Here is a 71,309-nt window from a genome sequence, read left to right as displayed (position 1 = left end):
GAGCTGCTAACCTAAGATTTATTTCGGCAAAGGGAAAAGTAAACATACCTGCCCCAGGATAAGGTTGCGGGATCCAATTTGAGCTGGTTCCCTGGGGACCAAAGCTTTATCCCACCCTGAGGGCAGGGACAAGAAGCAACGGGTGGAAACTAATCAAGGAGAGAAGCAACCTAGAATTAAGGAGAGATTTCCCGGCAGTCAGAACAATTAACCAGTGGAACAACTTGCCTCCAGAAGTTGTGAATGCCCCAACACTGGAAGTGGGGGTGGTCCCTATTTTTCTATTTGCATTTTTTACATGCTTTCGAACTGCTAGTTTGGCAGAAGCTGAGACAAGTCACGGGAGCTCCCTCCGTTACGCGGCACTGGGGATTCGAACCGCCAAACTGCCGACCTTTCTGATCGACAAGCTCAGTGTTTTAGCCACTGAGCCTCCGCATTCCTTTTTGAGCCCGCGGAAGAATCAACTTTTGGTCCCGGTAACCAAGCCAAATTGGATCCTACAAGATTCTTTTTTTTTTTTCCCTTCGGCTTTCATTTTATTTTATTTTTAAAAAATGAACGTTTGTCATTATTGCTTACAGTGATGTTATCTGTTTTGAGGCCCAAGGAAGGGGACCGTTCAGCATCGTTAAAACATTTGGACAGAATGTCCTGCCCCTCCTGATTCCAGATGTTGTTAGATGTTTCTTCTGCTTTCTCTCCAAATCCTTCGGCCGTGCATGTCTCATCTTCTCTATGGAAATAGTCCATCATCCAGGTCACGGTTGTCTCCGGGATGCACTGAAGAAGCTTCTTGGATGAGAAAACGAAACGTTTTCAAAATAGCAATAGCCTGTAGACCAGGGGTGTCCAAACTTGGGAACTTTAAGACTTGTGGACTTCAACTCCCAGAATTCCCCAGCCAGCATGGCTGGCTGGGGAATTCTGGGAGTTGAAGTCCACAAGTCTTAAAGTTCCCAAGTTTGGACACCCCTGCCGTAGACTTATATACCACTTTGCAGTGCTTTCCAGCCCTCTCTAAGCGGTTTACAGAGTCATCCTCTTGGCCCCCAACAATCTGGGTCTTCATTTCACCCACCTCGGAAGGATGGGAGGCTGAGTCAACCTTGAGCCCATACGGATTGAACTGCTGGCAGTTGGCAGAGTCAGGCTACAATACTGCATTCTAAGCACTGTACCACCACGGCTCGCTCCTTCCTTCCTTCCTTCCTTCCTTCCTTCCTTCCTTCCTTCCTTCCTTCCTTCCTTCCTTCCTTCCTCTCTCCCTCCTTCCTTCCTAAAAGCACTTAGACTTATATACCACTTTGTAGTGCTTTTACAGCCCTCTCTAAGCGGTTTACAGAGTCAGCCTCTTGCCCCCAACAATCTGGGTCCTCATTTTACCCACCTCGGAAGGATGGGAGGCTGAATCAACCTTGAGCCCATCAGGATCAAACTTCCTCGCTGTGGGCAGAGTTAGCCTGCAGTACTGCATTATAAGCACTGCAACACCCTTCCTTCCCTCCTTCCCTCCTTCCCTCCTTCCCTCCTTCCCTCCTTCCCAATAGACTTACATACCACTTCGCAGTGCTTTTACAGTCCTCTCTAAGCGGTTTACAGAGTCAGCCCTTTGATTCTGTCAGACCCCAACAATCTGGGTCCTCATTTTACCCACCTTGGAAGGACGGAAGGCTGAGTCAAACTTGAATCTATCAGGATTGAACTGCTGGCAGTGGGCAGAGTTTGTCTGCAATATTGCATTCTAACCACTGTGCCACCATGGCTCACTCCTTCCTTCCTTCCTTCCTTCCTTCCTTCCTTCTTTCCTTCCTCCCTCCCTCCCTTATAACAGATGAGATAATTGGCCAGTTAGCAATGCAGCTAGTTCCCGACATACAACAGTTTGTTTAGTGACTGTTCAAATGGCACTGAAAAAAGGAACTGATGACCGTTTTTCACACTTAACAACTGTTGCCGCCTCCCTGTAGTCACGTGATCAAAATTCAGCTGCTTGGCAACTGACTCGTATTTATGACGGTTGCAGCGTCCCCGGGGTTACATGATCCCCTTTTGCGACCTTCGGACAAGCGAAGTCAACGAGGAAGTCAGGTTCACTTAACAACCGTGTTGCTAACTTATCAACTGCAGTGATTCCCTTAGCAACAACGGGAAGGAAGTTCGCAAAGCGGAACGAAACTCACTTAACGCCTGTCTCGCTTGGCGGCATAAATTCTGGGCCTCCGCGGTGATCGTACATCGAGGACTAACCATGTTTACCAATAAAAAGGTACCCACGGGCACTCTTTGGAGGGGCGAGTTGCAGAGATCCTGAACGAGGAATGTTAAATAGCAGCGATGAGCTGTAATAAAACGGGAGGAAGAACCGACGACTTTTTTGCCGTGGGAATTTGCTTGGGATGACTCGGCGCGCAAGAGCTTAAAGCCGGAGAAAACGTGGCGCATGCCAGAAACGTGTATTGTTGCACGATTACGCAAGGTGGAGAAACAAAAATCTGGATCTTTCTTTTCTGTTTTGGAAACTGAATCCGGGACTCCTTTTACTGCCTTTTTCTCAGCGGAGAGAAGGAAGTAACCACTGAGGAAAAGGTGAGAACGGGGCACTCGAATTTCCAAGACAAAAAGCGTTTCGGTAACACAGGGTAGTATTAAGTGACTCTCGGCTTTCACGGTTTTGGCTGGTCAAAGATAGTAAGGAAGGGATTGGAATTGGATGCTCTTTGGTTTCTATTGTGGCCCGCCAGCGGCCAGTGGAGCTGGTGGCAGATTCGGACAGTGAGGAGGTTGGGGAGGAAGATGGGTCAGTCCCGGAGTCTGGGGAAGGCTCTGATGAGGGTTCTGTGTCGGAGGCAGAGAGGGGGCCAGAGCCGTCTGTCGGTTATCAGCTGCCTTCAGAGTCAGACATCAGTGAGGCAGAAGAACAGCTGGGGCCTGTTTCCAGTGTGGGCATGCGCAGAGTTGCCAGAGGAAGGGAGCAGCTAAAGAACAGGGGTCGACTTGGGAGTAAGGCCACAGGTGGACGCTGAATGGCCCCTCCCAGAGGAAATAAAAGAGGAGCAAAAGGGGAGTGGGCTTTTGCAGAAAACAATTCGTTCGGTTGTTAGATTTGTTTCAGGAGTGGGAAGATCTGTCCGTGAATCCCAGAGACTCTGTGCCAAAGTCTTTCTTGCACAGCACCTCATTTGGACAATATTTACATGGCAGCTTTCCAAGCTAGATAAGGTCTGTGGTCAAAGATATTCCTTTGAAAGACTGTTTGCCAGGCCTTGGCTGAATGTGAATGAGAGGAATTCACATTCGTCTAATAAAAGAGGTTTTCGTCGGGACCAGGAATCTCCTTCCTGCTTTTTGGGGGAAGCCTCGCTCAGAACAGTTTTGGTCTGACAGGCAGAAACTCAACAGGTGCAGCTAGGCACTGCCAGGTCACTGCTCTGCCCAGATAGACTCTGACAGGGAGCAAAGGTGAAGTACATTGATAAAGCAGGATAAAATGTGAATTAAAATATAAGAAGAAGACGTGGCAAGATAAAAAGCCCGCTTGTAAGCCGTGTACAAAAACAGGAAAATGTCATAAGCCCTAAACCTCAGAAGTCCAGTAAAGGTTCCAGTAAAAGTCCTTATGTCAAAAGCCCAAAATTCAGCTAAAGTTTGTATAGAGCAGGGGTGTCCAAACTTGGCAACTTTAAGACTTGTGGACTTCAACTCCCAGAATTCCCCAGCCAGCCATGCTGGCTGGGGAATTCTGGGAGTTGAAGTCCACAAGTCTTAAAGTTGCCAAGTTTGGACACCCCTGGTATAGAGACACATAGTCAGTACCTATGGCCCAAGACAAAAGGAGAAGTAAGACAATATCTACTTATAAGGCTTCTTTCCTCAAGGTAACCAATAAGAAATGAGTTAAGTATTTCCGTGTTACGCTGCCTTTGAGAATGTATAAGAATGCGTGCTTCAATAATGAAGCTTGTTCAGAACTTGCAATGCTAGCCATGGGCTAACATTTCTGAACCTGGCTGCCAAATAAACTCTTCCTGTATCCCGAGACGTCTAAGCCCTGTCATTTTCTGCAACATTATATTATCATATCATATCATATCCACATCAGATAATAACATAACATAACATAAAGATAAAGTAATGTCATGTAATATATTATTAGATTAGATTACATTAGATATATCATAAAATAAACAGAAATAAAGTCGTGTAATGTAATACTATACATAATATAATAATATTACGATTTATATTTTATCTAGTTTCCTAGTACGATTTATGTTGATGCTATCACTAAGTGTTGCATCTTATGATTTAGGAGGAATGTATTTTTATGATGACTATTCATAAAATGATTCATCGTTTCCCAGTTTAGAAACAGAAGAAGAAAAAAATACAAAAACAAATACAAAACAGATAAAAACACAAACAACGTAACAGTATAATAGACTTTTACAGCTTTCCATATCAGCATATGTATCCTGCTTTTCTGGTTTAGTATTCAATTATTGCCTTTTCGTGGTTTTTAACAATCCTAATGATAATGTGATAATTATATTATAATATAGCAGTAAAGTACATGTAATCAAATTTTACATGTATACATTTTTCTTCATAGCATATTCTATAATTTTCAAATATGTTCTATAATTTTCAATAATTTTATATCTTGTTTTGGCTTCTATTCTCTAGCCACTTGTACAGTCTACTCCAAATTTTATAATAGTCCGATTCTTCTCTTTCTTTTAACTCCATGGTCTGATCTGTTCTAGTGATTGGCCCAAAGTCACCCAACTGGCTTTCATGCCTAAGGCAGGACTAGAACTCCCCGTCTCCTGGTGATTGGCCCAAAGTCACCCAGCTGGCTTTCATGCCTAAGGCAGGACTAGAACTCCCAGTCTCCTAGTGATTGGCCCAAAGTCACCCAGCTGGCTTTCATGCCTAAGGCAGGACTAGAATTCACAGTCTCCTAGTGACTGACCCAAAGTAACCCAGCTGGCTTTCATGCCTAAGGCAGGACTAGAATTCACAGTCTCCTAGTGACTGACCCAAAGTCACCCAGCTGGCTTTCATGCCTAAACTGGAACTAGAACTCCCAGTCTCCTAGTGACTGACCCAAAGTCACCCAGCTGGCTTTCATGCCTAAGGCAGGACTAGAACTCCCAGTCTCCTAGTGATTGGCCCAAAGTCACCCAGCTGGCTTTCATGCCTAAGGCAGGACTAGAATTCACAGTCTCCTAGTGATTGGCCCAAAGTCACCCAGCTGGCTTTCATGCCTAAGGCAGGACTAGAATTCACAGTCTACTAGTGACTGACCCAAAGTCACCCAGCTGGCTTTCATGCCTAAACTGGAACTAGAACTCCCAGTCTCCTGGTGATTGGCCCAAAGTCACCCAGCTGGCTTTCATGCCTAAGGCAGGACTAGAATTCACAGTCTACTAGTGACTGACCCAAAGTCACCCAGCTGGCTTTCATGCCTAAACTGGAACTAGAACTCCCAGTCTCCTAGTGACTGACCCAAAGTCACCCAGCTGGCTTTCATGCCTAAGGCAGGACTAGAATTCACAGTCTCCTAGTGACTGACCCAAAGTCACCCAGCTGGCTTTCATGCCTAAGGCAGGACTAGAATTCACAGTCTACTAGTGACTGACCCAAAGTCACCCAGCTGGCTTTCATGCCTAAGGCAGGACTAGAATTCACAGTCTCCTAGTGACTGACCCAAAGTCACCCAGCTGGCTTTCATGCCTAAACTGGAACTAGAACTCCCAGTCTCCTGGTGATTGGCCCAAAGTCACCCAGCTGGCTTTCATGCCTAAGGCAGCACTAGAACTCACTGTCTCCTGCTTTTGATCCTGGTGCCCTAACCACTAGGCCAAGCAAGGGTTGTGTTTGTTTTCATTTGGTCAGCCATCCAAAGTCCAAAGATCTGGTGGGCTGCATAAATATAACTGAATGAAATGAATAAGTAATGTATGATGCCAAGCCAGCCAACTGGGGTTTAGTTAAGTCAGGGGTGTCCAAACTTGGGAACTTTAAGACTTGTGGACTTCAACTCCCAGAATTCCCCAGCCAGCATAGTCTTAAAGTTCCCAAGTTTGGACACCCCTGAGTTAAGCCATCAAAGGTCACGTTGTCCCGTTGACCCCGCACAAGGCAACCCAAGAGAGAAACCGGATATGTGAAGTTGGGGCATGGATGGAGAGATGGACACACATCTTGGCACAACCACAGAGGCCTCTACCAGCTCCGTCCATGCCGGACGAGAGGCATCAAAGCTTAACGTCGCAGCCCGTTTCCAGAACCAGGTTCCCGCAACGGAACAATGGATGGTGAAATTGACAAGAGTTTGCAGAGATGGCAAAATGGGCTGTTTTAATTAAAGAAAAAATTTTTTTTATCTAGCTTTGTTTCCATTTGGAAAATCACTTCTGGACTTCGTTCTTATAACTGGAAAAAAAAACAACCCAAAACTTTGATTTTAGGTTTGGCCGATTAGGGTGTGTTCTTGCAGACGTTTCATTACCCAACTAGGTAACATCGTCAATGCTAGATGGGAGTGGGGCTTGCTTGAAGAGAGCAAACCCCACTTCCTTTTAGCACTGATGATGTTATCTAGTTGGGTAATGAAATGTCTGCGAGAAAACCGCCAAGCTCAGACAATCATATTTAGAAATCTAAAGCAAAAGTTGAGGTGACAACTTTCTTGTCTACTACTGCACTGAAAACATCAGAAATCATTATTTTTATTTCCTTTCCTCCTTTCTTCCATCCTTTCTTGCATCCTCCCTCCCTCCCTCTCTCCTTTTCTTTATGTTATTGTCATTCCTTCCTCCCTCTCCTTCTGAGCCCCTTCCCTTCCCCCTTCTTCCTTCTTTCCTCTCCTTTTATACCTTCCCTTCCCCTTTCCCCCTTCTTCCTTTCTTCCCTCCCTCTTTCCTTCCTCCCCCCGCCCAGTCTCTCTCTCTCCTCTTCCTTCTCTCCTTCCAACACTGGAAGTTTTTAAGAAGAGATTGGATAACCGTTGTCTGGGATGATATAGGATTTCCTGCCTTAGCAAGGGTTTGGACTAGAAGACCTCCAAGGTCCCTTCCAACTCTGTTATTCTGTTATTCCTCCTCCTCTCCTCTCCTCTCCCCTTTCTTCCCCTCCCCTCTTCTTTATCCTTTCCTTTCTCCTTTCCTTTTCTTCCCTCTCTCCTTTCCTTTCCTCCCCTCCCCTCTTCTTTCTCCTTTCCTTTCTCCTTTCCTTTTCTTCCCTCTCTCCTTTCCTTTCCTCCCCTCCCCTCTTCTTTCTCCTTTCCTTTCTCCTTTCCTTTCCTCCCCTCCCCTCTTCTTTCTCCTTTCCTTTCTCCTTTCCTTTTCTTCCCTCTCTCCTTTCCTTTCCTCCCCTCCCCTCTTCTTTCTCCTTTCCTTTCTCTTTCTCCTTTCCTTTCCCCTCCGCTCCTCTCCTCTCTTTCCTTCTCATTTTTTGTTTGTGTTTCTTCTTGAACTTACCATAAATTTAACAAAACCTTAAAACAAAGAGGAGCAGCCTGTCTTTGCAAAACCACCTGAAAGAGGGGGGGGGAAGAACCGTTTCTATCTTTCGCCCTAGCCTTAAAATCAGCCCAACCTCGAACCCCGAAACTTCAAATGTAAGTCGCACGGGCCACACAAACCAGAGTCGTGTTTGGGATTAAGGCACATGTCCTCTTCCCGCAGTTGTGCACAAATGGGCACAAGCGAGACGGCGTGACAAACAAAGCATGCCTTGTCTGCAAGATCCTCCTTCTGTCTGGAGTGAGCCTGACATCTTCCCCACCTCCAGAGGTCTGCGCCCGAGAGTGGCCGGTCCTTATATGGGGAAGCCTTAACTTGGAACACATCCCGTTTGTTTTGGAAATGCATCCCTCTGTGGCATCTCCTGGTTTCCTGGGGGGAACTCCGTTGACCGTGGAAAAGGTCACATCTGGAAAAACATGACTAGACAGGGATTGGGGGGTGGGGGAGACACACAAATGTGCAGGGTAAAAAAAATGTCAGGAAGACGCTAGCTGTGCTTGGCACAATCCCCCCTTTATCCAAGCAGGGAAATCCAGATATAATCAGAGGCCAATTGAAATTCAACAAAGAGGATTAGGGGCCTGGAGGCTAAAACGTATGAAGAACGGTTGCAGGAATTGGGCAGGTCTAGTTTAGCACTTAGACTTATATACTGCTTCATAGTGTTTTACAGGAAGGAAGGAAGGAAGGAAGGAAGGAAGGAAGGAAGGAAGGAAGGAAGGAAGGAAGGAAGGAAAGAAGGAAGAAGATAGATAACATTTAGACTTATATACCGCTTCACAGTATTTTATAGGAAGGAAGAAAGAAGGAAGGAAGGAAGGAAGGAAGGAAGGAAGGAAGGAAGGAAGGAAGGAAGAAAGAAAGAAAGGAAGGAGATAGATAACATTTAGACTTATATACCGCTTCACAGTGTTTTATAGGAAGGAAGGAAGAAGGAAGGAAGGAAGGAAGGAAGGAAGGAAGGAAGGAAGGAGAGATAACACTTAGACTTATATATAGCTTCACAGTGTTTTACAGGAAGGAAGGAAGGAGGAAGGAAGGAAGGAAGGAGGGAGGGAGGGAGGGAGGGAGGGAGGGAGGGAGGGAGGAAGGAGACAGAGAGATAACATTTAGACTTATATACCGTTTCACAGTGTTTTACAGGAAGGAAGAAGGAAGCCAGGAAGGAAGGAGAGAGAAAGAGAGATAACACTTAGACTTATATATGGCTTCACGGTGTTTTACAGGAAGAAAGGAAAGAAGGAAGGAAGGAAGGAAGGAAGGAAGGAAAGAAGGAAGGAAAGAAGGAAGGAGAGAGAAAGAGAGATAATACTTAGACTTATATATGGCTCACAGTGTTTTACAGGAAGGAAGGAAGGAGGAAGGAAGGAAGGAGGGAGGGAGGGAGGAAGGAAGGAAGGAAGGAAGGAAGGAAGGAAGGAAGGAAGGAAGGAAAGATAACTTAGACTTATATATGGTTTCACAGTGTTTTACATGAAGGAAGGAAGGAAGGAAGGAAGGAAGGAAGGAAGGCAGGAAAGAGAGATAACAGACTTATATACCACTTCACAGTGTTTTACAGGAAGGAAGGAAGGAAGGAAGGAAGGAAGGAAGGAAGGAAGGAAGGAAGGAAGGAAGGAAGGAAGGAAGGAAGGAAGATGTTTTGCTTCTCATCCAAGAAGCTTCTTCAACTCTGACTGGATGATGAGGAATAGAAGGATATCAATCCAATATAAATCCTTCCATCCTCCACCGTTCAGTCAGAACTGAAGAAGCTTCTTGGATGAGAAGCAAAACGTCTTCAAAAGAAAAACCAGAAAGTCCAATTGACTCTTGAGGAAGCACCTTTGGCTACTGTCAGATAAGATCCTAAGCTACAAACTGTGATTTATAAACCAGGATGGCTAGGTAAAGATAGCACAGTCAACAGACATTTGTCAAATGGAGAATAGAGGCAGCCTTCGACTTACGGAGGGTTGTTTAATGACCATTGGAAATGACCAGCAAATTTTAAAAAGTTTACTTAGAGCCCCATCCTCAAAGTTAGGACTGTCACAAACACAGAGATGTGCACCCACACCTATGCCCCACAATCCCATGATCGTTTTTCGAGCACTGGGCAAACATTAACGGCGAGTGGCAGCATTCCAGGGGAGCGTGATTTCGATTTGCAATTAAATCCCTGTTGTGAGATTCGTTTACTTATTTGTTTGTCCTTTCTTTCTTCAATATTAAAGTCTAATCCCATTAACTCAGGAAAATTTCTTACGGCTTTGCTGGTTTTTACAGAATAACAGACTTGGAAGGGGCCTTGGAGGTCTTCTAGTCCAACCCACTGCTCGTGCAGGAAGCCCTGTGCCATTTCAGACAGATGTTTGTCCAATCTCTTCTTAAAAACCAGCAGGGTTGGACAATTTACAACTTCTGGAGGCAAGTAGTTCCACTGATTAACTGTTCTCACCGTCAGGAAATTCCTCCTTAGTTCCAGGTTGCTTCTCTCCTTGATTAATTTCCATCCGTTGCTTCTTGTCCTGCCTTCAGGGGCTTTGGAGAACAGGTTGAACCCCCCCCTTCTTTGTGGCCGTCCCTCAAATTTTGGAAGACTGATATCATGTGTCCCCCCCCCTAGTTCTTCTTTTCATCAAATAAGACATACCCAATTCCTGTCACCGTTCTTTATAGCTATGACCAAAATCCGAATTTGCAATTTCTTTTTTTTTTTTTTTTTTTTTTTTTTTTTTTTTTATAATAAAATTTTATTGGTTTTTCAAGATTTATAGGGAAAAGGGTAAATGGACAGGTATACAAATTTTGGCAGTTGCAAAGTGTGTGAGGCCCCCCTCCCTCCATACCCATAGTATACATTTAATATAATGCATTAGTATATAATTGATTACAGTCAGCATATTAGTTCTATTATTAAATTCAATCAAATTAAACATTACAGTATAAGATCCAAATATAATTCCATTTTCACTTTCGGTCAGTTTATAATAATATGATTTTCTTGTTTATTTTTGTGATCTGAGTCTTCTTGCTATTGCCCCATCTCCCTCCACTGGCAGAGCTCTGGCCCCTCCCGTGTCCTGCGTGTCCGTTGTGGTATCTGGTGGTTTCTCTAGGAATGTTTTATTTTTTTCCATAAAGGCCTGCGCCTCTATGGGTGAATTAATTCTAATTCTTGTCTCCTCCCAGAATATCAGCATACCTTCAGGCATCAACCATCTAAACCACACCCCTTTCTGGTATAATTTATTCGCTAATTGCGAATAATTTTTTCTTTTTTCTCTAATCTTCTTAGGGATCTGCTTCAGAATGGTTATCTCCATATCATGATATATCAATGCTTGCCCCCTTTGTACACCCAGAATTTCATCTCTTGTGCTTTTTCTAAGAAATTTAATATGAACCTCCCTGGGTACATTGTGTGTTCTAGCGTAAGCTGAATTCACTCTATAAACCAGATCTATATCCCACCCCATCTGTTGTTTTTCTTTGTGTGTGTAGTCAGCCAGAATGTTTGTCATGATGTCCCTTATATTTTCCCCATCTTCTTCTATAACATTTTGAAATCTAAGATAATAGGACATTCTCTCAAATTCTAATTTCATCTGTTGGATGTCAAGATCTTTGTTCCCTTTCTGCACAGCTTCCACCCCCCCCCTCACCTCCTCCACCCCCCCTTCCACAAGATCCAGTCTCTGTGAGTTCTTATAAATTTGGGCTTGATTTTCTTTAATTTCATCTTTCATTTCCCTTAGCTGTTTCTTGATTTCCTCCTGGCCCTGTAAAATTTGTTGAAGCATTTGTTGAAAGTCCATCTCTATAGTCTTAGGTTGCATCAGTTCTGTTATCTTGGACTGTGTGGCTGGACTGGATGTTACAGATGTTGGAGCAGATGTGGCAAAGCCAGATTTCCCAGGAGGTGGTCTTTTGGATGCCATCCTTTATAACATTAGAAGTTCAGTCCATATATAAGATAAACAGTTAGAAAAGAAGGGTAGCCAGGCGAGGTCCGGGAGCAGAAGAACCAGGCAGAAGAGAATCTCTCTAATAAGTCTGGCAATAGATGAAAGGTTTCCCCTAGAAAGTTCAAAAAGACCAATCCACAAGAGATTCCTCTGGGAGACACGGAGACAAAGACCGGAAGCCTGAATTTTAAAGGTGGAGTCAGGTTTCACAGTTCATAAAGACAACGGAAGTGTGCCATCTTGCCCTGCCAGTTTTGGGCACAGAGGCATATCAAAGTTTTAAAAAGTTCCAAAGGTCCTCAAATCTCAGTAAATAGTGAAATTAAATTGCAAAGAAAATCATCCAACCTGGGTGAGGCTTCATTCGTTGGCTCTCCCCCCTCCTCCTTCCCCGGGGGCTGAGAGCAAGATTATTCCTCGCCGCTTATCCAAGGGGGGGGGAAACCCCCCTCCCTCCAGCCGCGCCTCCAGAGTACTCCGAAAGTTATTTAAAGAAAGCTAACTAGTTCTTTGTGCAAAATAGGGCATGAAGAGAGAAGCAGCCTCACCGCACCGCAGCTGCTTCCTTCACTTGCTTCATTCTCCCGACGGCTTTAGCGAGGCGCGAAGCGCAGAAACGCGAGGCGCCCTCCGATCTAGCTCCCCGGTGCCTTGGGCGCGCGAGAGACCTCCCGCCGGCCGCCGCCGATGCAGGAGCTCCCCGCGATGCCGCCCCTCCGGCAGGACCCCTCTGAGGGGTGTCCTGTGCCCCCCAAGGAGTGGGGAAGCCCACCGGAGAGCCGGAGCGGGCAAAGAGCTGCCCGTCGCCGCTGCCGCCGGAACCGGAACTCCCCGAATTTGCAATTTCTTCTGTTTCTTTCCCTCCATATATCAGAAATACATTTAGCCTTCAACTTACAACCATACATTTAATGACGGTTGAAAGTTAGCACGGCGGTGAAAAAAGTGACTTATGACCGTTTTTAAAATTACGACGGTTGCAGGATTTCCATAAATCACCTGATCCAAATTCAGGCACTGGGCAACTGGCATGTTTTTGTGACAATTGCAGCATCCTGGGGTGTCCTCACCATTCACCATTCATAACTTTCCCAGCCAGTTTCCCATAAGCAAAGAGAAAGGGAGGAAAGTAGACTCACTTAACAATGGCGGCAAAAAAAAAAGGTCATAAAATGGAGCAAAACTGCAAAGACCAGCTGGCATGCCGGAAAACAGAAGAGCAGCTGGAGACGGTGCACATCAGGGGTGGGTTCCTGCCAGTTCTAAGCTCTTCTATGGAAGAGGTTCCGCAAATCTACCGGGCCGTTTAGAACCGCTTCCAGCTCCCTCCCTCCACCCGTCCGGACATCATCAAGATGAAGAGCCAGAGAAGGAATTCTGGGAGTTGAAGTCCACAAGTCTTAAAGCTGTCAAGTTTGAACACCCCAGGGTTTTGTTTCTAAAGGGTTAAGTGTGCAAGGGTCTTGTAACTTGACAGCTTTAAGACTTGCACACTTCAATGCCAGAGTTCCTGAGCCAACATGACTGGAGGAGGAATTCTGGGAGTTGAAGTCCACAAGTCTTAAAGCTGTCAAGTTTGAACACCCCTGGAGTTTTTTTCTAAAGGGTTAGGGATGCAAGGGTCTTGTAACTTGACAGCTTTAAGACTTGCGTGGCAGAGCTTCTGAGCCAACATTTTGGTTGCTAAGCAAGAGCGTTGTTAAGTGAGTTTCACCACATTTTACAAGTTGGCCACGCCCATCCAGTCACATGGCTGTCAAGCCACTCCCACATGGCCGGCAAGCCACTCCCACAAAGCAGGCCACACCTACAGAAGAGGTTCTAAAGAAATTTGAAACCCACCACTGGCGCCCATGCCCACAGAGAGGGCTCTGCATACCACCTCTGGCACGCGTGTCATGAGTTTGCCATCACAGGACTATTATAACCACTTTCGAGCCAAAACAGCCTGAAAAACAGCCTGAAAATGGCTCGAAAACAGCCAAAAACGCCCCCAAAAAACCAGGCATGCACACTCCAGCCAGCTGGTCTTCTGATTTTCGGGCTCTGGCATGCATGCACATGCCAGAAACTCAAAGACCACCTAGCCAGCGCCCGCATGCGCACTGGCCAGCTGATTTTTGGATTTCCGGCACTCTGGTGCATGCATATGTGTTACAGTTTGGCACTTGCTGCCGAAAAGTTTCCCCATCACTGCCGTAGATTAAAATGTGTTGATGGGTTAATTTATGTCGTTTGAGTTCTAATCGCCAAACATTTTAGCTCTGCCTCCCGAACTCCCTACCCCGAGCGTGTTCCAGTTTTCTCCAGTCTAAAAGTCAAAAAGTTAATGGGCTGCTGAGTTAAAAATATACTTGGGGGGAAAAAAAACCAGTGAACTGTAATATGTCGCCATGAGCTCTGCTGAATTTTTGGCACCCAGTGCCAGCCGTGGGCGAAATGCCAGGTAAGGCATTGGGTGAGCATAAATGCCGGTCAAATAAATATTTTTCCTCTCCAAAGAATCAGAGGCAGGGGAAGATTTTCATCAGCAAAATTCCTGCAGCCAGGTGGTCCATTGCAAAGGGAGGCCGTCGTTATGTGAGTTTTGCTTCATTTTATGACCTCTTTTGCCAGCGTTGTTGAGTGAGGCACAGCGGTGGTTAAGCTGGTTATTAAATTAACCCGGTTTCCCCGTTAAGTTCGCTTATCAGGAGGTCGCAAAAGGGGATCAAATGAGATCCAGGGACGATACAACCGTCATAAGTACATGCCACTGAATTTTGATCATGTGACCAGGAGGATGCTTCAACAGTCGTAAGTCTGAAAAACGGTCGTAAGTCACTTTCTTCCAGTTACAAAACTTCAAGCGGTCGCTAAATGAATGATCACAGGGATAGTTGTAAGTGCGAGGACTGTTCGCGAAATCCCTTTTGCAGTGCCGTTGAAACTTTGAATGGTCACTAAACGAGTTGCTGAAAGTCAAGGACTACCTGTGCATACCTAACCTACATATAATATCGCAGTTTCTTACTCAAAATATAACATACAACCCATAAGTTCATTTTATACCAAATCCTCAACGATACTAGACATTTGTACAATCACCTATCTGCAGTATAAATGAAACATCCCTCACTTTAAATTTAAATAAATGCAAAATCACACAAAGAAAAATACATATCTATTAAAATCCAAATCTAGACTCTCGTTCTATACACCTAACACATCTAATAATCAAAGCGCAGCATCAAAAATTCCTGTTTATCTTTACTAAGCCAAGAATCCAAAGTGTTCTCCCAAATGGATGGAATGCAATGGATGGAAACTAATCAAGAGGAGAGAATCGGAAGGCACCTTGGAGGTCTTCTAGCCCGACCCCCTGCTCAAGACCCCTATGCCATTTCAGACAAATGGTTGTCCAATATCTTCTTGCAGACCAAGGAGACAATGCAAGGCAGATTTTTAGAAGTGCTTCATTTTACAGAATAATACAGTTGGAAGGGACCTTGGAGGTCTTCTAGTCCAACCCCCCCCCCCCAGTTCAGGCAGGTAAACCCTCTACTTTTTCAAACAAATAATCTCTTCTTAAAAACTTCCAGTGTTGGAGCATTCAGAACTTCTGGAGGCAAGTCGTTCCACTGGTTAATTGTTCTAACCGTCAGAAAATTTCTCTTTAGTTCTAAGTCATCCGTGGTTTCGGGGTGGGATACCATCTGTACGCTGATGATACTCAGCTGTACTTTTCCACCCCGAACCACCCCAACGAGGCCATCGAAGTGATGTCCCGGTGTGTGGAAGCCGTACGGATCTGGATGGATGACAACCGACTCAAGCTCAACCCTTCCAAGACGGAGTGGCTGTGGGTACCAGCCCCCCGGTTCAGCCAATTAATTCCATCATTGGCCATTGGGGGCATCCATCTTGCCCCCGTGGAGCGGGCGCGCAATTTGGGCGTCCTCCTAGATGCCCGGCTGTCCATGGATGACCATGTGACAGCCGTGGCAAGGGGGGCGTTCCACCAGGTTCGCCTGGTGCGCCAATTGCGCCCCCTACTGGACCGGGATGCCTTGCGCACAGTCACTCATGCGCTGGTGACGTCTCGCTTGGACTACTGTAACGCTCTCTACATGGGGCTTCCCTTGAAATGCACCCGGAGGCTGCAGTTGGTCCAGAACGCAGCCGCGCGGGTAATTATGGGGAGTACTAGGTACTCCCACGTGACACCGCTCCTGCGCGAGCTGCACTGGCTTCCTGTGGCCTATCGGGTGCGTTTCAAGGTTTTGATAACTATCTTTAAAGCGCTCCATGGCTTAGGACCTAGTTACTTGCGGGATCGTATTCTGCCCCATACATCCCTGCGACCAATTCGCTCGCACAGAGAGGGGCTCCTCCAGGTGCCGTCCGCTAGACAATGTCGTGGGGCGGCGCCTAGGAGTAGAGCCTTCTCTGTGGCGGGCCCAGCCCTGTGGAATGACCTCCCTCCGGATATTAGGAATACCTCTGACCTCCGCTCCTTCCGTATTAAGCTTAAGACCCACCTATTCCAAGCAGCTGGCCTGGCTCAACTTTGATTTAACCATATCGCTCCTGACGGGTTTTTAACTGGGTATTTTAATTACATTTAATTTCTAGGGGTTTTAAATACAGTATTTTAATTGTTTTTATTAATCGATCTCCTCCTTATATATATGTATGTATGTTTTAGTGTACCTTGTTATATGTTTGTTTTGTTTGCATATTTATTTCGAATGTTTTGTTGTACGCCGCCCCGAGTCCTTCGGGAGAGGGCGCGGCTAAGAAATAAATATATTATTATTATTATTATTATTAAGTTGCTTCTCTCCTTGATTAGTTTCCACCCATTGCTTCTTGTTTTACCCTCAGGTGCCTTGGAGAATAGTTTGACTCCCTCTTCTTTGGGGCAGCCCTTGAGATATTGGAACAATGCTATCATGTCTCCCCTAGTCCTTCTTTCTCTTAAGCTAGACATATCTAGTTCCTGCAAGCGTTCTTCATATGTTTTGGCCTCCAGTCCCCTAATCCTCTTTGTTGCTCTTCTCTGCGCTCTTTCCAGAGTCTCCACATCTTTTCTACATCGTGGCGACCAAAACTGGATGCAGGATTCCAAGTGTGGCCTTACCAAGGCATGATAAAGTGGTGTAGATATTGAGTTTTTATGTTTATGAACGAAAAAAATGTATTAAAAAAAAACACCTTATTCATTGTCTACATCGTTCTTGGTCCTTCTCCAGTTGATGCTGAGTTCGGATTAGAAGACAGCATCATGAACCAAAATATTTCCAACCAAAATCAAAATACTGTTGACCTAACCTTGAAAATAAACCCCAGGGAACTTTGAAAATGCCGTTTATTGAAGCAGAAGAAAAAGAGAATTTTCAGAGGGTTTGAAAACGATCGCTTGTCTAATGAGGTTGCCCTTGCCTAAACCCTTCGTCATTTATTCACTAGGCAGGTTTATGGAGTTTAATTATTATTATTATTTTTAATCTAGCGAAGTTCCCAGAGAAAAACCAAGTACAGATAGTCCTCACGTTACAACCACAGTTGAGACCAACATTGATTGTTGCTAAAGTGAAACATTTGTTAACTGAGTTTGCCGCCATTTTCACGGCTTTTTTTGCCGGTGTTAGATAAAATTGTTACTGACCTGAGTCAGTTCATATCGTACCGTGATGGCAAACCTATGGCACGCAGGTGGCACGCGGAGCCATTTGTAAGGGCATGCAATGCACTGCCCTGTCAGCTGGCCAGCCATTTTTCGCCCTCCGGAGGCTTCCTTAAATTTAGGGAAACTCGGACGCTATCTCCAAATGAAGACTGCTCTTTTCCTGCAGCCAGTTGAGGTTTCATATTTTGCTTTTTGACTTTTATTTTTTTCTCCCCCATAATGACCTGATTTAGATTGTACTTTTTTTTTTTGCTGGGTAACCTCGTGGGATCTGGGTTGGCCTGCAACGAATATTGGCCAAAGGTCCATATTTCATGGAATAATAAAAGGTTGCAGCTGGAACAAAGAAGCTGACTCAGAGAATACACACACACACACACACACACACACACACACACCACAAAGCATGGTTAGCTGTTTCTCTGCCTAATTATAACCAGGTTGAAGCATAAAACTCCTGAAAAAAGTAGATTTAATTTTGTAATTGTACTTACATTTCTGCAAAAAAAAAAAAAAACAACCCAAAGCTTCCTTCCTTCCTTCCTTTCCTTTCTTCTTTCTTTCCTTTCCTTTCTTTCCTCCTTCCTTCCTTTTTCTTTCTTTTTCTCTTCCCTTCCCTTCCTTCCATTTTCTTTTCTTTCTTCCTTTTTCCTTTCCTTTCTTTCTCTTTCCTCCCCTTCCTTCCTTTTTTCTTTTCCTTTTCTTTTCTTTCCCCCTTCTTTCCTTCCTTTCTCTTTCTCTTTCTTTTTTTATTTCCTTTCTTTCTTTTCCTTTCTTTCCTTTCCTCCCCTTCCTTCGTTTCGTTTCTTTCCTTCTTCCTTCTTTCCTTTTTCTTCCTTCCTCTCCCTCTTTTCTTCCTTCCTCTCTCCCTCTCTTCTTCCTTCCTTCTTCCTTTTCTTCACTTTTGTCCTTTGTTCTTTCCTCTCTTCTGTTTTTTCTATTCATTTTTTGTTAGTTTTTATATTCGTTGTAAAGCTTTTCATAAAAAGTTTATTTTTATTTTTTATTTATAAAAAAGTTGAGGACTACCTGCACACACACAGACAACCATCGCAGGATCTCTATGGTTATGTAATCAGAATTCAAGTGTTTGGCAACTGATCTCCATTTCCAACCTTCCCAAACAGATTCCGACAACCAAAATCAATGGAGAAAGCTAGGTTTGCTTAGTGACTGCTTAATGACTGCACTGGGGTTCATTCATTTAACACCTGCAGTTATTTGCTTACGTAGCACAAAAAAATGGTTGCAAAATCGGGCACGACTCATTTAATGACAACCTTGCTTAACAATGGCGATTCTGGCCCCAATTCTGGTCGTAAGTCAAGGATTCTCTGAATCTGTGCTGAATTTTCCCTGGAAAAGGTGAATTGTGGCTGTTATTGGGATTTAATCCAGCCACTCTTAAGTCTCTGAAACTTTATTTTAGTCAATGCACACAAAAATATACAGCTGGTCCTCGACTTACGACCACAACTGAGACCAAAATTTATGTTGTTAAGTGAAACATTTGTTTTTCAGGAGGTCGCAGAATGGCTCCTGGCACACAGCAACCATCGTAAATGCGAGTCAGTTGTCGAGTATGTAAATCATGTGACTATGGGGAGGCTGCAATGGTCGTAAGTGTGAACGACGGTCATAAGTCACTATTTTCAGTGCCGCTGTCATTGGAACTGGTCACTAAATAAACTGTCGTAAGTCGAGGACTACCTATATATGCACACAAATATGCAGCCCTTCCCCAGGGCAAATGACTGAATTATTCACCAGACACACGGAAGAATGCTGAGTTAATTAAGCATATAATTAAATGCGGTCATTGTTAAGGTTAGAATTACCCAGTAGCCTCCAGGCTACTGAGGCCCAATAGCGTATGCGCAATAATAGCATCATTTTTTCCAAAGCTGGAAAAATCAATGTTGTAACATGTGACATAATGGATCTGCAGCCTGAAATCTGAGCTTTGAATTCTTTATCATTCCAGCATTTTTAAAAACTGCTCCCCCCCAAAAAAAAAAGTTAGAATAACAGAGTTGGAAGGGACCTTGGAGGTCTTCTAGTCCAACCCCCTGCTCAGGCAGGAAACCCTACACCACTTCAGACAAATGGTTCTCCAATCTCTTCTTAAAAACTTCCAGTGTTGGAGCATTCACAACTTCTGGAGGCAAGTGGTTCCACTGGTTAATTCTTCTAACTCTCAGGAAATTTCTCTTAGTTCTAAGTTGCTTCATTCTAAGTTGCTTAGCTGTTATCGGTTTAGTTTGCAAAGTCAAACAAAGGGAATAGAGATAATTCTCAATTTATAAGCATTCGTGTAGAGACCTTTCAAAATTACAACTTTAGAAGGGAATTTTCGGTGGAATTACATAATTCCTTTCTTCCAACATTCAATCCTTTTGAAGTAGAAAATCCGTTAACCAAGTCACTATTTTTCCAACTTCCGCAAAAAGTTTGTATAGGGAAGTCCTCCACTTATGACCGGAATTGAGCCCAAAATTTCCGCTGCTAACATTTGTTAAGTAAGTTCTGCCCCGTTTTACAACCTTTCTTGCCACGCCGTTTGTTAAGTGAATCACTGCAGTTGTTAATTTAGTAGCACGCTTAATAAGGGAATCCGGCTTCCCCATTGACTTTGCTTTGATTCCCTTTTGCTACTTGTCAGGAGGTCGCAAAGGGGAATCACAAGACCCCAGGACACTGCAACCATCATAAATGTGAGTCGGTTCCCAAGTGTCTCAATTTTGAACACAGATGCTGCAACTGTCATGTAAAAACCGGTCCTAAGTCACTTTTTCCAGCGCTGTTGTAACTTCGGGCAGTCACTAAGGGAACTGTTGTAAGTCGAGGACCGCCTGTAAGAGATTTGTTCAGCTTTTATGGAAGTATTTATGGTTCGATCCCTGATCAAAGAGATCACTTGTGCCATCTCTGGCAGTTGTGCCACCTTCACAATCCTCTCTTCTGTTGGGGGTATTTTTCCATCTATTTTGGGAGGGGGCCGTGTGTGGGATTTTGTGAGTCAGTGTGTCACCGGGGAGACAGACTATAAACTTTGGGTCGGGCGTGCCTCCGATTGTGCAAGGGGTGAGGTCAAAAGGCTGGATTTGATTGTGATAATCGGTGCTGACTAATGCAGTGCGGTGGAAATTCCATTTTCTGGAGTCAGCTTATCAACAGTGGCTTGGCTGGCCGATCCGGCAGAGGCGTCTTCACAGCCATGGTGTTGCCTATATTTGCTGCAACAACAACACTATACAACAAAACATTAGATGCCGCACTAGGAGAATGAAGCTGCCTTCAACCCTGTGCATCCCTTGGACTCCGCTCCCATTATGTTATTATTTTATTGTATTCTGTTGTATTGGTTTGGTTTGGATTGACTTTTTTGTGTTGTGTTGTGTTGTGTTGCTTCGGTTTTGTTTGGCTCGGTTTGCACTGCAATTTTTTGTATTGTATCGTATTATATTGTGTCGTTGTGTTGGTTTGGTCTGCATCGCCTTGTTATGTTGTGTTGTGTGGTACTGGTTTAATTTGGGTTTGCATTTTTGTATTGTGTAGTGTTGTGTTGGTTTGGTTTGCATTGCGTTGCATTTTTTAATATTGTGTTGCATTGGTTTGGTTCGGCTTCGTTTGCATTGCATGTTGTGTATTGTGTTGTGTTGTGTTGGTATTGTATCTCTATTTGTATTGCATTGAGGAATTGGGCAGCCGCTGTCCAAATAAAGTCAGAGTTGTAGTTTTATGTAAATAAATATATTTAACATTTATATTTAGAGCAAACAAGATGGTCAGGAACACAGGAACATCATGAGGTGAATCACACAACAGCATAGAGTGTGTGTGCGCGCACACACACAAACACACAAGAGAAAAAGGCAGGGGAAAAGGAAACTCCGCCTTTACACCTAGAGCAACCAATCACAGCGCAAATTGCCTCATGCAGGAGCCGCCACTCTCCAATCAATCAACTCCAACTGTGTGTTCTTTCTGGCCCATTGTGCACTTTACTGTTCCACCAGCTACTTAGTTAACTATTTTAACATGTTGTATTTTACTATATTGATATCCCACCTTTATTATTTTTATAAATAAGTCAAAGCGGCAAACATACTTAATACGCCTTCCTCCTCCTACTTTCCACACAACAACAACCCTGTGAGGTGGGCTGGGCTGAGAAAGAGAGACTAATCCAAAATCATCCAGCTGTCTTTCAGGCTGGACTAGAACTCCCTTTCTCCTGGTGATTGGCCCAAAATCCCCCAGCTGGCTTTCATGCCTAAGGCAGGACTAGAACTCACTGTCTCCTTGTGACTGGCCTGTCACCCAGTTGGTTTTCATGCCTATGGAAGAACTAGAACTCACCATCTCCTGGTGATTGTCCCAAAGTCACCCAACTGGCTTTCATGCCTATGGCAGAACTAGAACTCACTGTCTCCTTGTGACTGGCCTGTCACCCAGTTGGCTTTGATGCCTATGGCAGAACTAGAACTCACTGTCTCCTGGTGATTGTCCCAAAGTCACCCAACTGGCTTTCATGCCTATGGCAGAACTAGAACTCACTGTCTCCTTGTGACTGGCCTGTCACCCAGTTGGCTTTGATGCCTATGGCAGAACTAGAACTCACTGTCTCCTGGTGATTGGCCCAAAGTCACCCAGCTGGCTTTCATGCCTATGGCAGAACTAGAACTCACTGTCTCCTGGTGATTGGCTCAAAGTCACCCAGCTGGCTTTCATGCCTATGGCAGAACTAGAACTCACTGTCTCCTGGTGATTGGCTCAAAGTCACCCAGCTGGCTTTCATGCCTATGGCAGAACTAGAACTCACTGTCTCCTGGTGATTGGCCCAAAGTCACCCAGTTGGCTTTCATGCCTATGGCGAACTAGAACTCTCCATGTCCTAGTGACTGGCTTAAGTCACCCAGTTGGCTTTGATGCCTATGGCAGAACTAGAACTCACTGTCTCCTGGTTTCTAGGCTGGTACCTTCCCCACCAGACCTTCCGCATCTCTTGTAATGCTGAGGCATGGCTGGTTAACTATAATTTATTACTGTTTGAAGTTCTGCATCTTGGGCTCATACAAGAGATGGAGCTGAAAACAAATTATAGAAAGGCTTTTGCATGGTTTTTTTTTTTAGTTTTAGTTTTTCCCCCTAAATTTCATTAAGTTAAAAATATAGAAAATAATAAAAAAAAAATAAGAAAAGAGAGAGAAAAGTATAAAGAAAGAAAAATGACTTCTGACTTTCTTCGGTGGTCGTAGATTCCAAAAACAACACAACAATCTCTTGCGTTGCCTTTCTATCATTACAAAATCATTCTAATCCTCAGCACCTAAAATCAGTTTCATTTTTTTCATGCAAAAAGTCCCGAAGCAGTTCCCAAGTGGAAAAGAAAATGAGATTTATTTTTTTTCTCTAATGAAAACAGCCAATTTCGTCATCACCTTTCTTCCGAATTAGCCTATCTTTCCATCTTCCTACGTGTAAAATCCTCGCTGTTGTCAACATGTGTAATAAGAAAAGTTCCAACTTTTCTTTCCAATTCTTAGAGGGGGTGGCAGGTTGTATGAACCTAACTTTAGCCAAAGAAACTGAACTGCGTGTTTTGAAATCTCACAATTTAAACATTTAAACCTCGTTCCCACAGTTGAGATTCTGCAATCTCAAATTTAACCCCCATTTTAAATTGGCTAATCTCCAAACCTAGTTATCTAAACACAATTGCTACACTTAGATAATAGATATGCTCAGATAATCAACCTTTTAAGGCTTAACATGATTATCAGGTTCACACTGCATGCAGTGACTTCTCCTCTTACACAATACAATGGGATTATTTGCTGCTAATCCCACTTTTCGTCTAGTATGTTGTGTGAAATCAAAACTTTTCGGGAGTTGTAGGGTGGAGGGATGGAGTGGAGACAGACAAGTAAACATTTCCTTCTTTGGCAACGCTTCAGAATACAAGGTAGTCCTCGACTTCCGACCACAATTGAGCCCCAAATTCATGTTGTTAAGTGGGTTTTGCCCTGTGTTACGACCTCCCTTGCCACGGTTGTTAAGTAAATCCTTGCAGTCGTTCAATTAGTAATGTGGTTTTTAAGGGAATCCCCATTAGGTTTGCTTGTCACAAAGGGGGATCTCATGAGCCCGGGACCGTCATAAATAGGAATCGAGTTGCCAAGCGTCTGAATTTTGATTCCCGTGACGGTGGGGGGATGCTGCAAACGGTCGTAAGTGTGAAAAACGGCCATAAGTCCCTTTTTCAGTCCTGTGGTAGCTTCGAATGGTCGGTAAATGAACTGTTTGTTGTTAAGTCGAGGATTACCTGTGTTTCTTTACCTCAGCAGCTTTTAAGATGTTGGACTTCCATTCCCAGAATTCCCCCAGCCAGCGGGGAATTCTGGGAGTTGAAGTCCACAAAATCTAACAGGGAAACACTGCTCCGGAGAGCTAAAACGAAGATTCTGGGATTCAATTTGGGATTTAACATTCCCATGGAAATCAAGAGAGAAAGTAAACTTTGGAAAACTGGGAAAAAGTAACCCAGTTGGTTTCCTTTAGCATCCATAATGTCCTGCTTTTCGGCTTATATACAGGGAGTATTTACGACGATTCACTGAGTGACCATTTGAAGTTACAACAGCACCGATTTATGACTATTTTCCAGACTTATGACCATTGCAGCATCCCCAGTAAAAGTCTGATTTAAGCTGTGTTCTCTCATCCAGAGAGAGAACACATTTCATTTTGCCTCTCTAGAGCACCATTTCTCAACCTAAACATCTGTTAAGATTGGTGGACTTCAACTCCCAGAATCCCCCAGCCAGCCATGTTGGCTAGGGAATTCTGGGAGTTGAAGTCCACTAATCCAGGGGTGTCCAAACTTGGCAACTTTAAGACTTGTGGACTTCAACTCCCAGAATTCCCCAGCCAGGTGGCTGGGGAATTCTGGGAGTTGAAGTCCACAAGTCTTAAAGTTGCCAAGTTTGGACACCCCTGCACTAATCTATGCCCACCAATCAATGCCCAGAATTCCCCAGCCATGTTGGCTGAGGAATTCTTGGCATTGAAGTCCAATGCCTTAAAAGATGCTCTGGTTCAGAAACACTTGTAAGTAGGTAGTCCTTGACTTACAACAGTTCGTTTAATGACCGTTTCAAGTTACAACAGCACTGAAAAAGGCGACTTAGGACCGTTTTTCACACTTAATGACCGTTGCAGTGGTCATGTGATCAAAATTCAGACGCTTGGCAACTGACTCGTATTTATGACGGTCGCAGTGCCCTGGGGTCAAGTGATCCCCTTTTGTGACTTTCTGATAAGCGACATCAACGGGGAAGCCAGATTCATTGCTAACTTAACAATTGCGGTGAGTCACTTAAGAACTGTGTCAAGAAAGGTCGTAAAACGGGGCAAAACTCACTTAACAACTGTCTCTCTCAGCAACAGAAATTTTGGGCTCAACTGTGGTCGTAAATCAAGGATTACCTGCCCTCTGGAGCGTGGCCAAAGAAGGAAATGTTTACTCATCCTTACTGTTGTAAGACAAGGACTACCTATGGATTACATACAGTACGGAGGCCCTTGGTTTTGGAAATTTTGTCTTAAGCTATATAGATGATTTATATTCTTCGCTCTCTAACTTAGAAGTTTCTTTCAGAAATTTCTTTTTTAAATTTTATTTTAATACAAACAATCCATCTTCCTTTAAACAGCGCGTAGTCTGGGTGCAAATACCTTGTGCAATAACAATTAGCATTTACAATCGTATTCATGATTTAATATGCTCATGACTTAATATTGACATACATAACATATCCGATACTATAACAATCTTCTTGTTTAATTCTATTAATATATATTTTAATATGTCACTAATCTATGTTCATTTCTAACTTTCGTATTTGCTCTCTAACCATTGGTAGAATAGTTCTCATATGAGATAATATTCAGTTTGTTCCTTCTCTTTAATTGTCAGTGTTAACCTATTCATTTCTGCACATTCTCATATTTTCCGAATCACATTCTCATCCTTTGGAATCTCTTCACTTTTCCAGTGTTCGTGCAAAACAAAATCTTAGCTGCCATTACATGTGTAATCAGATATACATTTTTATACAATAGCAGAGTTGGAAGGGACCTTGGAGGTCTTCTAGTCCAACCCCCTGCCTAGGCAGGAAACCCTATACTGTTTCAGACAAATGGCTATCCAACATCTTCTTAAAGACTTCCAGTGTTGGGTCATTCACAACTTCTGGAGACAAGATTAATCAGTGATTAATTGTTCTAACTGTTCTCCTCAGTTCTAAGTTGCTTCTCTGCTTGATTAGTTTCCACCCATTGCTTCTTGTTCTACCCTCAGGTGCCTTGGAGAATAGCTTGACTCCCTCTTCTTTGTGGCAACCCCTGAGATATTGGAAGACTGCTATCATGTCTCCCCTAGTCCTTCTTTCTCTTAAGCTAGACATACCCAGTTCCTGCAACCGTTCTTAATATGTTTTAGCCTCCGGTCCCCTAATCATCTTTGTTGCTCTTCTCTGCACTCTTTCTAGAGTCTCCACATCTTTTCTACATAGTGGCGACCAAAACTGAATGCAGTATTCCAAGTGTGGCCTTACCAAGGCATTATAAAGTGGTATTAACACTTCACGTGATCTTGATTCTCTCCCTCTGTTGATGCAGCCTAGAACTGTGTTGGCTTTTTTGGCAGCTGCTGCACATGGCTGGCTCCTATTTAAATGGTTGTCCACTAGGACTCCAAGATCCCTCTCACAGTTACTACTGTTGAGCAAGGTACCACCTATACTGTACCTGTGCATTCCGTTTTTATTGCCTAAATGTAGAACCTTACTCTTTTCACCACTGAATTTCATTTTATTAGATAGTGCCCAATGTTCAAGTTTGTCAAGATCCTTCTGTATCTTGAGTCTTTATCTTCTGGAGTGTTGGCTCTTCCTGCCAGCTTGGTGTCATCTGCAAATTTGATGAGTTCCCCATTCATTCCCTCATCCAAATCATTGATGAAGATGTTGAAGAGTACTGGGCCTAAAACAGAGCCTTGGGGTACTCCACTGCATACTTCCCTCCATGTAGATGCAGTTCCATTGAGGACTACACGTTGAGTGAGGTTGGTCAGCCAGTTACGAATCCATCTGGTGGTGATGCTGTCTAATCCACATTCTTTTACTTTATCTAGTAGTAGGTTATGGTCTACCTTCTCAAATGCCTTACTGAAGTCCAAGTAAACTATATCGATGGCATTCCTCTGGTCCACTAATTTTGTCACTTTGTCAAAGAATGCAATAAGATTAGTCTGGCATGATCTGTTTTTGACAAACCCATGTTGGCTTTTGGCTATTACTTTGTTTGCTTCTAGGTGTTCGCTAATTTGTTGCTTGAGTATCTTTTCCAGAATCTTTCCTGGTATTGAGGTCAGGCTGATAGGTCTGTAGTTTCCTGGATCTGTTTTTTTTCCCTTTTTTGAAGATGGGAACCACATCAGCTCTTTTCCAGTCCTCTGGTAGTTCCCCGATGCTCCAAGATCTCTGAAAGATATAATTCAGTGGTTCTGAGATCTCGTCTGCCAGTTTCTTCAGAACCCTGGGGTGTAATCTGTCCGGTCCTGGTGATTTGAACTCGTCGATTTGAACTTTCTTTACTATAAATTTCTGGTAAAATCCCCAGCAAAAATATTTCTTTCAGAATTATCCTTCTCTTTAATTGCGAGTGTTAACTGGCAACTGCCCATCCTGCAGGGTGGTGCCAGAATCTACCAATCCCAGGAGCAAGAATGTACTCTGCGCATGCTCAAGGCTGAGCCCATCCTACCCTATTCTGGAGTGTGGCAAGCCAGGGAACAGAGTGCACTCTGCACATGCTCGGATATCTGAGGCCATCCTGTAGGGTGCTGGAATGTAGCAATCCCAGGAGCAAGAGTGCACTTTGCACATGCTCAGGGCTGAGCTCATTGTACCCCATTCTGAAGCCTGGGAAGCCAGGGAACAGAGCGCACTCTGCACATGCTCGGGTAGCTAAGCCCATCCTGCAGAGTGCCAGGAGTCTGCCATACCATATGTGGTTCGGGGTGGCAGGGTAGCATCAGGACTGAATAACACACACACACACACACACACACACACACACTCATTGTCTCCCTCTGCCATCTTCCCCTCCCCCCCCCAAAAAAGTTTCCAAACTTTCTCCCAAGCCACCCCGCTGGAGAAGAGCCCAGCGGTGCCTCCCCTCCGTCCCGCCTTCCCCTTCCAGATGTTCCTTCCCTTCCCTTTGGCTGGAAAAGTTGCCTCCCCCTCTTCCTCCTCTTCCCCCCACCAATCACCAAACCCCACCCCTCTTCCCTCCCCAGAAACGGGGGGGGGGGAGGAAGAGAGGAGGAGGAGGGGGGGCGTCCCCTCTCTCGTGCACGCGCCCAGCGGAGCCGCGCCCCTTGGAGAAACTGTCTTCCCAGCCTGGGAAGCGGGGGGGGGGGAGAAGGGGGCGGGGCAGGATGGGGGGCGCGCCCTGGAGGCGCGTGCACGAGCCGGAGAGTTTGCGCGCTGGCGGCGGAGCGCTTTAAAAGCCCCGCGCGCCTCCGAGGAGCTTCCAGCTGCTCCGCCGCTGCTTCTCCTCCTCCTCCTCCTCCACCGCCGGGAGGGAAGGGCTCGCTCCCGCCGCCACCGCCTCCGCTGCCGCCTCTCCCAGCGAGGCGCGGAGCTGTGGCCGGCTGGCGAGGTGAGTTCCAGCGGTGCCCGGCGGGGAAGCCCTTTGGGGAGCAGCCGGGGAGGGGAAGGGAGACGGGACGGGCTGGGCTTCCTTGTCTCCCGGGTGGGCGAGGGAGGGAGGGCGGCTGCAGGCAGGCTGGCCGTCCGTCCGTCCGTCCCTCCGTCCGGTCGATCCTCTGCATCTCCATCCCTCCCCCCTCCGGGACTTGCTTTCGGCTGGAGAGGAGGGAAGGCGGGGGGGCTCTTTCGGTTGAATTTTGCACGGGGCATCCAGGGGGGGTTGCGCTGATTTTTGCACGTCGGGAGGGGGTTGTGCTGAGTTTTGAACGGGACATCCAGAGGGGGAGGTTGCACTGAGTTTTGCACGGGGCATCCGGGTGTGTGTGTGTTAATTTTTGCACACCGGAAAAGGGGGTTGCGCTGAGTTTTGCACGGGGCATCCAAGGGGGGTGGGTGTTCTACTGACTTTTGCACGGGGCATGGCGGGGGAGGGGTCGCGCTGACTTTTGCACATCGGAAAAAGGGGGTTGCGCTGACTTCTCCACGGGGCATCCAGAGGAGGTATTTTGCTGACTTTTAGACGGGGCCTGGGGGGGTTTACACTGACTTTTGCGCATCGGGAGGGGGGTTGCGCTGACTTGCATGGTGTTGCATCAAGGGGGGAGGTTGCGTTCACTTTTGTACGGGGTATCCAGAGGGGGGGGGAGTGTTCTGCTGACTTTTGCACGATGTCGCATGGGGAGTGGGGTTGCGCTGACTTTTGCACGGGGCATTGATGGGGGGGTTACGCTGACTTTTGCACATCGAGGGGGAGGTTGCGCTGACTTTTGCACGGGGCATCCAGAAGGGGGTGTCCAGCTGACTTTTGCACGGGGGCAAGGTTGGGGAGTTGCGGTTGTTCTGAGTTTTGCACGGTGCATAGGGGGGGGAGGTTGCGTTGAATTTTACACGGGGCATCAGAGTGGATGGGTTGCGCTCCTTTGGGGGGCGCCAGGGGTGCACCCCTCCTCTTTTCTTCCCGGGATGTGTGTATGTGTGTTTGTGACTCCAGCACGCGCTTTCTGCAACTTTGGGGCGAGTCTAGAGAAAAGAAAGACCGTGTGTGTGTATGCGCGCGGGTGTGCATGATAGCAGTCTTGGGGGGGCGGGTGTCAATCCATTTTCCAAAGCCCCTCAAACAAGGGAGAGAAAGTAATCAAGGAGAGAAGCTACCTAGAACTAAGGAGGACATTTCTCAAGGGAGAAAAATTAACCAGTGGAACAGCTTGCCACCAGAAGTTGTGGGTGCTCCATCACTGGAGGCTTTTAAGGAGACACTGGGCAGCCATTTGTCTGAAGTGGTAGAGGGTCTCCTGCTTGAGCAGGGGGTTGGACTAGAAGACCTCCAAGGTCCCTTCCAGCTCTACTCTGATTGATTGATTTGATTTGCTGCATGGATGCACGGAACTCCGATCCAGGGTCTGCTGAGCCACGTTGGAAGAGTTAACCATGTTAGCTTGTATGAAAAAAAAGGGTTGGGGGTTGCCGCCTTAATAAAAGAGGGCAAAGGATGAAGAGTGATGATGTTTTCTGAACCGAGACAAAACATGGGTGATCTTAGAATAGAATCAATAAGCTAGAAGGGACCTTGGAGGTCTTCTAGTCCAGCCCCCTGCTCAAGTAGAACTACGCTATTTCAGGTCTAGCCTCTTCTTTTAGGAGACTCCTGCAAAGTGGGGGGGGGGGTCCAGTGCCCGAGTTGGACTACAATACCCATCAGGCTCAGCACCTGCGACCGAAACTTTGCAGAGGTCTGAAGTAAGGTGTCAGGCAAGCAACTAAAAGGGTGTTTTGGTGAGGTGGAGAATGTTGGAAGATCTTATTTATTAACTTATTTATTAAATTTAAATGCTGCTGGCTGGATTTCTTGGCTTAATAGTATGGTCAGTCCTCGTACGTTGAGGACTGGCCATACTTTTAAGCCAAGAAATCCAGCCAGCTCATTTAGTGACCATTCAAAGTTGCCACAGTACCCAAAAAAATGTGTTCAGACCAGTTTTCACACCTACGATGTTGCGGTATCCCCATAGCCATGGGATCAAAATTTGGACGCTTGGCAACTGACTCAGACTTACAACGGTCGCCGCGTCCCAGGCTCATGTGATCCCTTTTGTGACCTTCTGACAAGTCAAGGGGGAAGCTGTTTCACTTAACAACCGTGTCGTTCACTGAACAAGCGTGGTGATTCGCTTAACAACTGTGGCACGCATGGTCATAAAATGAGGCAAACATCAACCACTGCCTTAGCAACAGAAATTTGGGGCTCGAATTGTGGTTGCATGTGGAGGACTGCCTGTAACTCAAATGCTAATAGGAAGGGATGTTTGGGTGCTGTTTTTTTCGTTGCTAAGGTTAAGATCACCCTGCCAACATAAATGTCTCTAGTCAAGGCTCTGGTTTTCCCAGTTGCAATGGATGGCCGTGAAAGTTGGACCATAAGGAAGGCTGAGGGCCAAAGAATGGAAGCCTTTGAACTCTGGTGCTGGAGAAGACTCCTGCATTGAGTCCCTTGGACTGCAAGGCCATCCAACCGGTCAGTCCTAGAGGAGATCAACCCTGGCTGCTCTTTAGAAGGCCAGATCCTGAAGAAGAAACTCAAAGTCTTTGGCCACCTAAGGAGAAGGAAGGACTCCCTGGAGAAGAGCCTCATGCTGGGAACGATGGAGGGTAAAAGAAGAAGGAATGTCAGAGAAGGAGGTAGCTGGATGGAGTCACCAAAGCAGCCAGCATGAGCTTCAATGGACTCCAGAGGATGGTAGAGGACAGGAAGGCCTGGAGGAACGTGGTCCATGGGGTCGCGATGGGTCGGACATGACTTCCCAACTAACAACAACAACAAAAGGCTAAGATGCAGAAATTGAGAGAGCAAATTGTGACTCGGAACTGAGAACCAGTTTATTTGGCCTGTTGACTTTGGCAGTGATGGCGAACGTTTTTGGCACCAAGTGCCGAAAAGGTCACGCGGAAATGGCATGCATGTGCTTGTCAGGACCACACTCCGGAAAAGTCAAACTTCCAGGTTCTAGCACGCATTGTGCACCTAACAGTCAGCTCGCCGGTGAGCATGTGCAGGCTGGTTTTCAGCAGTGCCGCGCGCACGAAGGGATCACGGTCCAGAAAAGCCGAGCTTCTGGGTTCTGACAATCAGCTGCCTGGTGTGCATGCACACACCGGTTTTCACCACCACCGCACGCACAAAGGACTAGTGATCATTGTTAGTGCATGCACGCCTGAAACCCGGAAGACAAACAGGCCGCACATGCTGCGTGACATGGCTTCACGTGCCACTTTGGGCATGCGTGCCATAGGTTTGCCATCACGGCCCAATGGTAAGATGGGCAGGCAATAAATTGGAGAAAGAAAGAGAGAGAGAGAGAGAGAACGAGAGAAAGAAAAAGAAAGAAACAAAAAGAAAGGGAGAGAGAGAAAGGGAAGAAAGAAAAAGAGAAATAGAGATAAGAAAGAATGAAAGGAAAAAAGAAAGGAAGGAAAGAAACAGACAAGAAAAAAATGAAAGAAAGAAAAGGAGAGGAAAAAGAAAAGAAAAGGAAAGAACGAGAGAAAGAAAAAGAAAGAAAGAAAAAGAAAGAGAGAGAAAGGGAAGAAAGAAAAAGAAATAGAAATAAGAAAAAATGAAAAAAAAGAAAGGAAGAAAAAGAAAGGAAGGAAAGAAACAGACAAGAAAAAATGAAAGAAAAAAGGAGAGGAAAAAGAAAAGAAAAAGAAAGAACGAGAAAGAAAGAAAAAGAAAGAAAGAAAAAGAAAGGGAGAGAGAAAGGGAAGAAAGAGAAATAGAGATAAGAAAGAATGAAAGAAAAAAGAAAGGAAGAAAAAGAAAGGAAGGAAAGAAACAGACAAGAAAAAATGAAAGAAAGAAAAGGAGAGGAAAAAGAAAAGAAAAAGAGAAAGAACGAGAGAAAGAAAAAGAAAGGGAGAGAGAAAGGGAAGAAAGAAAGAGAAACAGACAGGAAAGAATGAAAGAAAGAAAAGGAGAGGAAAAAGAAAAGAAAAAGAGGGAGAGAGAAAGGGAAGAAAGAAAAAGACAAAGGGAAGAATGAAAGAAAGAAAAAACGGAAAGAAAAAACGGAAAGAGAAAGGGAAGAAAGAAAAAGTAAAACAGAGACAGGAAAGAATGAAAAAAAAAGAAAGAGGAAAGAGAAGGAAAAAAGAAAAAGAGGGAGAGAGAGAAAGAAAGAAAAATGAGAAAGAAAAAGGAAGGAAAGAAAAGATGCCAGAAGAATTCAGATTCTGCTCTCCACTGTTCCTTGAAAGTAGTAATCTAGCAGGGCAAGAAATGAGAGAAGTTACACCTGTTGGATTTTTGCAGGCATTTCTTCCTCAGGTAGCCCATTCCCTGCCTTAAAATCATGCCGTCGTTCCTTTCTCTCTTTTTAGAAGCCTTTGTCTAGACCAGTCAAACCGTGTTGGGAGGACTTCTTTCAGATTTGAGCAGGAATTGCCGTAAGATTTAACCAGAAACCTTTGCAGGTACAGGCAGTCCTCGACTTACAATCCCCCCATTGAGCCCAAAACTTCCATTGCAAAGCAAGATAACTGTTAGGTGAGTTTTGCCTTGCTTTATCTCCTTCCTTGTCAAGGTTGTGACTTGAACCCAAGTCACTAACAGGGTTGTTAAGTCAATTTGGCTTCCCTATTGGCTTTGCTGGTCAGAGGGTCATAAAACGGGTCGCGTGACGCTGCAACCGTCATAAATACGAGTCGGTTGCCAAACAGGGATGCTGCAATGGTCATAAGTGTGCACAACGGTCATAAGTTACCTTTTTCAATGCTGTTGTAACTCCGAACGGTCACTAAACGAACTGCTGCAAGTCGAGTGATTTGCCAGGGCTGGAAAATAAGTCCCGTCGGAGCCTGCATTCTCTTTTGTATAATCCCTTTATGATAATCCCTTGGCTGGCTTCGCCATTTCCTTCTTCCTCTTCTTCCTAATCCTCTCCCTTCCCCAGAAGTGTAAGGTGTGGGTAACTGTTGAGGAGGAAGTCTGGAAATGGTCATACTTTTCCCCATAATTGGTGGTGATTAAGTTCGGAGCAATCCAGTAAATGAAGCTGGGGAAACTCCCCAGTTCCCAGGATAATATTTGCAACAGGTTAAAAAGTGAATTTTCTCTTAAGGTCTCAATGGGAGCTGGATTTCCTTGTCTGGATTACAGTAGAAATCAGGAATCAAGCCGCCTGTGAAAATGTGGGGTTTGTTGAAACTGGTTTGATGTGACATTAAAAAAAAAAAACCCGAACATGGGTTTAGAATAGAAGTCAAGATTTATAGCTCACGGTTGAAATCTGGGCTCATCGGTGCTCTCTGAAGTGGGTTGTTTTCTCACGGACGTTTCCTGACCTGGCTAGGTAACATCATCAGTGTTAGAAGGGAGTGGGGTTTGTGGAGAGGAGAAGGACTGTGGAGTCCTCAATGTTCTCTGAGCTTGGTGGTTTTCTTGCAAATGTTTTTTTTTAACTTTTACTATTTTTTATTAAGTAAACATTGAAAACGTTGGACATAGTGCAACATTTCTGGCGTGGTCATTTCCATAGACTTTTTTGATCTTACAATAATAGTTTACATCCATTACATAGGTATGTGCAATCCGTCAAATTACCTACCCATTAATCCCTTTCGTTATATAGTTACTATCAGTATATATACTGTACATATCCAATTCCTACCTATTGTACAATATTAATACCATATTTTCCAATTTCTTGCAAACATTTCATGACCTGATGAGGTAACATCATCAGTGCTAGAAGGGAGTGGGGTGGAGGAGGACTGGGGGGTCCTTGCTGCTCTCTGAGTTTGGTGGTTTTCTTGCAAACGTTTCATTACCTAACTAGGTAACATCATCAGTGCCCAAGTCGGTTTGTTGAACTTTGCCCTTAAACATTTGGGCTTCTGGACATTTGAAGTTGGGAATCCTGGTTGAGGGCAAAGGGGGGGGGCTTCCTGGGGTCCTCTCGAAATATTTTGGACTCCCTATACAAAGGCTCCTCAACTCATAACCATTCATTTAGCGACGGGAGCCCAGCATGTCTTCCTATGTTAGGTGCAGCAAAAGGATTCAATCAATGGGAGCAGAGATGGAAGGGACCTTGGAGGTCTTCTAGTCCAACCCTATACCTATGATGGCGAACCTATGGCAAGCGTGCTAGAGGTGACACACGGAGCTCCCTCTCTCTGTGGGCATGCCTGGCGCCACCTGATTTTCTAGCTTCTGGCACGCAGGTGTTTGTGGACGCTGCAGCACCGGAAAATGGCCTGAAAACTGCCCCCCAAAAGGCCCAAAACCCAGGCCGTTTTTCGGGTTGTTTTCCAGGCCGTTTTCAGGTTATTTTTCAGGCCAAAACACAGCCTGAAACAGCCCAAAAATGGCCTGGAAAAGGCCCCCAAAATGCCCAAAACCCAGGCCGTTTTTCAGACCTTTTCCAGGCCATTTTGGGCTGTTTTTGGGCAAACAGCCCAAAAATGGTCGGATGTAGGCCTGAAAAACGGCCTGGATTTTGGCCATTTTGGGGGGCTTTTCCAGGCCATTTTCAGGTTATTTTTCAGGCCAAAACACAGCCCAAAATGGCCTGGAAAAGGCCCCCAAAATGGCCAAAATCCAGTCCGTTTTCAGGCCCTAAAACAGCCCAAAAATGGCCTGGAAAAGGCCCAAACAATGGCCAAAGCCCAGGCCGTTTTTGGGGCCATTTTCAGGCCTTTTTTGGCTGTTTTCCAGGCCAAAACACAGCCTGGAAACGCCCCAAAAATGGCTGGAAATGGCCAAAAAAACAACAACTTGAAAATGGGCCAAACAATGGTTGGAAAACGGCCTGAAAACTGCCCAGAAACGGCCAAAGAAACAGGATTGTGCACACCGGCTAGCTGGTTTTCGGCATGTGTTTTTGCCAGAAACCCAAAGGCCAGCTGACCGGCATGCACATTCATACGGGCCGGCTGGTCTTTGGGTTTCCTGCGCTCCAGGCACATCCATGCACTGCGCATGCATGTGTGTTCCAGTTTGGGCAGTCTCTTCTTTAAAAAAAAACAAAAAAAACCTCCTGTGATGGAGCGCTTACAACTTCTGGAGGCAAGTAGTTCCACTGGCTAATTGTTTCCTGAACTTTCAAAGTTATAACAGCACCGGAAAAAGGGACTTATTCCCGCTTTCCCCACTTACGACCGTTGATCACATGATCAAAATCCGAAGGCTTGGCAACTGGCATGTACTTATGACTGTTGCGGTGTCACGTGATTCGACCTTCTGACCAGCGGAGTCAATGTTGGGAAGCCCGATGTGCTTAACAACTGTGTTACTAACTTATCAAGTGCAGTGATTCACTTAAGAACCGCGGGAAGAAAGGTCGTGAAATGGGGGCAAAATTCACTTGGCAGCTGTCTTGCTCAGTGGTAGAGATTTGGGCCTCGAGTGTGGTCGTAAGTCGAGGACTACCTGTACCTACAAAGGGGGGGGGGTGAGGAGCTTGCAAGAGTGACAACAGTTTTTGTCGTTGAGACGGAAGGTTCGTATCTCACGGGTGTCTTTGGATAAAGGTAAATGGAGTTTCGATTAGCAAGCAGTAGTTTCTGATGTGTAAGTCTTGCGGAGAGGGTGTGTACAGACTAAGCCAAGTAAGTGGTGTGGGTTCCTCTTCCTTCAGCCGGGGTTGTGTTACGGGGCGTTTTCCACAACCCCAACTAACAGCCATCCCATGAGTTTTGTTGTTATTCTGCATTATTTTTTTCCCTGCTTGGCAACTGGAGTTCTCCATGTGATGTTTATGGATGATGTGTAAAATTGAGATGGAAACACAAACGGACCCCACCTTAATTTTTATTACTAGTCAACAAACTTTGCCCCGGTGGGGTGGTGGTGTCCTCCTTCCAGAGAAGTTTCCTTATCTAAACAGAGTAATAGAACGATCAAAAAATAGTGGGAGCTGACCTTCGGCTTCCCGCTGGCTTCCCCATTGAGTTTCCTTGCGGGAATTTTGCAAAGAACTTTGTAAATCTCTCCTCCTCCTCCTTACTCTTCTCCCCTCCTCCCCTCCTTCCCTTTCTCTTTTCCTTCTGTCTTCTTCTCCATCTCCATCTCTCTTTTTCTTCTCTTTCCTTCTCACCCTTCCCTTCCTTTCCCCTTCTCCTTCCCTTCTCTTTCTCCTTCTCCTTCTCCCTCCCATTCTCTTTCCCCTTTCATAAGGTATGCAAGAGACTGCTGACAGGTGGGAGAGGAAGTGAGGGATTGCAAGATAGACTGGGAAACTGTCACAGAATGTTGAAAATGAAGATCATGCGGCGACCTCTGCACTTGCCAAGCGTCTGAGTTTCAATGCCGTGACTGTGGGGGAGGGGGGCAATGTTGCAAAGGTCGTACGGGTGAAAAATGGTCCTAACCCACTTTTTAGTGCCATTGTAACTTTGAACGGTCACTAAATGAACCATTGTTAAACAAGGACTGCCTATATTCACGCACACATTAGGGAGACCATTAGTTTTGGAAGTTTTGCCTTATCTATCTATCTTCTATCGTGTGTGTGTGTGTGCGCGCACGCGCGCGCTCGTGCCAACATAACTCTGGAATGCCTTGAGCAATTTCAACCAAACTTGGTACACAGATGACTTACTCTCTGGAAAAAAAAATACTGTGGGGGGTAAAATACCTCGGTGTGTGTGTTCTGTTAAGATACAGCCTATTGTGCCTTAAAACGGCTTCTACTGTACTGTTGTAAAATAGTTTCTGCTGTACAGCACAGTGGAGTTGCCATGGTAGCAGCTCCACAGTACTCCACCAGGGGTCTCCCTCTGGTAAGGGGCAAAATCCAACAATAAAAATTACGTTTGGTCCGGACATTTCCCCCCTATAAATACCCGGACAACACCGGATTATCAGCTAGTGCTGTATAAAAGAACGGTCACTAAGCAAACCGTTGTAAGTCAAGGACTATCTGAATTGCACTGAAATGCAGAAGCCTGGGAACCTGGCTTGGGTGCCTTCCCAAAAATTGAATTGGAGAAGTCAAATCAAAAGCGGGAAGCGTAAAAACTTATTTTTCAGCCGTAAGGGTTATTTTTCCAGGGGAAGAAAAAAGGCTTCCCTTAATAAAGTCACAATCAGAGTGTAATTAAAAAAAGAACAAAACTGCTTGAAAAGCGGAATCCGTAATATACAACGTCACTTAGTCACGTCCTGATAAACACGGGCTCCAGACGCTGGAAGTGAGTAATGCTTTGAACCGACATGTGTCTCATGGTCCAAAATAGCAGGAACCCTCTCCCACTAAATTAAGCGCTTTATTGGAGCCAGGGCAGGGAGGGGGAAAAAGCAGATTTGCAGATGCTATGCAGTCCTTGACGTATGGTGCTTCGCTTAGTGACCAAAAGTTACAACGTCACTGAAAAAATTGAACGTAGGATCGTTTCTCACACTTACGACCTTTGCAGCATTCCCCACGGTCACCAAAATTCAGAAACTTGGCAGCCGATTCATTTTAATTTAAATTTGGGCCAATCACCAGGAGACGGTGAGTTCTAGTCCCACCATAGACATGAAAGCCGGCTGGGTGACTTTGGGCCAATCACCAGGAGACAGGGAGTTCTAGTCCCTCCATAGACATGAAAGCCGGCTGGGTGACTTTGGGCCAATCACCAGGAGACGGTGAGTTCTAGTCCTGCCTTAAGTATGAAAGCTGCCTTAGTGACTTTAGGCCCTTCTCTTCAGCCCAACCCACCTCACAGGGTTGTTGTGGGGAAAATAGGAAGGAAAACGGGAATATTAGATACGCTTGCTTGCCTCTAGTTAAATAATACAGATGGGATAAATTAATTAATCGATTGAAAACTACTATCAACTGCCATCATTTGCAAGCCGAAAATATTTGGGGAACTTCACCACAATTCCCCCCTCCCCCACGATGTCCTTAGTCCCGTGATCGCGAACCTATGGCACGCATGCCACAGGCGGCAGACGGAGCCATATCTGTCAGCTCCAGCACATATGTGCACGCTGGCCAGCTGAATTTTGGGCTTCCAGAGGGCCGGGGAAGGCCGTTTTCGCCCTCCCCAAACTCCGGAGCCTGGGGAGGGTGAAAACAGTCCCGTCCCCCCCATGGTAAATACCAAGCTCAGCTTGGAGGCAACCAATGCGGCACGCATGGGGAGTGTGTGGAGGGGTTGTGGGCACATGCTCACGTGGGGGTGCGCTTTGCATTACGGGTGAGGCCCGCGTGTCGCTCACATTTTTGCCGTACAACAATAAAAAGGTTACCTGTCCCTGCCCTTAGTCACCACTCACAAAGACTTTGGAAAAATCACCAATTTTTTCCCGCGTCAATCGGGGGAAAGATTTGACAGTCTCTATTCTTTTTTTGGGGGGGAGAAGGGTACCGTATCCTCGTTTGACCGATACAGTCATGCTGGGTGCTAACCTATCATTCAAGCATACCTGATCTTGTTTTAAGCCATGCTGGTTTGCACAGTGTGGTTTCGGGCTTAGAAAGCGGTTTCGATGTCACCGTTAAGCCGATCTTGGTTTTGGGAAACGTACGAGGCTCCGGGGAGAAACGACAAAAACTTAACAATGACAAATTTGTTAATATCAAGGCAGGAAAGTGGGGTGGTGGTGGTGGAATTGATTTGGCTGGAAAAAAACCTGTTTTGTGAACCGCCAAAACTCTTTGGTGGAGCCCTTGCCATTTCCAGCCAAACTCAACCTCCGACGTTGTTGTGGTTGTGTTGACTTTGCAAGTTGTACGATTTACAGCTCTTGGTTTAGTGGCTGTTCGCAGTTACGTCACTGAAAAGAGAGAATTACAACCGTTTTTCATACTTAACAACCGTTGCAGCACCCCTATGGTTACATGATTCAAAATTCAGATGCTTGACCGCTAACTCGTATTTATGACGGTTGCAGTGTCCCGGGGTCACGACAAAGAAAGTCAAGGGGGAAGCCAGGTTCTCATAACAGCCACATTAAAACCTTAGCAACGGCAGTGATTCATTTAACCACAAGAGAGAGAGGTCGTAAAAATGAGGCAAGACTCACTTAACAACTGTCTCACTTAGCAACAGAGGTGTTTGGCTCAATGGTGGTCATAAATCAAGAACTACCTGTAATCTGGGGCACTTGGCTCAACTGGTGTGTTTATAGGCCAGGATATCACAGGAAATTACCTCTGTTGAGTTAAACCTGGTTAGATTACGCCCAGGTAAGCCCTGTTGGGCACTCTTAACATGGGTCACAACTCACTTCACCTGCGTCTCACTTAACAACTGAAATGTTGGGCTCAATTGTGGTCGTAAATCGAGGTTCTCCTGTATTGCTAAGCAGCTGAGATTATTATTATTCTATTATTATTGTTATTGTTGTTATTATTATACGATTGTATCACAGCGGCCAGTTGTTTCGCCGGATTTGGCATTGATTACTAGTCGGGCCCCACCCAGGGGCCTAGGATTATTGTTTATTATTATTATTATTATTATTATTATTATTATTATTATTATTATTATTATTATTATTATTATTATTATTATTATTATTATTTTAATTCCAACTCTAATTGCCTGCAGATTTCCTCAATTTCCAGAGCCCCGTCTGGCTTGAGAAGTAAGCACGGTTAGAACTGGGATATTGAAAATTTAAAACAAAAATTGCTCAAATAATCCAGTCTATTTTTCTTTTTCTGGCAGAAGGTTTATTAGATTCACCAGAGGGGAAATCCTCCCGGTTCGGCCTGGCTCAGCCAAACTGGTAGGGATGATTGTAGTTGGTTCTGCAAACCGGCAGTAAAAAAAAAAAAAAAGCTTCCAAGGATCAAAAGCGGCTCAACTTCGCTTTTTAAAGCATTTTTTTCCTGCTGGTTTGGTCAAACTGGACAAATGCTTTAAAAAGCTTTAAAAAATAGCTTTAAAAAAAAGCTTTTAAAGATAGCTTTAAAAATAGCTTTAAAAATAGTTTTAAAAATAGCTTTTAAAAAGCTTTAAAATAGCTTTTAAAAAGCTTTAAAAATAGCTTTTAAAAAGCTTTAAAAATAGCTTTAAAGCTTTAAAATAGCTTTTAAAAAAGTTTTAAAAATAGCTTTAAAGCTTTAAAAAAAGCTTTAAAAAATAGCTTCCGACAATCGCATGGCTCGTCGGAAGCTATTTTTTAAAGCTTTTTTAAGCATTCTTTTTCCTGCCGGTTCAGGAAAAAAAAATGCTTTAAAAAGCTTTTCAAAATAGCTGAAAGTGGGGGGGGGGAAGGTGGCTGCCACATGACACCCCACCACCAAGCCACGCCCACAGAACCGGGGGTGGGTGGGATTAGATTTCATCACTGATATTCCCCAACCCTGCACAAAAACACTTGCGCGCGCAGCCCTTTCTCTCTCGTTCTCTCTCTTTCAAGTTGAGAAAGTCCCCGGATTATTTCACTTTTATCAAAAACTTGGCAAGGGGCTTCCTGCCAGATGCTCCCCTCTCTCTCTCTCCCTCCCTTTCTTGCCCAGAACTGAGAGAGGCTGGAAGCCAGAGCAACAAGGCATATTTGTCTTAAAACCCCTCCTGAATTCCCTCCGCCCCGCTGGCTTTGCAACAAGCTTAAGGAAGAGGAGGATTTGGGGGGGGGGAGGGGGAGAAATCCCAACGGACCATCGAAAGGGAAAAATAATTTGGTGTCCAAGAATTGTGGTGGAGCACAATTCTCGGCTAATTTTAAAATTAGCCACCTGGTTGCCGAGCACTTCAGAAATGGAATTTGGCATTTGCAAACCAAGGTTATTTTATTGCCTTATTTTTTTTTACTGTGGTTATGTCTCTCTGAGCACCGTGAGAATATATTTGCTGGGGGAAAAAACTCCGCACCGGGGACGGGAAGGGCATCCGGCCAGGAAACACTCATCTCAATTCAGTTGCCCAGACTCCACCCCCGCAAGGGATTATGGGGTCATTAAAAGAAGATGATGGTTTTACGGTGGTTATGCTGCAACTAAGAGTGCCCAACAGGACTTACCTGGGCTTAATCTAACCAGGTTTAACTCAACGGAGGTAATTTCCCTGGTTCCTGTGACATCCTGGCCCATATATGCACCAATTCAAAGTTACCCCGACACTGAAAAAAAGTAATTGATGTCCGTTTCACACTTACGCCCATTGCAGCATCTCCATGGTGACGCTTGGCAACTGATTCACATTTATGACGCTTGTGGCGTCTTTGTGTCATGTGATCCCCTTTGGCGACGTTCGGGTGAGCAAAGTCGATGGGGTTTCTTTAACTGAACAATGGCAGTGAATCGCTTACCATCTGTGGCCAGAAAGATCTCGTCACCATGGAGATGCTGCAATGGTCGTAAGTGTGAAACGGCCATGCATTCCTTTTTTTGCAGTGTTGTCGTAACTTTGAACAGTCACTAAATGTGAACTGTTGGAGAGGGCTAACTGTATAATTGCTGGGTTTGGGGATGAAAATTCCAAGTCCGTCTAGAATAATCTAATGTTGGTTTAAATCAGTGTTTCTCAAACTTGGTGACTTTAAGTCCTGTGGACTTCAACTCCCAGAATTCCCCAGCTGGCTGGGGGATTCTGGGAGTTGAAGTCCACAGGACTTAAAATCACCAAGTTTGAGAAACACTGGTTTAAATAGACAAGCATGTGACTTTTAGGAAAAGTCCTGTTCCTCTCCTGTAGAGAAACCTAAAGTAGCCAGCTTTGTAAACTTGACTTAAAGAATGGTTATGTTCAAGCCAGATTAAGAAAATATCTTTGCACAACTGATTGAGTTTCCATAACACTAACTTGGAGTAAGTGTGCAGGGTTGGTTTTTTTTTTTTAAGATAATCCTCCATTCGCGACCACACTTGTGTCCCAAAATTTCTGCGAGACCTTTGTGCAATGAGTTTTGTCCCATTTTACAACTTTTCTTGCCACACTGATTAAGTGAATCACTGCGGTTGATAAGTTAGTGACCCGGTTGTTAAGTGAATCTGGGTTCCCAATTGACTTCGCTTGCCGGGAAGGGGGATCATGTGAGCAACGGTCGTAAGTATGAACCAGTTGCCAAGCATCTGAATTTTGATCACCTGATCATGAGAATGTTGCAAAAGGTCATAAGTGTGAATAACGGCAGTAAGTCACTGCCGTTGTCATTTTGAACAGTAAATGGAATTTAACAGTAAATTTACTGTTGCAAATTAAAGATTACCTGGGATACCTGAATTGTTTCTCAACCTGGACAATTTTAAGCGGTGTGGACTTCAACTCCCAGAATTCCCCAGCCAGCATGGGTGGGGAATTCTGGGAGTTGAAGTTCACACAGCTTTAAAGTTGAGAAATACAAAGCTAAAATGCTAAGCATAGCTAAAACATATGAGGAACGGTTGAAGGAACCGGGTAGGTCTAGTTTAATAGAAAGAAGGACTAGGGGAGACATGATAGCTGTGTTCCAATATCTCAGGGGTTGCCACAAAGAAGAGGGAGTCAAACTATTTTCCAAGGCACCTGAGGGCAGGAGAGGAAGCAATGGGTGGAAACTAATCAAGGAGAGAAGCAACTTAGAACTGAGGAGAAACTTCCTGAAAGTTATAACAATTAATCCGTGGAACAGAAGTTGCCTCCAGAAGTTGTGAATGCCCCAACACTGGGAGTCTTTAAGAAGATGTTGAATAGCTATTTGTCTGAAACGGTATTGGGTTTCCTGCCTAGGCAGGGGGTTGGACTAGAAGACCTCCAAGGCCCCTTCCAACTCTGCTATTGTAAATAAACCAAGGGCGCCCAAACCCTTGTTCTGTGGACCAGTAGCGGTCCATGGCTCATTGGAAACATGCAAGCATGCAAGCACACGAAACTACTTGCACAAGTGGCAGGCGTGCATGTGAAACCATCTGTAAAGACAAATAATTGTAATTTGTAAAAATTTGTAATTGCAATTTGTAAAAAGAACAAAGGCGGAACACAAAGAAATCAATAAATGTGATACGTGCTTTCCTGTGAATTCCTCCGTTGTGGATTTCTGATGAAAGACAAACAGTTGTGTTGCCAAAAAAAAAAGAGAGAGATGGTTGTCGGATAAGCAACGGTCTCCTGCGTTGTGTAAGCCGAGCCCTTTCTTGCCACACCTCTGCCCCACCTTTGCCGTTGCACAAAAAAACCCCACTGATCCTTTAAGACAGACATTTTCAAGCTCCGGGATCCCACCAGATGGTCCATGCCAGGAAGGTAATCAACCCTTTAATCCAAAAGGGCCCATTCGTTGTGTTGATTTTTTTTTTCCTTACCTTTTGGGTCTGCAATTTGGAGAAACAAAAATGGGGACAGGGAGATCAAATTCCCTGCAATAAATCTCATTTTTTCTTTTCTTTCTGCAAGACAATCCAATCAAGCTCTCCGGTACAGCTTTGATGCTCAGGCTGACAACCGTTCGTTCAAAGAAGCAATGGATGGAAACTAATCAAGGAGAGAAGCAACTTAGAACTGAGGAGAAACTTCCTGACAGTTAGAACAATTAATCCGTGGAACAGAAGTTGCCTCCAGAAGTTGTGAAAGCCCCAACACTGGAAGTCTTTAAGAAGACGTTGGATAGCCATCATTCTGAAACGGTATAGGGCCGTGATGGCGAACCTATGGCATGCGTGCCACAAGTGGCACACGGAGCCATTTGTCAGGGCACGCAAGACACTGCTCTGTCAGCTGGCCAGCGCGGATGTTCACCTTTTTAAAAGCCATTTTTGCCCTCCCCAGGCTCCAGAGGCTTTATAGGAGCCTGGGGAGGGCGAAAAGAGCCTTCCCCCCCCCCCCGGAGGCCCTCCGGAGGCTTCAGGGACTGTCCAGAGACTTCCCTGAAGCCTTCGGAGTGCTTAAAACCACCCTCCGAGCAAACCGGAAGTGACTTCCGGGTTGCTCGGAGGGTCGTTTTAAGCGTTCCGAAGGCTTCAGGGAAGCCTCCGGATGGTCCCTGAAGCCTCCGGAAGGCCTCCGGGGGGGGGGGGGAAGGCTCTTTTCGCCCTCCCCAGGCTCCTATAAAGCCTCTGGAGCCTGGGGAGGGCAAAAATGGCTTTTAAAAAGGTGAACATCCGCGCTGGCCAGCTGACAGAGCAGTGTCTTGCGTGCCCTGACAAATGGCTCCGTGTGCCACTTGTGGCACGCATGCCATAGGTTCGCCATCACGGCCCTATACGGGGCGCGGGGGAGGCTCTTTTTGCCCTCCCCAGGCTCCTATAAAGCCTCTGGAGCCTGGGGAGGGCGAAAAAAGCATGTAAAATGGGGGGTTGTGTGCGCATGCGCACTGGGGGGGGTCGCACGTTGCATTATGGGTGCGGCACGCTCGCACACGACCCCCCTGCGCTTCCCCCCACTTGTGGCACGCGAGCCAAGAAAGGTTCGCCATCGCTGGTATAGGGTTTCCTGCCTAGGCAGGGGGTTGGACTAGAAGACCTCCAAGGTCCCTTCCAACTCTACTATTGTATTGTATTGTATTAAAGTTACGAGGACGCTGGAAAAAAGTGACTTACCATGGTTTCTCACACGACCGTTCCCCCATCCCTGGGGTCATGGGATCAGAATTCAGGGTATATATAGGAATCTCGCGACCCTGAGATGTTGCAACCGTCGTAAGTACATGCCAGTTGCCCAGCCTTTGGTTCGTGTGACCACGAGGATGCTACAATGGTGGTGAGAAAAATGCTCCCAAGTCGCTTTTTTCAGCACCATCGTAACTTTGAATGGCCGCTAAACGAACGGTTGCAAGTTAAGGATGACTGCATATGCTATTTGATGGTTTAAATTTATTTATTTTTAAACTGGAGACCGGCAGGAGAGATTTCTGGCACTGGGACAATTAGGAAATTCTGTTTCTTGAGGGATTGATCACCTGTCTAAAGGGCAACCAATTCAATCCGCTTGGTGTTTCATCAGACTTAAACTGACTGTTGATGGCAGGAAGCGTTTTGTAATCCCTTTAAAACTTTCTGCCAAAGTTAAATTCAAGGCAGGCTTGGAACAGGAGACGCCACCACACCCCTACTGGGGAGGCAGACACATAAAAATACCATGGGGAAAAAAAAAAAATTTAAACCTTTGTCTTTCCTTTCCCACCAAAGGTTTTTCTTTTCCTGCATCGAATGCGTGGATCGCCCAAGAGATTAAAAGCAATATTTTTTTCTCGCTTCGTTCTGTTGCGGTCCACCGGCAGCCTTAATGACCGTACGATTCCGTTAGTAACTCTAGTGGTTCGCTTCACAACCGTGTTTTTTTTAAAAACGTGGTACAATGGGAAAGAAACTCGTTTAATAACCTCCTTGCTTAGCAACAGAAATGTGTGGCTCAGTTGCAGTTGTTAAATCAAGGACTACTTGATTAGCTGCCTGGAATAGGCAGCAATTTTTAAAGGAAATATTCAGATAGAGAGACAGACAGACAGAAAAGAAAGAGAGAGAAAAAGAAAGAAAGAAGGAAGGAAGAAAGGAAAGAAAGAAAGAAAGACAGACAGACAGACAACATGGACACAAACGTGGACATGAAAGGAGATACTATGTAGGTATTAGAATGTAGGTATTAAAATGATAGGTTGACATTCTCTAGAATATGATTGTTGTGGCCCGCCAGCAAAGCTGGTAGCGGATTCGAACAGTGAGGAGGTTGGGGAGGAACCTGGGCCAGTCCTGGAGTCTGGGGAAGGCTCTGATGAGGGCTCTGTGCCGGAGGCAGAGAGAGGGCCAGGGCCATATGCCAGTTATCAGCTGCCTTCAGAGTCAGACATCAGTGAGGCAGAAGAACAGCTGGAGCCTGTTCCCAGTGCGCACATGCACAGAGCTACCAGACGGCAAGAACAGTTAAGACAAAAGGGGCAATTCGGGAATAAGGATTGGAGATGATTGGCCCCTCCCATAAGACATAAAGGAGGAGCAAAGGAACATGAGCCTTTGCAGGAAGCAACTTTTGTTCGTGCTGGTCGGTTTAAACTCTGAAGCTCCGTTTTGACTCTGTGCTCCGTTTCGCCTTGCAAAACTAATTGGCAATTAGGTCTTTGGCAGTGTTTCAAGGGAGGGAAAGGTGGGTGCTTATCAGCCTTACAATACAATAGCAGAGTTGGAAGGGACCTTGGAGGTCTTCTAGTCCAACCCCCTGCCTAGGCAGGAAACCCTATTCTGTTTCAGACAAATGGCTATCCAACATCTTAAAGACTTCCAGTGTTGGGGCATTCACAACTTCTAGTGGCAAGCTGTTCCACTGATTAATTGTTCTAACCATCAGGAAATTTCTCCTCAGTTTTCCAGTAGAGTGGAGGGAGGGGTCACAGCAGGGTTAACACAGCCTGATTGGTCCATTTGACTGAGAGAAAACTTCTTAACCTTCGCCTTCTCCCGTTGGTTCCCAGTTTCCTCTCAGTCAAGGTCCAAGACACAGGTTTGGTTCCTAGTAGTAGAGTTTTAGTGGGTTTTATTAGTCAGTGTTAGTGTTGTTGGCACCTTGAATTTGGAGTTTTTTATTTAAAAAATTTTTTCTAATGGTCCGCCTTGCAGGGCTGTTGTTCGACTGTCCTCAGGAGGCTGAGATAGTCAGTGGGGGGGGCGCTTCCTCCCCCTCTCTTAAGGGATCGCTCCGGACTGGTGCCTGGGGTCTCGGGTGTGCCGGGCGATCCTACGTGCTTTAATTTGTCTTCTTAAAACTTTCCGGTGAGGCTCGCAGCGCGCTGGGGCTTTTCGGCGCGAAAGCGGCTTTTCGGCTTCTAATTTGAACCGCTAGCTTCCCGGGCCGGTTACAGCCCACGGCAGCAGCGCGGAATCGTTTTTCTTGGTGTTGGAAGGCTCCTAGGGGCTTAGGAGCTCAGCGGTGATTTAGAGAGCGTTTTGGGAAAGGCGAGCTTGCAGCTGCAGGCATTGGCAATTAAGGGCGAGGGAGCGGCCATTTTTAGGCGCGCTTTTGAAAGCACCGCCCAAAAGAAGCCGGCGGCCATTTTGAGTCACGTGTTTGGGGCTTGCAACACGGAGAGGCTGTGAAAAACGTGGCTGTGCTGTTTGCAACTTTAACGGAGGCCCGGAGCAGGCGATTCTCACCAGCTGAAGGGCAATTCCTACCAAAAACCTCGTTTTGGAGCACGTGAGTGGGGATGGCAGATAGAACTGAGTCCCAGCAGGCCGCGCCAGCTCAGGCAGGCGAAGATCAGGTTGAGCCCACTCCCCCAGTTAGGCCTCGGGTTTCTAGGCCTTCAGCTGAGGACAGGCCTTCGAGAGCTCTGCAAAGGGATGAGCTCAGGCGATCCAGGGCCATTGAGAAGGTCATTGAAAGGGCTGAGAAGAGACAGGCCAGGGATCCTAGGCCCAGATCCAGATCCCCACACGTGGCGGCTTCATGCCCTCCCCCACCGGTGGCTAGGGGGTTCAGCCCTTCCTCTTCCTCTTCCTCTGCTTCCCCATGCAGATCTGATAGGAGTCAGGAGCGGGGGGCGCCTCGCTCTCCTTCTGCTTTCCCGGAGATTAGGGAAGAAGATAGGGGGGATCCATTGGAAGGTACCTCTGCAGGTCCAGTTAGGGGTAGGAGATCCAGCAGGGCCTATGTGGCACCAGACTATGATTCAGAAGGAGATGAGGAGGATCTCGAAAACCTCCCTGAGAATCTCAAAAGGCTTATTTCTGCAGCCATTTCTAGGGGCATTTCCCAAAGGGACAGACCTTACCACCACAGTCGAGTTACTCCCTTTAGTAGGTCCAGATCTAGGGCTTCTTCGCCTTCCCTCATGAGTGAGGTCTCCTCTAGGGGGGAGGCACGGAGGGACGATTGGGGGTTCTCTGAGGAGGAGGATGCGGCTCCTGAGCCGCCTCGCTCTTCCAATCTTTTCCTCCAGGCCATGTTCAAACCTTTGCTTAAGAAGGCTAGGAGGACCACCAAGGTGGGCACGGGGGACCCCACGGTCCCACCGCCCACGGATCCGGACATGGTCATGTTCTCAGCGACGGCCACCAATAAGGAGGAGATTCCTGCCCCTCCTCTTTTCTTAGAGGTAGCTACTAGCCAATGGGCCCGTCCTTCTAACTTTTCCCCACCTGGCAGCAACGACCGTCGCGCCTACAACATGGAAAAGTCTTTTGTGCAAGCTATTCAGCTTCCAGTTATAGATCAGCCCATAGCAGCTTTAGTCTCCTCCTCTCCAGTAGTTTCGGGGGACGCGGCTGACAAACTTAAGGCAGAGGACAAGAGGGCGGAGCTCACTTTACGTAAAAATTTTAAAGCCTCAGCATGGGCGGTGCGGGCAGCGGCTGCTGCCTCGTACTTTAACCGTACTACGGTCATGTGGCTCCGCCGGCTCCAGGAGCGCATTCCGATCCAGGAGGAGCGCGCACACCAGGATTTGGCTAAAATAATGGCAGCGTGTCAGTATTCGGCTGATGCGACCCTAGACGCAGTTAGATTTGGTTCAAGTGCTTTGGCCACCTCTGTGGCCTCTCGTAGACTTTTGTGGCTCAGGAACTGGCAGATGGACTATAAAGCCAAGTGGGACCTAGTAGCTGCCCCTTTTGAGGGTCCAAATTTGTTCGGGGCTTCCTTAGACCCGATTTTGGTGGAAAACAAAGATAAAAAGAAAGTTATGCCTACATCCACCAAGAAGGCGGAGTTCCGTAGTCATCCCTATCGCAGGCCCCAGTTCAAGTCTTATGACAGGGATCAGGACCAGCGATACCAATCATACAGGCAGGACAGGTCATTTCATAGACAGAGTTTTCAGGACCGTTCTAGATATCAGCCGCAGTCCAAGCGGCCCTTTCGTGGGGGGGGCGGCCGCCCCTTCCGCAGAGGGAAATGACTCGAACCCGAGTCATCCCATCGGAGGCCGCCTGGCACTGTATGCGGACGAGTGGGATCGGATCACGTCAGACGGTTGGGTCAGGGCGACCGTTCGCCACGGCCTAAGGTTAGAATTCCTCTCCAAACCCCCAAGTTTTTTCAAAGTTTTTCCCCCGGCTCGGGACCCGAAGCGGCGTCGTCTCATGGACCTCGCGGTCGCCCATCTTCTAGAAATCAGGGCAGTGGAGGTCGTTCCGGAGCCGGAGAGGGGTCTGGGCTACTACTCCCATCTGTTCGTAGTTCCAAAATCCTCGGGGGGTTGGAGGGCAATCCTCAACCTGAAACGCCTAAACCGCTACCTAGTATACAGGCGGTTCAAGATGGCGTCCCTGAAATCCATTCTGCAGGGCATTCGGAAGGGGGATTACATGGCTTCAGTAGATTTGACGGAGGCCTACCTCCACGTCCCCATCCTTCAGTCTCACCGGTGTTATCTCAGGTTCTCTCACCGGGGCAGGCATTACCAGTACCGGGCTCTCCCGTTTGGTCTGGCCTCAGCTCCGCGGACGTTCACCAAGGTCCTGGCAGCACTGGCGGCTTATCTGCGTTCCATTCCGGTGAGACTTCAGTGCTACTTGGACGACGTCCTCGTTCAGGCAGGGTCCCTCCCCAGGGCCAAGTCGGATCTTCGGCTGACGATCCGTTGGCTTCAGGCGTTGGGGTTTTCAGTGAACTTTCCCAAGAGCCACCTGTCCCCATCCAGGCAGATTCTACACCTAGGGACAGTGATAGACTCCGAGTCAGGGAGGGTCCGCCTGTCTCCAGAGCGCTTGTCCAGCCTTCGCCAGCTGGTCTCCTCTGTACAAAAAAGACGGTCTGTTTCCATCCTGACCTTGTCTCAACTTCTGGGGAAGATGGTCTCTTGCATAGGGATAGTGCCCTGGGCCCGGCTCCACCTGCGACCTCTCCAGTGGGCCTTGATCCCGGTCCAGAGAAGGATGATGAGCAACTCCTTGCGTCCAGTTCCTCTACCGGTGGAGGTGAGACTCTCGTTTCGGTGGTGGTTGTCCCCAGCGCTGCAACAGGGGGCTTGTTTTTGGGAGCCCGAGAGAGTCACAGTGACGACGGATGCCAGCCTCTTCGGCTGGGGGGCCGTGATGGACTCCGACATGACCCAGGGACGTTGGTCTGCCTCGGATCTCCGCCACAACATCAATTGGCTGGAGCTAAAAGCCGCGCGGCTTGCCCTAAGGACTTTTCGTCATCACTTGCGGGGGCGCCATGTCCTCCTGCTTACGGACAATGTGGCGACGAAGGCCCATGTCAATCGCCAGGGGGGCACCCACTCACGTTCTCTCTGGCGAGAGGCGCAGTCGTTGGGCTTGTGGGCGGAGAGACACTTGGCCTCCATAGTGGCGGAGCACATCTCAGGAGTGTCCAATCTTCAGGCGGATTGGCTGAGTCGCACAACCCTAGACGATGGCGAGTGGCAACTGGGCCCGGAGTTGTTTCGGAAGATATGCAGCAGGTTCGGCACACCTCGGGTGGATCTGTTCGCCTCCCCCGACAACGCTCAGCTGCCCCGGTTCTTTACCCGGTTCCAGTCCCCGTCGGCGGAAGGAGCGGATGCTCTCAGGAGCCGATGGCCCCCGGGTCTCCTTTATGCCTTTCCTCCCTTTCCCCTCGTTCCCCGTACGATAGGGAAGATAGTCACAGAGAGGGCTCTCGTTATTCTGTTAGCACCATACTGGCCGAGGAGACCCTGGTTCGCGGACCTGGTCCAGCTGTCGGTAGCAGACCCCTGGAGGATTCCCCCGGGGGAGGTCGTTCTGAGTCAGGGGGCTTTACATCACCCAGGGCCTCAGTGGCTCCATCTGACCGCCTGGCTCTTGAACGGAGGATCCTGAGGGGGCAGAGACTTTCGTCAGGAGTCATAGCCACCTTAGAGGCGTCTAGGAGGCCGTCCACGGTTAGAATTTACAATGCCACATGGAAAGCGTTTGCGAAGTGGTGCATCCCTTTGGGGTTGGATCCTTCTAGGGCTACCGTCCCAAACGTGTTGGAGTTCCTCCAGAAGGGGTTGGAGGATGGCTTGTCGCATAATACGCTCCGGCGTCAAGTGGCGGCTTTGGCCACCATTCTGGGGGGGGAGGGTTCCCCCGTCCTTTCCCGGTCTCCACTGATTAAGCGTTTTCTGAAGGGGGCGGCTAACATCCGCCCGCCTCCGGTTCATAGGTTTCCAACCTGGGATCTGACCCTGGTTCTCCAGGCTCTGACGAGCTCCCCGTTCGAACCACTTAGGACGGTACACATGCGTCTGCTTACCCTTAAGGTGGTGTTTTTAGTGGCCATTACATCGGCCAGGCGCATTTCAGAGTTGGGGGCCCTTTCTTCACGCAGTGACCTGTGTGTAATACACCAGGACAGGGTGGTCCTTCGCTTGGATCCTTCGTTCATTCCGAAGGTGAATTCACAGTTTCACAGGGCCCAGGAGGTCGTGCTCCCGAATTTTTGTCCCAATCCCTCGAGAGAGCGGGAGTTGGTGTGGCATAAGCTGGACGTTCGCCGGGCTGTTCGCATTTACCTAAAGCGAACTGAGGGCATTAGGAGGACGGAAGCGTTATTTGTTTCCTTTCGTCCGGGCTCGTTAGGATGTAAGGTGTCTTCTTCCACCATCGGACGATGGATTAGGTTGGCCATAGTTGAGGCTTACGGGGCTTCTGGGAAGACTCCCCCATCGGGGATCACTGCGCACTCCACCCGCAGTGCGGCTACTTCGGCGGCTTGGGCCACCAGGGCACCTTTCGAGGATATTTGTAGGGCGGCGGCCTGGGCTTCCCCCACACCTTTTATTAGGCACTATCGTTTGGATACTTATGCCTCGGCTGAGGCATCCTTTGGCCGGAGGGTCCTTCAGAGGGTGGTGGCCGATTCTTCACCTGGGACCCAGTCGGCCCGCCCGGGGACGTAGCGTGGGTATGTCCCTGCTGTGACCCCTCCCTCCACTCTACTGGAAAAAGAACGTTGGTCTTACCTGAACGTTTTTTTCTGGAGTAGTGGAGGGAGGGGTCACATTTCCCGCCCTAGTTAGTTAGTTAGACAGGGTCCGGGAGGTGTAGAATCGGGAGGCCCCGGGGGGGCTTGTTCTTGTTTGTGTTTGAATTGCAGTTGCTGGCCGTGACATCGCGGAAACTGGGAACCAACGGGAGAAGGCGAAGGTTAAGAAGTTTTCTCTCAGTCAAATGGACCAATCAGGCTGTGTTAACCCTGCTGTGACCCCTCCCTCCACTACTCCAGAAAAAAACGTTCAGGTAAGACCAACGTTCTTTCTAAGTTGCTTCTCTCCTTGATTAGTTTCCACCCATTGCTTCTTGTTCTGCACTCAGGTGCCTTAGAGAATAGTTTGACTCCCTCTTCTTTGTGGCAACCCCTGAGATATCGGAAGACTGCTATCATGTCTCCCCTGGTCCTTCTTTCTCTTAAGCTAAACATACCCAGTTCCTGCAACCGTTCTTCATATGTTTTAGCCTCCGGTCCCCTAATCCTCTTTCTTGCTCTTCTCTGCACTCTTTCTAGAGTCTCCACATCTTTTCTACATCGTGGCAACCAAAACTGAATGCCAGATTCCAAGTGTGGCCTTACCAAGGCCTTATAAAGTGGTATTAACCCTTCATGTGATCTTGATTCTCTCCCTCTGTTGATGCAGCCTAGAACTGGGTTGGCTTTTTTGGCAGCTGCTGCCCACGGCTGGCTCCTATTTCAATGGTTGTCGACTAGGACTCCAAGATCCCTCTCACAGTTACTACTTTTGATTCAAGGACCTGTGCATTTCATTTTTGTTGCCTAAATGTAGAACCTTACTCTTTTCACCATTGAATTTCATTTTATTAGATAGTGCCCAATGTTCAAGTTTGTCAAGATCCTTCTGTATCTTGAGTCTTTATCTTCTGGAGTGTTGGCTATTCCTGCCAGCTTGGTGTCATCTGCAAATATGATGAGTTCCCCATTTATTCCCCATTTATTCCCATGTGGAAGTAGTATTAGAACGATCAGCCGTTGAGCCTGCAGAGGATTTTAGATCAGTTGGGGAGAAGACCAAGTGATCTTCCCTGCTGTTGGTCCTCAAGATCCGGTATTCAGAGCGGCCCATTCACGGTTATGCTCCCAGGATCCACTGGTCTATGGCAGTGATGGCGAACCTTTTCGGCAACAAGAAACCCAAAGACCAGCTGGCCGGCGTGCGCATGCCTATTTTTGGCCATTTTCTGGGCTATTTTCAGGCTGTATTTGTCCCAAAAATGGCCTGGAAAATGGTGTGGCTTTTGGCAGTTTTTCAGAACGTTTTGGGGGTCATTTTTGAGCTGTTTCCAGGCTGTTTTTTGGCCATTTACGGGGCATTTTTTGGGCTGTTTTCCCCGCACTGTTTTCCCCGCACCCCCCCTCAGAGAGGGCTCTGCATGCCATAGGTTCGCCATCCCGGTTCTGTGGTGTGACTGAGATTGTGGTTGTCTGAACTAAGCCAATTCTTTGGGTCCCCCCCCCCAATATTCTGCAACTCTAAAAGCAACCTGGGTCCCTGAGTGATTCTCCCACCGTAGAAGCAGCTAACTGAGAAAACTGCAGGGGTGCTGCCTGTGAACAGGCCCCGATAGTCCTCGACTTACAACAGTTCATTTAGTGACCAAAGTTGCAACAGCAGTGATCAAAGTGACTTTTATGACCGTTTTTCACACTTAGGACCATTGCTGGTGACTAAAACTGGAGTCCATAGTAATTAATATTTAATAATAATAATAATAATAATAATAATAATAATAATAATAATAATAATAATAATAATAATAATAATAATAATAATAATAATAATAATAATAATAATAATAATAATTTGTGCCTTTGTTAGCAGGTTCCTGGAAAATCCATGCCAGTTATTCTTTTGGTTTTGCCCAAGCTCTGGGTTTTTTACTTCTGCCCTTGCAAGTCAAAACTTGCAGTTTGCTGCTTTGGTTTGGTTTTTGCTTCCCAATTTGGAGGAGGAGAGAGAAGGAAAGAGGAGAGAGAAAGAGATAAGAGAGAAGGAAAGGAGAGAGAGAGAGAGAAGAGAAGGAAAGGAGAGAGAGAGAGAGAGAGAGAGAGAAAAGAAGGGGGAGAGAGAAAGAGAGAGAAGGAAAGGAGAGAGAAAGATAAGGGAGAAAGAGAGGGAAAGTAGAGAGAAGGAGAAAGAAAGAGGAAAGGAAAAGAGAAGAGAGAAAGAAGGAGAGAAAAGGAAAGAGGAGCAAGAAAGAGAGAAGTAAAGGAGAGAGAGAGAGAAGAGAAGGGGGAGAGAGAAAGGAGAGAGAAAGAGAGAAGGAAAGGAGAGAGAAAGAGAGGGAAAGGAGAGAGGAGAAAGAAAGAGGAAAGGAAAAGAAAGAAGAGAGAAAGAGGAGAGAGAAAAAGAAAGAGGAAAGGAAAAGAGAGAAAGAAAGAAAAGAGAAAGAATGAAAGAGAATGAGAGAAAAAGAAGGAAAGGAGGAAGAAAGAAGGAGAGAAAGGAGAAAGAATGAGAGGGAAAGGAGAGAGGAGAGAGAAAAGGAAAGAGGAAAAGAAAGGAAAGAAGAGAAGGAAAGGAGAGAGGAGAGGAAATGGGAAGAGAGGAGAGAGAAAAAAAGAAAAAAAGAGGAAGAAGTGAAAGAGACAGGTAGTCTGTAGTCCATTCATTTAGTGACCATTCAAACTTACAAGAACACTGAAAAAAGTGACTTATCTCCCTTTCCCCACATCCCCAGGGGGTCACACGATTAACATTCGGAGGCTTGACCCTCTGACTCATGTCTATGACGGTCGCAGCAGGCTCCCGGACTCACACGGTCCCCTTTTACAACCTTCCAACAGGCAAAGTCAAGAGGAAAGGGGGAGGAAACCAGGTTCGCTTAACGACCGTGCGACTAATTTAAGAACAGCGGCGATTCGCTTAACAAAGGTGGCGGGAAAAGTCGTAAAACGGGCCAAAACCACTGAATTTATCCCTGAACAACCTCCATGCCAGGCTCCGTTGCGGTCGTAAGTCGAGGACCGCCTGTCTTTTGGAGAGAAGGAGGGATCTTTTTCAGGGTTTTAAAAGAGAAATGCTATAAAAGCCACACCCTTTGGAGGTTTTGATTCCTCCTGCCCTGCTCCCTTTCACCCTTCCGTCTCTTTTCCTGTTTAAAAATAGAAGCTGTTAATCATCTTTTGTCTCTTCCTCCGGCTACTGTACATATATAATTTATTCCTGCTGTCACCTCCCTTCTCTCCAGCTCAGTTGGTGTGCGCCGGTCTCACTTTTCTTTTCCCTGGTTTTGAAAGGACTGGTTTTTCCTTTATAAAATCCACCCTGGAGTTCAATCGTTGTGTTTTTTCAGTTTTGAAAAAGAGGCCAGCCCGTTTATAAAAGTGATTCGCTTGCCTGCTAGAGCCTCAAAAAAAATTACATTTCTTTCCCTTTACCATCAGTGACGAATGGGAGGGAAGGGGGAGAAGATTACAGCTCCTTTAGTTTACTTTTGGAACGGATCTTCAGTGTTTAAGGAGATCTTATTATGGGATAACACCAAAGAAAGGACACTTGGCCACAATGTAAAGTAGTGAGTATACAGCTTGTATATATGGCTGTGTGTGTGTGTGTGTGTTACAACCCCTGGTATGCCCAAATATGGGAGGGAACTCACTGCTCCTCCTTTCTGTCTTTCGGCTCACTGCAGGAGACCATCCAGGCAGAAAAACCATATTTTTAATGTTGCCTTTGTTATATTTGTGTTGTATTTGTGCTGATAAATAAATAAAGGGAGACTAGTATAGATCTATTTCGAGCTAATTAGCTCTCATCAGCTAGCCATACCCTTACTGGGATTTGAACCTTTCTTGTTTCTCTGTGAGTTGCGGGGTTTTGTCGCAAATGTTTTATTAGAAAAGGATTGGGGTTTGTAGAGAAAAGAGGAGAAGGGTTTTGGAGTCCTTGTTGCTCTCTGGATTGGTGGTTGTCTTGCGGACGTTTCACAACCCAACTAGGTAACATCATCAGTGTTAGAAGGAGGAGGACGGCGACTGTGGGGTGCTTGGTGGTCTCTGAGCTTGGTTATTTTCTTGTAGACGTTTCATTACCCAACTAGGTAACTTCAGCAGTGCTAGAAGGGAGTGGGATTGATAGAGAAGGCGAAGAGGGGAAGGAGGAGGAGGACGACTGTGGGGTGCTTGGTGCTCTCTGAGCTTGGTTATTTTCTTGCAGACGTTTCATTATCCAACTAGGTAACATCATCAGTGTTAGAAGGAGGAGGAGGACGACTGTGGGGTGCTTGGTGCTCTCTGAGCTTGGTTATTTTCTTGCAGACATTTCATTACCCAACTAGGCAACTTCATCAGGGCTAGAAGGGAGGGGGTTGCTTATCCTGTCAATGATGCTGCCTGGGGAACTCTGGGAGTTGAAGTCCACCCATGTTAACGTGCCCAGGGTTGAGAAATGCTGGGTTAAACCATTCAGGGTTTGGAGCCAGAGAGAAACGGGGTGGGATTCCCAAACCACTTGAAGCGGTCAGCCCGTATTTCTGTTGAGACGAAAAAATGCATGACATCACCGGATCATTTCCCCTTCTCCGGCTTTAACCCGGTGTGGCCACTGGGTAACCAGCTGTGCTGAACCGCAACGCCCTTCGTTGCTTACCAGTGTGTTGTCTAGCACATCTGGAAGACTGCCCAGCTGTTTGGGAGGCTGTGGATTCCCAAAGTATTACTGGTGAATAAATTTGTTGTTGATAGTCGCTAAGTCACATCCGGCTCTTCGTGACCCCATGGAGCACAGCAGCGCCCCCCCCCCCCATCCTCCACTGTCTCTTGGAGTTACATTATTTTAGTTGATTAGTTTACTAGTTTATTAGTTTTGTTTTATTAGTTATTAGTTTAGTCTATTAGTTTACTGGTTTTAGTTTATTAGTTTAGCTTATTAGTAGTTTATTGTTTGTTCATTAGTTTCGTTTATTAGATTAGATTATAAATTTAGTTTATTAGTTTAATTTATAAGTTTAGTTTATTAGTTTTAGTTTATTAGTTATTAGTTTAGTTAATTAGTTATTGTTATTAGTTTATTAATTTAGCTTATTAGTTATTAATTTAGTAATTTGTTGTTTGTTCATTAGTTTAGATTATTAGTTTAGTTTAGATTATTAATTTAGTTTATTAGTTTAATTTATTAGTTTAGTTTATTAGTTTTAGTTTATTAGTTTAGTTTATTAGTCATTCGTTTATTAATTTAGTTTATTATTAGTTTACTAGTTTTAGTTTATTAGTTTAGTTATTAGTTTATTAGTTTAGTTTATTGTTTATTTGTTCATTAGTTTAGTTTGTTAGTTTAGATTATTAATTTAGTTTATTAGTATTAGTTTATTAGTTTAGTTTATTCATTTATTAATTTAGTTTATTAGTCTATTAATTTAGCATATTAGTTTATTTAGTTTATTAGTTTATTAATTTAGTTTATTAGTTTATTTTAGGAAATGTATATTGCCGCCTATTAGCACATGGAGATTCAGGGCAGCTCACAAGAATATAAAAACGCCATATAAAAGAAACAATAAAACTAATAAAAGATAATCAAATAATACATTAATAAAATAATATAATAGCCCGCCGCCCTGTCGAAAACACATCATATGAGCCCTTTAATGGGCTCCACCCTGCTCTGCGTTCCCCAGGCCCCCTGGCAGAATCAGTTCTTCAGCCCCTTCCTGAAGAGTGTTAGAGTGGGGACTCTAATCTCGGGGGAGGGGGGTGATATTCCAGAGGGAGGGAGCCACCACAGAGAAGGCCCCTCTTCTGGGTCCCACCAGGTGTATCTCCCTAGGGCAGGGGTGTCAAAGTTCAGGCCCGCGGGCTGGATGTGGTCAGAGAAGTTCTGGATTGACATTGTTCAGAGATCCCAGAATCTGTGTAGAATTTTTGGCAACCTGTGTCACCTCCGCGTCTTCCATTCTTGTTTCCGTTCTGCAGGTGTGTTTCCGAGATGTCTTCCTTGGTTTGGTTCCACCTGCTGCTGGTTTTGCCCTGTTTCGGCACCTCCTCAAGGACTTGCTTCCCGAGATGCCACTGCGAAGTGGAGACCTTCGGCCTCTTCGACAGCTTCAGCCTGACCAAAGTGGACTGCAGCGGGATCGGGCCCCACCTCGTGCCTGTCCCCATTCCCCTGGACACCACCTACTTGGACTTATCTTCCAACCGCCTGGAAGCCATCAACCAGTCCATGTTAACTGGGCCCGGTTACACCACTCTCGTAGGCCTCGACTTGAGCGACAATAAAATATCCACGCTGGTCCCCACCACTTTCTCGAGACTCCGGTATCTGGAGTCTTTGGATCTGAGCCATAACTCTTTGGGGCACATCCCCGAGGACTGTTTCTCCCAGTCCCCTCTGGGAGAAGTGGACCTCAGCAACAACGTTCTCTTGGAGGTCACCTTGAACGTCTTCGCCTTCAAAGGTCAAGGGAAACCCATCAACGTTGACCTTTCCAACAACTTGATCGGCCGGGTGTCCAGATTCTCGGATAAACCCGTTCCTAACATTCAAAGCTTAAATCTCTCGGGGAACCGATTAACCAGCATTCCGGATCTTCAAGGGATCCCCCTTCGTTACTTAAACCTGGACGGAAACCCGGTGTCCACCATTGAGAAGGACGCCTTCCTGGGCCTGAAAGGGTTAACCCACTTGTCCTTGAGCGGAATTCAACATCTCTTGGACATTTCGCTTTTTGGCTTCAAGGACTTGTCCGCTCTCCAAGTGCTGGACCTATCCAACAACCCCAACATGAAATCCTTGAACCCCAAGGTGTTCTACAGCCTGAGCTCTTTGCAGGAACTCAACCTGACGGGGACGGGGCTGGCCACCACGTTCTCCAAACCCATGTTGAGATACTTGCCTTCCATCAAGAGTGTGGCCTTGGCCAAGAACATCCGGTGTCTCAAGACCGTCCAGGAAGGCCACTATCACCGAGCAGCCGGAGCGAGCAAGAAAGAGGTCTTACGATGTCACAGTGGCCACGGATCCGTGGCACCGTACGTGTTGTGACCAAGGACCGAGCCTCCGCACGATGAGACTTTCTTTTTAAAAAAAAAAAACAGCCACGAATGTGCCTTCCGTACAAACATTTAATTTATACCTCCTGTTTTTTGTATATCTCAACTCTACATTACAATAATGGATGGATCAGAGCGCTTGCGAGTCTCGTTTATTTCAGCGGTCCCTCAATTTTCCAGTTCTGTGGACTGCCGGCTGCACGGCGGTGAGGGAGGAAGAAAGAGATGGTTTCACGTGCACGCCTGCCACGTGTGCAAGTAGATCCGTGTGCTTGCATGTTTCCAATGAGCCATGGACCGCTACTGGTCTACAGAACAAGGGTTTGGGAGCCCTTGGTTTATTTACAATAGCAGAGTTGGAAGGGACCTTGGAGGTCTTCTAGTCCAACCCCCTGCCTAGGCAGGAAACCTTATACCATTTCAGACAAATGGCTATCCAACATCTTCTTAAAGACTTCCAGTGTTGGGGCATTCACAACTTCTAGTGGCAAGTCGTTCCACTGATTCATTGTTCTCACTGTCAGGAAATTTCTCCTTAGTTCTAGGTTGCTTCTCTCCTTGATTACTTTCCACCCATTGCTGCTGCTTCTTTTTTTTTAATAAAGATTTTTTTATTTTTGAATAAGCACAGACAAAACACGGAAAAAAAAACTACAAAACCATCTTCCATTACAAATTGTAGAAAATGTGTCAATTGGTTACAAAAACTTCCGTACATCCCTTCCACAGTCATCACCTACAATTCATATCAAATCGTATATTTTAAATCAAATATATTTATATATAACTATCATCATACCTCAACCTTCGTTTGACTATAATTGTTTTTACGTCCTTTTATATAAAATATTCCAGATTTAAAGCAAAGCCACACAATGGCATTCCATTAGCTCTTCCCAATATCATCCAGTAACTACATCTTTATAATATGTTCTAAATAAAAATTGGTTATATTTAAAAACTGGGTTTCTAAACCTCCTCTCGTAGTCACCATTTGCAATTTATATCAAATTTCCTCATATCAAACCAATACATATATATGCATTATTATCATTATCAATCAATTATTTAACTCTATCCATTATCAATTCATTTTATACATAATGCTCTAAATTTAACTAAATTTGACTTAATTTTTTATTATAAGCTTTCATTACATCAACCTGTGTCTTTCCAGTAATAGTGCAGTCTTATGTCTCTTGCCATTTGTGGCATTAGTATTCTGGTTATTTCCTTAATAAGTTTTGTATGGACTTCTCTTCGCCACTTATTGCTTATTGCATATTTTGTATAAGCTCTAAACCCTCCATCTGCTTCTTCGATCAGCTTATCTTTGGTTATCACTAGTGCTTCTGACAAAATTTCTCTCCTTAGTTCCATCAATTCTTCTGTCTTTTCTTCTTCTATACTTTGAAATCTGGGGTAGAGCTCCAGTCCATCTATCTCCCCTTTCCATATTCCACTCTTTCCATTTCCAACCACGCTCAGTTCACTGTCAGTATCAACAATTTTCTTGTCTCTTTATTTTTTCCTTCAGTTTTTAGAACTCTGACCTCCACTTTCTTTATTTGATAAACATCCTCAATTTTTCCATCAAATTTTAATGTTCTACGATCTATGTTCTCCAATCTCTTCTCAATTTTCTCTGTTACTTCTAATAATTTTTGAATTTCAAACAATCTTTTGCAATGTTAAGGTTTCATTTTCATGTTGCGCCATTCTTCCAACTTGTAAACATTGCCACTCTTGCATTCAAAACTTTTTTATTAAATTTAAAGCAAATTCATTTATAATCTTTCAAGACAAGACTTTGTTTTCACTCCACTCCAGCTGCCAATAAAGCTCCCGAAGAGCACCTATATAAACAACCCATGCTCTTCTCACTATCACTCTCTGTAAACAAGCTGAGGAACCTTGAAATGCAAAGTCAAATGATCAAAGAGAAAAAAGAAAAGACAATATTTCCAAGCCTCCAGCCTCCAAGGGGCAGTGTTACTTCCTTTCCCTCTGTTATTACAGCCCTCTTTGTATTCCTTTTATATCTTCTTTATATTCCAGGCTTAAAGAAAACAAAATTCTTAAATGGAGAAAAAAAAAACCCTATCCAATCCAGCATTATAAAAATAAGGAAAAAGATTTTAATTCATAGGTATTAAAAAAAAAGAATATAAAAAATAGAAGAAGAAAAACTAATCCGTTCAATTTAAAGAATAGGAAACATTTGCAAAAGTTCCATCCGTAAAAGAAAATTTTAAAAAAGGATAACACTGTCTAATGTAGCTTAATTTCGCTGCTTGTTCTCTTCTGTTTTTAAATTTAATTTAGCTTTAATTTTTTTGGGGGTAGTCTCTTTTATAATAATAAGATTTCTTCACCAGATGGTCACACTTTCTCTTTCCATTTTCCTCCCATTCCGGAGCTGTCCCAACTTCAGCAGCTTCAAGCACCCATTGCTTCTTGTTCTACCCTCAGGTGCCTTGGAGAATAGTTTGACTCCCTCTTCTTTGTGGCAACCCCTGAGATATTGGAAGACTGCTATCATGTCTCCCCTGGTCCTTCTTTCTCTTAAGCTAGACATATCCAGTTCCTGCAACCGTTCTTCATATGTTTTGGCCTCCAGTCCCCTAATCCTCTTTGTTGCTCTTCTCTGCACTCTTTCCAGAGTCTCCACATCTTTTCTACATCGTGGAGACCAGAACTGAATGCAGTATTCCAAGTGTGGCCTTCCCAAGGCCTTATAAAGTGGTATTAACCCTTCACGTGATCTTGATTCTCTCCCTCTGTTGATGCAGCCTAGAACTGTGTTGGCTTTCTTGGCAGCTGCTGCCCACGGCTGGCTCCTGTTTAAATGGTTGTCCACTAGGACTCCAAGATCCCTTTCATAGTTAATACTGTTGAGCAAGGTACCACCTATAATGTACCTGTGTATTTCATTTTCCTTGCATAAATGTAGAACCTTTCACTCTCTTCACCATTGAATTTCATTTTGTTAGATAGTGCCCAATGTTCAAGTTTGTCAAGATCCTTCTGTATCTTGAGCCTTTATCTTCTGGAGTGTTGGCTATTCCTGCCAGCTTGGTGTCATCTGTAAATTTGATGAGTTCCCCATTTATTCCCTCATCCAAATCATTGATGAAGATGTTGAAGAGTAACATTTGATTTTCCTAACCCCCAATTGTTCTCCTTGAAACCCTGAGACCATATCTAGCAAGGGTGTCAAACTCAAGGCCCGCGGGCCGGATGCGGCCCACAGGGCCATCCTGGAAAATGTAAGGGTCTAGCCCACGTCGCTTTGGCCCGGTCTACCCAGTTCAAAGAGGAAACATGCCAGCAGTTTGGGGAATGGTGTCAAGCTGGCCACACCCAGTAGATGGTGACAAGCTGGCCACGCCCACCCAGTCGGCCATGCCCAGCCAGTCCCCCGAGGTCAACCACAGTCCTGATGCGGCCCTCAATGAAATTGAGTTTGACACCCCTGCTCTACAATGTCTTTCAGATACAGGTAGTCCTCGACCGTTCGTTTAGTGACCGTTCCAACTTGCAACCCTGTGACTTGCGCCTTTTCACACTTATGACTGTTGTAACATCTCCATAGCCACGTGATCAAAATTCGGAGACTTGGCAACTGGCGTGTATTTATGACGATTGCAGTGTCCCGAGGTTGTATGATCCCCTTTTACGACTTTCCGTGCTGGCTTCCGACCAAGGGGGATTTGGAAGCCAAGTTCACTTAACAACCGCTTGATTCGCAGAACAACTGCAATGATTCACTTAACAACTGTAGCAAGAAATGGGGCTTCAAACTTCATTAACGACCGCCTTACTTAGCAACAGAAATGTTGGGCTCAATTATGGTTGTAAATCGAGGACTCGGATTCACGTCCAAGATCCTTCAAACAGCCTGAGAAATTGTGAATATGTAAAGAAAATGTCTAGGGCAGTGTTTCTCAATCTCGGTCACTGGAAGAGGTATAGAGGTGCAGACTTCAACTCCCAGAATTCCCCGGGCAGCATGGCTGGCAGGGGAATTCTGGGAGTTGAAGTCCACGGCCTCTGAAAGTTGCTAAGGAGTAACACTGTTGTAACACACATATCCACAATCCATTCAATCCCATGAGGTGGTAATAGGCCAGAGTATATACCTTGTTTGGCCACAAGAGGGAAGCAGTTTACCACAACCTTCCGGTGAAATTGCCCTTGTTTCTCCATAAATTTCTTCAGTTTTTCTCCAGTTCTGTGATTTCCTGGTGGTCTTCCATCCTCACACTAACCGAGTCTCTTTCCTATATTACTCAGAAAACTCACGGGCTGTCTATAAGATGGATTTGTGTTGCTCGACTGAAGGTTTTACACAAAGGCCTGAGGTGAGAGGCAGAGTTCCCATACCTTAAATGCGCAAATCTCCTCTTCCTCCTCGTCTTTAAAATCAGTGTGTGTGTGTGTGTGTGTGTGTGTTTTCATTCCAGCATAACGCCTCAAGCAATTTCAACCAAACTTGTTACACTGATGACTTACCCTCTGGAAACAAATACTGTAAGGGTCAGACACCCCTAACACCCCTCAGGGTGTGTGATCTGTTAAGATACAGCCTGTTGTGCCTTAAAATGGTTTCTACCGTACTACCGTAAAATGGCTTCTAGTGTACACAGTGCTGTGGAATTGCCATGGTAACGGCTTCACAGTACTCCAGAAGGGGGAATCCCTCTGGCAAGGGAGAAAATCCAACATTAGAAAATTGTGGAAATTGTTCATGGAAGGAGAGTTGGGTTGGGTCAGGGGTCAGCAAACTTAAGCACTCAAAGAGCCACAAAGGTCTTAATCGGAAGCCCCCCCCCCCTTCAATTCTGGAGCCGACCGGAAGTCTGGTTCCCCCACCATAGAGTCTTCTAGCACAGCGTCCTCTACCTGTTCTAATTGAAAGTCCCATCAATTGTGAAGCCGACCGGCAAAAGGGAGCCACAGCAGAGAGGCATGTGCGGCTCCAGAGCTACAGATTGCTGACCCCTGGGTTGGTTGGGTTAAATAAATAACTGGGCAGCGCGGGGTTATCAGCTAGTTCATTTAGAAATGTAAAGTAAAAAGCTTCCGTTGGGTTGAGTTTGATCCTTGGAGATATCCCAGGAAGCGTTTTTTGTAAAGGATATGGAGGAATTCCCACCATTTTTTTCTAGATTTTTTAAAAAAAGTTTCCTGGTGGTCTCTTTTCTAGTAGTACCAACTGATCTTAGCTTCTGAACCGACACCCATCAGCCAGGTGCCGTCACCGGATACTAATACAAAAAGATGGCACTTGAATGGTAACGTTTGCAAGTACGGCAGTCCTCGATGTACGACCACAATTGAGCCCAACGTTGGCATTGCTAAACAAGGCAGTGGCGAAGTGAGTTTTGCTCCATTTTTACGACCGCTCTTGCCACAGTTGTTAAGCGAAGCCTGTAGTCGTTAAGTTAGCAATACAACTGTTAGGTGAATTTGGCTTCCCCATGCACTTTGCTTGTCAGACAGTCGCAAAAGGGGACACACACAAGACACTGTGACCATCATAAATATGAAGCAGTTGCCAAGTATGTGAATTTTGATCACATGGTCATGGGGATGCTGCAACGGTCATAAGTGTGCAAAATGGTCATAGGTTTTCCTCCAATGTCATAACTTTGAATGGTCACTAAATGAGCAGTTGTAAATCAAGGACTACCCATATTTCCTTATAAATATCTCTGGCTTTTTAAGTGTTTAATCCTCAAATCTATTCCAACCCTCTTCCTGCCAGTTGTGCAAGCAAAGCTTTTCGCTCATATGCAAACATACAATTTTGGCAACGTGAAACTTGGAACCCTGGTGATTACATCGAGTCCTCGACTTACAGCAGTTCATTTAGCAACGGTCTGAAGTTACGACGGCACTGAAAAACGTAACGTACGGCCTTTTTTCACACTTGCAAACTTTGCAGCATTCCCCACAGTCGTGTGAGCACAATTCAGAGGCTTGGCAACTGGCATGTACTTACGACTGTTGCAATCTTCCGGGGTGATCCTTTGACACCCCCCCTTTCCCGCAAGCAAAGTCAAAGGGGAAGCCCGATTCACTTGCTAATTTTTATCAATCACAGTGATTCACTTAACAACAGTAGCAAGAAAGGTCGTTTAAACGGGGCAACGCTTACCGAACAGGTCAGGGGTGAAATGATACCGGTTCGGCTGACCCAGTAGTAAAACAAATGTTTTTCCAACGATCTGCTGTGACGCACGATTTATATTCGTTAGAAAGCAAGATTTCCTGCTTTCTAGCTAATCTAAATCGCGTGGCACAGCGGATTTCCCCCCCCCCCAACCAGTTGCAAAGGTAAGTGGATTTCACCCCTGGAACAGATGTTTTGCTTTTAACTGCAGAAATTTGGGTCTCCATTGCAGTCGTAAGTCGAGGACTTGCCTGTATTGTATTGTGCCACCCTGGGGAAGGAAACCCACTTTCTTTAAAATATCTTTAACCTTTCTTCTCTCTTGCTTGCGTCACGGTTAAAGCCGAGTTAAGTTTTAGACAAACATTACGCAGGTTGGCCCTCAATGCTTTCCCCAAGACTTCACAAAGGCCTCTTCATTTTTCCACCCAGTTTGACGTTTTGGCTGAAACAAATTCCTTTTTCTTTTTCTTTTTCTTTTTTCCTCTTGGCAAGAATGGCCGTCTTGATCACGGAAGGCAGATTAAGACTGTAGTTCTCCCGATCCAGCTGGATAGGATGGGAAACTTCCCTGCCAGGTTAGATGTCAAAATTTGCAAGCCACGTAGTGGGGGGAGAAGCAAAAAAAAAAAATCATTTGAAAAAGTGATGATCTAAGCAAAATAAAAGACTCCAAATTAGGAACCTGCAATTTAACAGATAGATAGATAGATAGATAGATAGATAGATAGATAGATAGATAGATGATAGATAGATAGATAGATAGATAGATAGATAGATAGATAGATATAGATAGATAGATAGCTATAAATACCATAGATGATGATAGATAGATAGATAGATAGATAGATATAAATACCATAGATAGATAGATAGATAGCTATAAATACCATAGATAGATAGATGATAGATATATAAATACCATAGATAGATAGATGATAGATAGATAGAAATACCATACATAGAGAGAGAGAGATAGACCATAGATAGATATTTTAAGAGTCTCCCTGAGAAGGCAGTGTTCCAATTTCTTGGGTTTGATCCACATAAAAAAAAAAAGATTTGGAAAAACCGAGTTCATCATATTTCTCTCGCCTCCGTGCAGAACTTTAGTAGGTATATTTTTTAAAAAATACATACATCTCGATAGTCCTCGACTTAACGACCACAAATCCAGCCAATAATTTCTGCTGCTAAGCAAAACAGCCCTGAAATGTGTCCTCCCCATTTTACAACCTTTCTTGCCACAGTTGTTAAGTGGAATCACTGCCGTTGTTAAATGAGTCACCCAGTGGTTAAGTGAATCTGGATTTCCCGTCGACTCTGCATGCCAGACGGTCGCAAAAGGGGATTCTATGATCCGGGACACTGCGACTGTCATAAATACGAGTCCGTTGTCAAGCATCTGAATGTAAATCAGGTGGCCCTGGGGATGCTGCAAAGGTCATAAGTGTGAAAAATAGTCATAAGTCACTTTTTTCAGTGACCATTGTAACTGAAAGGTCACTAAATGAAGTGTTGTACGTCGAGGACTATCTACTACAGCACATTCTACATGGGGCTGCTGTTGAAGACTACCCAGAAGCTTTAACCGGTCCAGAATGCAACTCTTCATGCCACCTCACAACTTGACTACTGCAACACACTCTACATGGAGCTGCCCTCGGAGACTATCTTGAACTGGTCCAGAAGGCCCCTGTGTGGCTAATGATGGGCAATGCCTTCATATGCCCGTATAATAACCAGGGCCTGGTTACTTGAAGGACTGCCTGATTCCGGGTAGAGGTCCTTGACTTACGACAGTTCGTTTAGTGACCATTCCAAGTTAACAACAGAACTGAAATTAGTGACTTGGGGTCGGGTTTTTTCACACTTGTGGTCTGCCAGTGGCCAGCAGAGCTGGCAGGAGATTCGGACAGTGAGGAGGTTGAGGAGGAAGATGGGCCAGTCCTGGAGTCTGGGGAAGGCTCTGAGGAGGGCTCTGTGTCGGAGGCAGAGATGGGGCCAGGGCCATCGGACAGTTATCAGCTGCCTTCGGAGTTGGAGATCAGTGGGGCAGAAGAACAGCTGGAGCCTGTTCCCAGTGTGCGCATGCGCAGAGTTGCCAGAGGAAGGGAGCAGCTGAAGAACAGGGGTCGACTTGGGAGTAAGGCCACAGGTGGAGGATGAATGGCCCCTCCAAGAGGGCATAAAAGAGGAGCGACAGGGGAGTGGAGTTTGCAGGAGGCCATGAGTTCCCTTCATTGGTTTGTGACTCTCCGAGACTCCTTGCCAAGTTCTGCAGAGATCGTCCTGGCAGCTCTCCAAGCCAGATGAGGTCTGTGACCGTAAATCCTCCCTTGAAAGACTTGGCTGGATGTGATTGAGTAGAATTCACAGTCAATTAATAAAATGTTTTTTTGTCGGGACCTGGAGTTTGCTTCATGCTCTCGGGAAGCCTCAGTCAGAACAATGTTTTATATTCAGATGCTCGACAACTGACTCACATTTATGACAATCTCAGCATCCCGGGATCACGTGATCCCCTTTTGCGACCATCGGACAAGCGAAGTCGATGGGGGACGCCGGATTCACTTAACGGTCGTGATTCGCTTAACAAAACGTGACAAGAAAAGTCACAAAATGGGGGGGGGGGGGGCGAAGCTTGCTTCATGAATGTCTCCCTTAGCAAAGTATGTAAATGTGTGTAAGTCGAGGACTGCCTGTTTTCTGCCCTGATTTGATTGGATCCTGGATTCGCTCTAGGTTCCTTCGATTAAACCACGGGGATGCTTTGGTGACCTCACAAAAAGATTTCCCCCACCCCCATTTTTTTTTTTTTACCAATTAGGTCTCTGCGTCCTACACAGTCTCCTCATTCTTCCCATTTTCTCTAATGAGGAACAAAGAAAACGCAATTAAAGCTGAAAAGAAAAAAAAAACCCAAATTCTTCTGTAGGAGACAAAAAAAACCCTTCCAGGGAAACTCCCCACGGCGTGACCCTTGTCGACCTCGTTTGACTTTTGAGCTGGACAAAAAATGCAATTGAAGAGCTCGGCAAAAATGCAGCCTCGTACAACAGAGCCAAATCACACACACACACACACACACACACAAACACACACACGCCCAAAGGAAACGAGCATTTAAATTAAGCTTGGCGTGATATTTAAATATTGTCTCTGCTTTTTTTCCAACCCAGTTGGGTGAACTCTTGTGTGTCAGGGAAGGTATCTTAATTTCTCTTCGCAGCTTTGCAAAGTTTGTTTATTTATCCTCTTCGTTTTTTCCCTCAAAGGGGAAAAAAAAATGTTGTCAGTGGTGCTTTTAGCCCACTCTCCAGGGAAGGGAAAAATGCCAAAGATTGCCTAACCCTAGACAGGAAATAGGAAGAATTGGGACAATCCCGGGCTTTGTTCCCAGATCTTCTCTTTCTTGCAACATCCTGGCTTATTTTTTTTGGGGGGGGGGGGAATAGTCCACAATGAACTTCCATAATGAAAAGGAAGACATGATAGCAGTTTTCCAATATTTGAAGGGTTGCCACAGAAAAGAGGGGTTCAAATTATTGTCCTGGAGGCAGGACAAGAAACAACGGATGGAAATTAAGCAACCTGGAATTAAGGAGAAATTTCCTGACAAAACGATCAGTGGAACTACTTGCCACCAGAAATTCTGGGTGTTCCATCACTGGGGGGCAGGGGGTGTTAAGAAAAGACTGGACAACCATTGGTCTGAAATGGTACAGGGTCTTCTGCTTGTGCAGAGGGTTGGACTGGAAGACCTCTAAGATCCCTTCCACCTCTTGTTCTTCTGTTAAGTCTGAAATCCTCGACTTAACAATGACAATGAGGACCAGAATTTCTGTTTCTAAGTGACGTGATGATAAAGCATGACCTCATTGCTTAGCAATAGTAACCCCTGTTGCCATCATTAAAGAAATACCATGGTTGTTAGGTGAGGCAATTTCCTGCTGGCTTTCCCAAGCAGTCAATGGGGAAGCCGGCGGGAAGTTGAAAATCCCAGGTTGCCAGGCAGGTAAGTATTGCTGGGTGGGAAGCAGTGGTGGGTTTTAGCCGGTACGGCCCGGTATGGGCGTACCAGTAATAGCCGGGAGCAGCTGACATTGTACTGGTACGGTGGCTCATTTGCCCCACCCCCCATTCCCCAACCGCGGTCTATACCGGTTTTTAAAGCAACCGGCCAATTGCGCACATGCGCACAGTATGCAGCGCCTGTGCGAGCTCTGACAAGCAGCTGAATGTCACAGGGACGCTGGAGTGCACACGAAAGAATGTGCGGCCCCGTGAGTACAGTACCTATAGCGACGGGGAGAGGAACCCACCACTGGTGGGAGGGGCGTGAAATGGTACGCAGAGGTACAGGGGTCAGGGAAGGTGCACGAGGGGGCAGACGAGACTACAGGAGGCGCAAGGAAATGTGGAAAGGGATGGGGACCGTGTGCCATGGTGTGCAAGGGTGCTAAGGAGATACGCCGAGGGCAGGGAAGGGTGCAGAGGTTGCATGTTGGATGCGAAGGAGGTGCAACAAGGAAAGCGGGGGTTCCATTTTCAATTCCTTCTGGAAAACCACATGTACAATTCTGCAAAAGTCAGCAGGAGTCCAGCTTGACTGAAAGAATTCAAATATTATGGCCAATCCAGGAAATATAAAATGTATATCTTAAAATATAAATTCTAAAATATGGAAATAATGTAGTTTCCTTAATGTCCCTGTAAAACCACTGCAGATTGCTGAGAAAACAAAATATTTTGTAGCTCAGGATTGAAGTACGGAATCCACAGTTCTCTCTGAGCTTGATAGTTTTCTTGGAGACGTTTCATTACCAAACTAGATAACAGTTTCATCAGTGCCCAAAGGAAGTGGACGACGCTTCCAATTTATATACATAATATGCTAAGATTGCCAACCTTAACTGAACCAGAAAAGATAAGCGAGATTTGAGAGAGGAATAATGTTTGAATAGGAGACCATCAAGAGTTCCAAGACCCATAAGCAGCTGCGTGACAGGTAGTCCTTGACATACAACCACAATTGAGCACAACATTTCTGTTATTAAGCAAGACAGTGGTTACATCAGTTTGGCCTCCATTTTACACCCTTTCTAGCCACAATTATTAAGTGAATGACTGCAGATGTTCAGTGAGTAAATCTGGTTTCCCCATTTGGTCAGAAGGTCACAAAAAGGGATCCCACGACGTCAGGACACAACCATGGTCATAAGTATGAACCAGTTGCCAAGCATCTGAATTTTGGTCATAAGTCTCTTTTTAAAGTGCTGTTGTGACTTTGAACGGTCACTAAACTTTATGGCCGTCTGTTGATCTTCCAAGACTTTAAGAAAGAAAAGTATTCTGAATTTCTCAACGGGAATTTTTTTTTTCTTGGGGCTTCTGCAAAACATTTGAATTCAATAATTGTTTGGTAGCTTTACCATTTATTTCTTTTCTGCCTAAAATGATGCTTTTTCTGTCCCGGAGGAATTTTGGCAGTGGTCGGACTCCCTCATTGGAAGACAAATGGGATTTCCTGATCCTAAAAATATCCGTGTAGATCCACTGCCCCCTTCTGGATCGGTCTCGATCTCTCAGCCTTGCATTTTCCACAGCTGCAAAAGGGTGCATAATTAATCAAACACCATCATTTAAGTCAACAGTATTTCTCAACCTGGGACATGTTAAGAAGTGTGGACTTCAACTCCCAGAATTCCCTGGGGCCAATGTGACTGACTGTGGGATTCTGGGAGTTGAAGTCCACACACCAGAAAAGTTGTTGTGAGATGAGAAACCGCTACTATGGAGCATTTCTAAGCAGTCCTCGACTTACAACAGTTTATTTAGTGACCGTTCACAGTTACAGCGGCCCTGAAGAAGTGACTTAACGACCGTTTTTCACACTTTACGCCCGTTGCAGCATCCCCATGGTCACGTGATTCAAAATTCAGATGCTTGGCAACTGACTCATATTTATGACGGTTGCAATGTCCCCGGGGTCACGTGATCCCCCTTTTGTGACCTACTGACAAGCAAAGTGGAGGGAAAAGGCCCTGTTCACTTCACAACCATGACACTCCCTGAACAACTGCAGTGATTCACTTAACAACGGTGGCAAGAAAGGTCATAAAATGGGGCAAAATTCACTTAACCAATGTCTCACTTAGCAACAGAAATTTTGGGCTCCATTGAACCAGTTCCCATGCGTCTGAATTTGATTGTGACCACGGGGATGCTGCAACAGTCGTAAGTATGGGGAGGAAATAGTCCTGTCACTTTTTTCAATGCCGTTGTAACTTCAAATGGTCACTAAACAAACGGTTGTAAATTGAGGACTACCTGCATGCATTTGTTTTGAAGGCTTAATCTCATCCAGCCAGAATCAGCCCCTCTATCCTT

General features: G+C 45.6%; 2 protein-coding genes across 6 annotated transcripts in view; one reads left to right on the top strand and one right to left on the bottom strand.

Annotated features, from left to right (window-relative positions):
- The window catches only part of LOC309391624 (retinal guanylyl cyclase 2-like), a 60,769-nt gene extending 60,642 nt beyond the window's left edge, over positions 1-127 (bottom strand). The window contains exon 1 of the mRNA XM_081952296.1: positions 49-127. The gene's annotated coding sequence lies outside the window, so the exon portion shown is untranslated. The remainder of the gene's footprint in view (positions 1-48) is intronic.
- Positions 128-27,741: 27,614 nt separating this feature from the next.
- Positions 27,742-58,869, top strand: TSKU (tsukushi, small leucine rich proteoglycan). 5 transcript variants are annotated; one of them, XM_081950879.1, is made up of 3 exons: positions 27,742-27,887; positions 33,052-33,121; positions 57,659-58,869. In XM_081950879.1, coding segments are annotated over exons 2-3 (1,074 nt in total). In that variant the 5' UTR covers positions 27,742-27,887; positions 33,052-33,119; the 3' UTR covers positions 58,731-58,869. The 5 variants fall into 5 exon arrangements, with proteins under 5 accessions (XP_081807005.1, XP_081807007.1, XP_081807006.1 ...); XM_081950881.1 differs by having other exon boundaries at positions 33,052-33,126; XM_081950880.1 differs by lacking the exon at positions 33,052-33,121 and having other exon boundaries at positions 27,744-27,887.
- The last annotated feature ends 12,440 nt before the right edge of the window (positions 58,870-71,309 follow it).

Source organism: Natrix helvetica (genome assembly GCF_964273705.1).
Source record: "Natrix helvetica genome assembly, chromosome: 4".
In the NCBI taxonomy this organism is placed as follows: domain Eukaryota; kingdom Metazoa; phylum Chordata; class Lepidosauria; order Squamata; family Natricidae; genus Natrix; species Natrix helvetica.
This window is presented reverse-complemented; position numbering and strand designations above follow the sequence as displayed.